Genomic DNA, 72,089 nt, shown 5'->3' on the forward strand with positions numbered 1-72,089 from the left:
TGTCGGCGATCACTTTTTCATTAGGAGTAATATGGGATGAGTCTGGCAAACAAGTTCGCTGTGAAACTTCTGCTTGTCAGGTACACTGTAAATGTTAACAGTTTCTATGATTTCCTTTTACCTTTTGTAAAGAAACGATATACTTGTATCCATATTTTGTTTTTACTTTGTCGCCTGGTTTTGATTTAGATTACTTGTTTTACTGTATTGTGCAAAGCCTATTTTGATGGATGTTATGAGTACAGAAGTAATTGTAATTTTGACTGTCTGGTCATGTTTTGTCAGGCATGATCATTGTCCTGGGTTGCAGATTTAAAACCCCTCTAATATAACAAAATATTTGTAGTGTATTGGCTAACTTTTTCCCATTTTCATGCTCCAATAAAATGTCAAGTGTTGATTTTTTAAATTTTCTGTTCTTATTCTTTTTTTCATTAATGTGGACTTTAAATCCAACTTTTCCATCAGTTTGATCATTAGAATAATCAAGAATGGCTTTTTAAGCATGGATGGGAAGTGTTTACTGGTTTAGGTTAGATGATCAAAAAATGTGTAATTAAAATGTAGTAACAATAGTGTCACACTAGGGGGAGTTGTTAGGTTCTGGAAAACAAAAGTGATTCATTCATCGTGTATTTCAGACGTAAATTTTAAAAACAAATACACAAGATAGAACATATATATAAAACATTTATTATAAAAGACAACTGTAACAATGTCACCACAAACATGACTGGTTATACAAAGCTTTAATGCAGATTTGTCAACAGCTGGATGATGGAATTCTGAGAATTACTCAATTGACAGATACATTTATAAATCAAGTTTCTCCTAAGAGCCTAAATAACAACTTGCTTGCACTGGTCCATTGAGGCTTTTTACAGTATCCTCATGGGGTTTTAGGCAACTTGGAGCATCAGTGAGCTCGCCTTTTTAAACATAGACCGCGAGGGATCAGTATATACAGTACAGTAAGCTATGAAGACATGTCTTAACATTTTCTCTGCTCATTAAAGATTTTCTTGGCAAAATATTGGTCTTTGCATTTAACATTCAAGATTGCCTGTACATATCTTTCATTTCATCAGTAACTAATTTGCCTAAATACTTTAATCTGTCTTGCCAGGTAAAACTGAGCAAACTTGAGATCCTTTTCCCCTTTTGTTCTGCAAATCAAAACTGCACTCTTTAGAGCACTGTATATCACATCACGTGCTAGAGATCATTATCCTTCTATTAAGCACAAAACCAGTTCTGCAACCATTCAGTTTTTTATAAAGATTGTAGATGTTAAAAGCCCCCATTTCACTCAGTAATATGACCAACGTTTTGGTGACTGACTTGATCTCTATTAATCTATCTTTGAAGGGAACGCCAGGATGTTATCTGGTGCTCTGACCAGAACCATATAGAAAGAGTAGCGACAACTCCGTTCACAACAATGGTTAGTAGTTTTACAGTAATGGCAGCTCATGGAACCTACAATAGTTCCGGAAGTGACCAGTGGACTTGCAGCGCAATGAAAATGGGGCAGATTAGACAGTTTGTGATGCACTTTGGAATGGTAAATTGTATCAGCATATCTAAACCCATTAACCTGTGCATAAATTAAATTAATGAATTATTAGTAATTAATGTCTGAAAATGTGCCTGCAGAATAACTTGAGTTCTATTTCATATTTCATGGTGTCTCAATAACCTCTGCATTCCTCAGAAGCATTTATTTCCATCTGCCAATCCTGATTGGCCAGTGAAGTGCGTCCGTCCGCTAGGGGGAGACCCACTTCCTATAAAAGGCGGACATGGACAGATATGTGCCATTCAAACACCTCTTGTCCTCTCAGCTATCTCGCATTTTTTTGCCAGTTTAACTGCACAGAAACTGGATTCTCTTGATTCCAGTCGACAGACGCTGACAGAACTAGCACCTGCTCTAGACCACAACAGGTTGAGAAGTAGGTAAAATATAGCTCTTACCTAGCCTGACTTGGTAGGTGCTGTCGTAAGGTAGTGAACCTCAGCTCTGGCTGACGCTGTTGCTCCAGCACACGTTGGTCCCCAGCAGATGTCTGTTCAGGGCATCGCTCCTCACATGGCATGGGTGCTTTCACTGTCCTGATGTGATCAGAGTTCTGCCCTGGAGGCTGGTACCGCTCGATAAGCATGTCTGCACTACAGGAGTTACCATATCCCATAGTGATATTTTGAAATAAAACTTTAGGTTATGTATATAACCCTGGTTCTATGAGACTTGAGTCAAAGATTACTTAAATCATTAAGATTACATAGGCCCTTAATTACCATGGGATTGCTGAAATGGAAACTTCTTTGGGGTTTTGTCCAATCAGCGTGAAAGTTGAGTCTTCAGTTGGACCTGATCTAAATTTGAGTAAAGAATTTTGTTCCGTCAAAACATGCGCAAATTATTAACGAGTAAAATCTGAGATCATTGGTTGGCATGTGACTGGTGGTATGAGCCAAATTTGAATAATGTTGGTCCTGCAATTATGGGAAAAGTGTATCTTTTAAATGGAAAGACCAATTTTTTACCAAATTTAGTGGGTATGACCCTCCTGAAGGCCATATCTCAAAGTTAATCATGATTGGTCAAGGTGGGCGTGGCTTACTACAACATAAACAACAAACATTGATTTCAGCTTAAATATGTTGTGGGCTGTGGAATTTACAGGGTATATATAGAAGAGCGCACAGACCACCCATACCAAAAAGTGCACCACTCGATTGTGCTACAGTATAATGGGTGCATTTTGCATTTTGGCCTGTAAATTTCACATTTTAAATCACAACTCCATAAACTTTATATCTACGTGTTCACTTCAAATGACACGTTGGCCTGTGTCCTGATGCCCGTCATCCTTTGTGACGTACTTCCATGGGTTCCGCAAAACCGAAGGGGCTGAGTAGGGATGTGACAAAAAAATCTATTTCACGGTATATCTCAATTTTTGGGGTGCTGGTTTTAATTTTTTTTTTTAATATTTAATCAATATTTTTCTTATTGTATTTTTCGTGGACGTGTGCTTTCTACTGCTAGAGACATTGTCACTTACTCAGCGGAGCAGCCTAACTACTGGGCATGTTGACCAGCTCCTATTCCTGCATAAAAACCTTGAAAATTGTGCCACTTCCGCACCTCCACTCCGGTAGATGGCGCCGTAGATATAATAATAATAGTAATAATAAATAGAATGTTTTGAAGCAAATAGTTTTGACTCAATTTGTCATCTGAATGATCAATGTCTTCTGACGAACATATACAGCAACTTGATTTTTCATCTCTACTTTTAATTTTAATATTAGCTAGGTAGAATATCACGATATATTAGTATCGTGACATGTATCGTATTGCAATATCCTTGTTAATACTCACCCCTAGGGCCGAGTCGCGCATGTGCGGTCGTTGACAATGACACATTTTGTCCGTGATGGAAACAGCCGAGAACGAAATTGGGCATTTTCGAAAATCTGTGCGGCGCGAGCGCTTTCATTTAATTATTGTCAAACTTCATTTGAGATGACTTTTCTCTCAAAAGATGATGACGAGGAGTCTGAAGAATGGCACTCCAAACTCTCTAATACTTCAGAAGAAAACACCTCTCCCAACACTCAACCTTCACTCACTTCTCACCTGTTGTGTCCACTCCACCTTAGGTCAGGTGTAGGTGTAGTTCTACACCTAGACACTAGATGGAGCCCCAATATATGTGTTGGGTCTAAGCTCCTGCTTCTACTACTCTAATTAAAAATCTGTCACACCTGTGTTTGGATACTCAGACAATGCAGTGGATGAGCTCAAGGATCTTGTTGGTGAGTGTTTTCAGATTTATTTAATTATAATGTTTTTTTTTTATTTAGTTAAGCTCCTAAAAGCAAGTATTTAAGTTGTAATATATGTCATCTTAAAGTACACAGGCTGATTCCTTGTTTAAATGTCATTTGACCCAAATTTAAGTTTGGCCTTACCAATTTGTTTGCCTAGAGACATCTTAGTCAAAATACATTATTACTATTTGATCCAATTGATATATATATATATAGTGTAATTTAGGTTAAAACATTGACATATAAAATCACTAACATGTTAAGAGTAATAAATATTGGTTAAGAGTTTCAGATAAATAAGTTTACATAAATACTAAAATGAATAAATAAGTTTATGGGTAAAATACATTGTTAAAAAGTTAGACTTTGATTCATACAGTTAAAATATGCACACCAAAGCACATCATTTAATTTTACAAATAAAAATGTTTAAACATTGTTGAACATTAAATATTAAATAGCAGAAAAATAATTTATGTAGTAAATTATTTAAAATAGGAAAAGCTCAGGTGGTTCATTTGTTTAAAAACATTTGAATAGAGCTCATTTCTTCTTTCACACTTTTCTTTAAGGTTTTCAACCTGCTACAAAACTGAATAACTTTTAAAAACTGAGTTGAACTCGCATCTTACTTGTGCTCCATCCATGTCCTTTCAAGCTGGACAAGCATTGTAGAAAATAAGCTTGACAAATATAGCATAAAATATTTGTACTGTATTGTCTAACTTTTTCCCATTTTCATGTTTCAATAAAATCTCGGAAATGTTGATGTTTTTAAATTTTTTGTTCTTATTCTTTTCTTTTTTTTTTAATGTAGACTTTAATCCCAACTTAAACATTTTGAACGTTATAATAATCTAGTATTGCTTCTTAAGCATGAGTGTTTCCTGGTTTAGGTTTGATGGTCCAAAAATCCATAATTAAAATGTAAAATAACAATAGTGTCACACTAGGGGGAGGTGTTAGGCTTTGAAAAACAAAAGTATGTTTCATTCATCCTTTATTTCAGACTTGTTCGTTTTAAAAAACAAATACAATTAGTATTCACAAGATAAAAGCACATATACAGTATATATATAAAACAGATGAAAGCAGTTATTATAAAAGACAACTGTAACAATGTCACCACAAACATGACTGGTTATACAGAGCTTTGATGCAGATTTGTCAACAGCTGGATGATGGAATTCTGAGAATTACTCAATTGACAGATACATTCATACATCAAGTTTCTCCTCAGAGCCTGAAGAGTTTGCTCTTACATAACAAAATAACTTGCTTGCACTGGTCCATCTTGGCTTTTTACAGTTTCCTCATGGGGTTGCTATAGGCAACTTGGAGCATCAGTGAGCTAGCCTTTTTAAACTTAGCCCAAAAAGGGGCAGTATAAAGAAGAGTACAATAAGCTATAAAGGAATGTCTCAACTTTTTCTCTGCTCACTAAACATTTTCAACATATCGGCCTTTGCATTTAACATTCAACATTGCCTGTACATATCTTTCATTTTTATCAGTAACTAAGTGACCTAAATACTTTATTTTGGTACACACACTCAACACCTGTCTGGCCTGGTGAAACTGAGCAAAGTTCAGATCCTTCTACCCTTTTGTTCTGTAATATCACATCATATGCTCGTCCGCAATCGGAACATATATTCAGCAGCTCCTGCAACCATTCAGTTGTTTAGAAAGATTATACATTAAAGAGAGCAGCCCCCCACCCCAGGGACCCCCTTTTGACTCAGTTTCATGAACAACTTTTAATGATTGACTTGATCTCTATTAATTCATCTTTGTTCCAGAAGTTGCTGAGGCACCAAAGACGGCAACACTGAGTACTTCCTGCTGTGAACAGTGATGGAAGAGTTAAGTTTCTAGTTTGTTTTAATATAAACTTGTTTCCTCAACAAGTTTGTACAATAATCCTGGCTCTTGAAATGTAAATTCTGTCAGCATTTTAACATTTTAAATTTGCACATTCTAAAACAGATAAATTGAAACAATACTGAATGACATCCGTCCACTACGACATAGCGAAGAGGATAAACTCAGATTTATTTATTAATTTTTATAAGTACAATGCATATTCATCAACATGTCAGCATAGAGTAACAACGTAAATATGCCGGAGTTAGCACAATGGCTAATTTTCATCTGTTGTCCTAAGGCAGGTTTGTACAGTAGACGTTCAACAGGACGCAATACAAAGAATACATATAGCACAGAACATTACACATTACAAGTGGACCATAGACAAGTTACATATAGATAAAGATTAAGACTTTGAGGCCCAAGGAAAAAAGTGAATAATCTAACTGAGTGCGTGTCTGGTTAGTTTTCAAACATTGTTTCAGTGCAATTTTAAATGCTGAATAGGTATCACAGTTTCTGACATGGGCTGGTGGCCTGTTCCATGCCTCTGATAGACCCCGCCATTTGGCCAGATTTAGTCCTGCACCGACAGCCATTTTTTTAACTTATAAAATCCGTCAAGGGAGGGGGGGCAATGTATTTAAAACTTTAAAAATGAGGCAAGCATCCATGATAATGTTTGTCTCAATTGTTTGAGGATTCAGTTGAAATAGGAGCATCTTTACATGGGGCTAAGCAGTTCAGAGTCATAGTGGATCTTTGTCATGTACAGTATGTGGTGTCCTATAGCACAGATGTACTCTGAAGTCAGAATGCTTTGGCTCATTATTCCCTAGTGTGATACTGAGAGTCTGGGACATTGCTGTGCTTCTGCCTGAAAACTAACCTTGCCTTCAAGATGGATTTTCCTGGTGTTCACAAACACCAGAATCCATCTTGTGCTCCTCTCGCTTTTGCCTTTCAAACCCGAACCGAACCGGTTCGAACCACTCACGAGGCAGTGTTGTGGTTTAGAGCCGGATATCCACCCAGTCAGCTTCAAGCATTCTGCTCATGTCAATCCCTGGTTCCAAAAGGATTCGCAAGACACAGACCCAGATCGTCAGTCATATTTGCACTCAGCTTCTCAATTTTAGCAAGCAGACATGAGATGACAATGCTGTTAAATGACACAGGCGGCAGTTCATCACCAAGTTCATTCAGTAGCGCCAGGCAACTTTTGACATTGTTTGTCTTTTTGTTCTCCTCTGTGCTGAATATTGCGCTGGGTAGATCCAGGACAGAGATCACACAGAGCTTTCTTTGAACTCGCAATCCATTCTGATGGGAAGTGTCTTCATTTTAACCATGAGAAAATTCAAGAACTCATCTTCCATGAGGGTGTTACCATCAGCGGATGTGTCAATTTAAAATGTTAAAATGTACATGGACAATCTTTTTAAACAACTGAATGGTTGCTTGGTAGAAGGATCATCAATCATCTCATGTATGCTGATGATGTGGCCATCTTTGCCCCCCAGCAGTGCTGGATTTCAGGAGCTGCTGAGTATATGTTCTGATTTCGGACTAGCGTGTGATGTGATATACAATGCTGCAAGGAGTGCTGTTTTTATTTGCAGAACAAAAGGGGGGAAGTAGCTAAACTTTGCTCATTTTACCTGGCAAGACAGGTGTTGAGTGTGTGTGTATTTAGGTCACTGAATGACTGATTGAATTAAAGATATGTAATTTACCCCCCGTTAGTTCAGATCTTTGTGAATCTGCCCCTTAATGTTGTCATTGCATTTACCAAGAAGGTAATATTTTCGATGTTGTTTATTGGTTTGTCTGTGTTACGTCAAAAGTACCAAAAGGATTTTGACAAAAAAAATGTAACCAAAGAAAGACCTTACTTAGTAGAAGATTCCATTAAAGTTTGGAGGGGATCCGGATCAATGTGTCTGTTTTGGATCTGTTTGAACAATGGAGAAACCCTCGACAACATTTCAAAAAAACCATATCTTGGTTCTTTATTGAGTCTTGACTGATCTTTTTGAAATTTGACTCAGTTATTGAATTACCATACCGATATCTGATCCGGATCGCTGATTTCATTCCAATTTATTGTAAAAATGTGAATGCCCACATTTTATACCTACTGTATTGCTATTAAAGATGATGGATACTTATTACAAGATAGCTGCGAATATCTGGCAAAGTGGATATTTGGCACTTGGTGGAGGTTTGCTCTCTCTGTGTGCTCTTGTTGTTAATTATCTTTCTTTCTATTATTTAGTTTGATAGAATACAGAAGCTACAGTTTAAGGAAAGCAGTTAAAAGTTGATAAACTTCCCATAGCTTTGAACTGAGATGGTAAAGGAATCCTTTGAGGAAAATAGCAGGCTATTGTGAAAGCTTGTATCCCATCCTCCCCACCCATTGACCGCTAGGGCATCAAACGGTTCCTCCAATCAGTGTCGGTAAATATAATAGCTGGTGGTCTGCAGACAGCTTTTCTTCTTTTTTTGGGGGGGGGGAGGTTATCACTCCAGTGAGAAATTTACTCGAGATTGAAACAAAGTTTGGTGTTTGATGAGGCATTTCTATCAGCTGTGAAGCAAGTGTTTTTTTCCCCTATCACTATGGGTCATAGAGGTTAATCATTTACTTAAAGGACGAGTAGCCTCTGTACTCTACATCCTGTCAGTTTGTCTTCCTTGACATTACAACACTGAACATTATTGAGTCAACATACTTGAGCTGAAACTTTAGCACACATGCTGATCCTCTTTGTTAAAATAAACATTGTATGATTATTGGCACTACTGTTTAATAACTGTACCAGCTGCTCCTCAAGGAGAACTTTGGCAAAGCAGCTGTTGAATTAAACACACTGATAACATTGTTAGGTTTTGGAAGGAAATGGGACAAATAACCATATTTCCCTCCAAATTCATAACAATAGCATGCTAGAGTAAATCAAAAAGCTGTAGAGTTTGATGCAAAATTATATTATATCAAACAAACAATATGATATCAACGTAACTCAACAACAGTTCAATAAAAGCATGGGACATGAGCTTTAGATTTGACAACTAATATTTGTCTTTTTTTTTAAATTTTTGACTTGTGTTGCTAACAGTGGTCACATTATGTATGTATTTCATATTAAAACCTACTTGGTATGTTGATGTCCACTTAAAAAAACTTAAAAGTATTTTTTAAGTCGAAGATCAGGCTGAGCTGTAATGTTTTACGGCACCTCATCAACAATGTCTACAGGTGTGAAAAACACAAAGAAGGTTTTCTTCCCAACTCTCTATCAAATGCCATCAGACCCAAACACATGCGTATACTTCGCAATTTTTAAAATTTAAGCTATATTATATATTTATAAGTATTTGAACATCAGGCTGATAATAAATTCTGTCACGATTTGTCAAATCGTGATTTAGTACCACCTTATTCTATGAAAGAAATGATGCAAATATCTTATAAGAAAAGTCTGTAATTGTTAATTATACATACTGTATTTTTGTGTTGGTTTTTCATTATGTTCCCGCGGTATACCAGGGGTGTCAAACTGATTTTAGTTCAGGGGGCAAATACTAAGCAGTTTGATTTAAAGTGAGCCACAGATCTTATGCTGGAAAATGAGTAATTTCAACATTATTGTGCCATTGTTTGCATTTCTACGTATACATAAAATACCATATCCAGGCGTTAAGTGATAGATATCGGATATCACTTTAAACTTCCTAGATTTTGTGACCAATTTCTATTCAATTGAGAAATATTATGTCACAATGTGAGGAAAAATGAAGGATTTTGTAAGAATTTTGAGTTTTTCAACTGTTTAACATTAAAAATGACTGCAATCATATGATATAAGCACCAGGAAAACTGTGAGTTACATTTACACAATGATTCATGTTTTCTCTGTCATTTTGACTTTCTCTTGCGGGCCGAATTGGATGCTCCAAAGGGCCGAATTTGGTCCCTGGGCCATGAGTTTGATAAATGTACTTTAGACGTTAGTGCACAGTTAGACTGTTCAGATAACAAGTCAAAGGAAAGAGGTAATTCAACTTGATTTTTTTCTTTGGGTTGACTTCCAATCATTGTGTTCAAAAATACATAAACTTTAAACAATGTGCTAAGTGTAACCCTTTATGAAACATAATATACAAAGAAGATCCAGTTACCATAGCACTGTGTTGTCTGTGTTCCTTAAGAAGATGGTAAAGAACAGGAGCACAGCTTTTCTTTTGTTTTGCGATGCCCCTTTTTGGGTCAACCTGATCCTCCATACAGTAAACTGGCAGTATCAGTCTCAACCATTTGACAGGGACACTTAACATAAACGGTGTGAAATGTCACACCCAGTCAGCAGTTTGTGCAGTTGCTTTCTGGGAACAAATAGAAAATAAACAGTGAATAGACAATGTTCTGGTGAAAGGTGGAGGGTTCTTTAGGATATTGCTCAGCTTTCCATATTCCTCCTTAAGCTTTCAACTAATCAATGCCACAATCACGCCACATTAAATATATAAATCTGGAGTTATACCAGTTATAATTTGTCAATACCAAGTAAATACTAATTAAATGTTGGAATAATCAATAAACCACTAAATTAACGATAGTTTAAAAAACATTTATTTTCTTCATTGTTTCGTTGTGTAACTCATACTCACATGTCAACACTGGACTCTATTGTTGAGTGACCTGATGTGGATTGTCACACAGATGTGCAATGTAGATAAGGCCCAAAACAAAAACAGGCAATATAGGACACATTTACAAAGACAACTGACCTCTTCAGATGTTTATTTAAAAATACCATCCTATTTACATGTTGATTTTTAGATATACTGTATGTACATCAAATAATGATCCCCCCCCCACACTGCCTCACAAACATACAGTCAACTAGAACTTAATGATCATTTAACTTTCTAATTTAAAGATAGTTGTACATAAATTAACACGTCAAACTCGTACCAGCAAAAGATTTTCATTCACAGTGTCAAAGTAAGCCGTTTACCAGTTTTTCATCAAGTATGTCAGTCCTTTCAAATCAACAGACAGGACATAAAAAAAGACATTTTCTTTCAAATTTTCAGTAGTATACTGTACATGCTGAATCATTCCCTAATCAAGTCAGTCCCTTTGGACGATGATGTGTGCAAGGGCCTCGGCAGTAAAAACGTGATTTCAATCTTCCTTTCCATTAAGGTGAAAATGTTTTGTTAGAATCCCTGAGGTAGAGAGAGTTGTATTTGTCTCTGATTTGGAGCCAATGTAACCTATTTTTGATCAGTAATGTGTTACTTCTGAACAGGTTGTGGTTTTGCTGCAAAAGCAGACCTTGACCAACAAAGGTCCTGGTGTTTGCACAGATTTGATATAGTTTTTAAATGAATATTTTTTTTTTTATTGTAACAGTAGTTAACAAATTAGCAAATACCCCTTGTCTTTAAAAAAAACCAAAAAAAAAAACAGGTTATTCAGATCACTGTACATTTTGGCTACAAAGGAAGTCACTGTCTTACTGGTTTTCATAATCAACAGTTTTTGTTCAGTCAAAAATAAAGAACAATACAATTTGAGCGAAAAAAGAAGCAAAGAATGGGATGTTTGTGTGCCTGGCATTTGAAAGATACGTTTTTATCAGTGTACAAAACCAAAGTTTGATGTCTGAGACAGTTCTAGATCCCCTTTCAGCACTTTGATGCAGATGCCAACATAAATACACATCTCCAAATCAATATTTAAAAAAAAAAAAAAAGCTTTCGATAACTTTCTTGATTTTTAAAGACATTCAGTCACAGGACAATTTAAATATTTTAAATAATGTCTTTTGCCTTCATGGAAAGGAGTGTTTGAGTTTAGCATTCACCAAGGCAAAGCTCTCATTTTGTTTCAGGCCTTACCCGGTGCTGCGTCAAGCTATAGAATCTCCACCTTCTGAGAGCAGATCAGGTCGCTGTTGACCAGATTCCACATGTGCATCAGGTCAGACGGGAGCAACTTGTGCACCACAATCATGTTCTTAAAGAAACACGGTTCTCGGTTCATCTTACTGCTCTTATTTTTCACCAGTCCAAATGTCTTAAAGGCATTGTGTTTAACTGGAGTTACCTGAAGCACCTCCAGACACATGCCCAAGAAAACGTCATCGATGGGATAGAGCTCCAGAGAGTCTGCAGCCCAGTGGAGCCTCCTTACCAAGGATCCATCCATCAGAAAGCCCCCTCCGCCTGCATATGGTGGGTAATGCGTCTTGTTATACAAAGCCAGGGGAATGTGATATTTGTTTTCCTTTTTCCGAATAGGCTTTGCCTTGAAAATCACATCCCCCACAAACAGGTTTCTGTGGTGGTTGCTGGTTTCTAGGAACTCAAAAATGTTCTCTACACTGACAAAGACATCATCATCTCCTTTAAAGACGTAGCGCACGCTTGGACAGAAAGTATGGAACCACTTGAGGAAGTGAGTCTCCTTTAGTGTCAGATTGAAGAAGGAATCTAAGAAATCCCACTGAAGGATGTCCTTGTAGATGTAGTCTTCATACTCCACAAGTTTCTGATGGTTTGCTCTTTCGGCCTCATTGGAGGGTTTACCAAGAAGGAAGAGAGTCTTTACACGCTTGCCATTCAGTACCCGCTCCATACCCCAGGTTTTCCGGATCACCTCCCTGCGGTCATGTTGAGTGGCAACTGATTTAATCACCATGAGCAAAAAGATCTCTCCACTACATTTTTCTGGGTGGTTGAGTTGCATGGGGAAATAGCGACAGTGTCGATAAAGCATAAACTGCTTGAAATTGTCCTCCAGGCCTTTGAACCACTCCTGACTGGAAAGGTTGAGGTTGGCGCTACAGTTGGAGCTTGTAACGTCCCAAACTCGGGCCTGGTTGTCCTCAGTGATCCGGGGAGCCTGTGTGGTGGTCCCAGGTTTGATTTGCTGGTGCGGTACAGCCTTCCAGAAACCTTTTACCCCCTGGTACGAGCCAGATTTGTCCTCCAGTGCTGCTCCAGCGTCCTCTCCTTGCGAGGCCTGCATTCGCGCCTGCCTCTCCAGCTCAAAAGGAGCTCCCACAATGATGCTCCCTCTCTGTACTACAGTCAGCGCCACCGCAGCCAGGAAAAACATGACACTGACCCTTTTGTACACCCTCCAGCGGTCTCTGTTGTTCATTCTGGAGAAATAAAGGATCACAGGTGCCTGTTAGATAAAGACAAATGACCCCTTGCCTCAAAACAAAGGAACAAAGATACACAACATGGACAGTCAGCTTGGTCAGAGCTATAGTTTTTCTACATTATTATTTTGATAAACTTTTGTCCCCTAAAATACTGTTTTAATAAAGCTACTTACTAGAATTTTGATTATCATACATATGAAATTAGATAACAAATGAAAAACATGCAGGAATTATAGACTGGTTTGGAGATCTTAGAGATTTCATTGTCTTTCAGATAAACTAGTATTAGACAAGTATTCACATTCAGAGATAAGCCTGACATAAACCATAAATTAACATTTTAATTTTGTCGTTTTTTTTAATTGCAATCAGAAATAAATATGAAGGGCAAACAATCATATACTTTATCGACACCCATTTTCAAATACTTTTTTGCTAAAGAATAGAAAAACTACAATATTCAATTCAACATTATATGTATAGCGCAAATTACAACAAAGTCATCTCAATGCGCTTATCAAAATATATGCTTAAATAAAATACTCCTTTGTGGTATGTTTGCAGTTCAAAGCATTTGACAACACAACTAAGAATAGCTTTAGGACATTATGTGCTTGCAATGAGATTAAACCAAAGCCAGGCAATGTAGACAAAGCTTTATTTATTTTCACTCTATGAAATTAAATCTTTTCATTTCATCAACAAATATTAGGAAAATTAATCATTTAGGCTCCCCTGTTTTATGACTTATTCAACCTGTCCTGTAACAATGTCTTCTGAGAAAATACGGAATGTGCTTCAGACTCTCTTCTTTCCCTCTTATCATGCCAGGGCTCGTTCCACTCACGACCCTCCGACACCCGTAGGGGCCCCTGTAAAGGATACACCCCCCCTTTTTCATTTCTCTAGGTAAACCTGACCAACAGGAGAAGCTTAAAAAAACGGATTGGAAAAAAATCTATAAATATCTAGTGAGGTGAAAATGAGTTAAGCTTGATATGATCATCTTCTGTAGGTGAATGATGGGCTACAATAGAAAGTAATGGGAAGTTTTTGTTCTTCCTATAATAATATTTAAAAAGAAATAAGTGAACCAGTGAAAACAGTAACTGAGTTTAATAGTCCAACCCGACGTCACTCACCTTAAAGCAGCGATGAAACGCTAACAGCGCAGTGGACAGCAGCAGCAGAGAGAAGGTTAGTCCTCAGACTGATGGTACACACACACTCTTCTTTTCTAAGGAGGCAGTGCACGTGTGTGTGTGTGTACACTGTGTGTGTGTGTGTGTGTGTGCTGCTGCTGACAGACTGCGTGTGCGCTCACGCACTCAGGCTCATTTTAAAGGCTGAGACTCAGTTACGTGGAAGGAGGAGGAGGATGATGGATGGATGGATGGATGGATGGATGAAAGACCTGCAACAGAGTCGACCGTCCAACCTGTCCCCAAGCATCTGATCCGTGTCGCCTCTTTTATATTTTTTTTTTCTTCAAAATAAAAAAAAAAACAGAAAATAATATTAACTATTGGTTCTTTGTTAATAGTGAAAGCTGGAGAGTTTTAAAGAGTTTACCAAGAGATTATCGAGTATAAAAGTGAAATGTGCTGTAAACGGGTGTCTATTATTCAATTAAAAAAAAAGTTGCTTTAATATGATTAAAAAACTTCACTTAAAGCAAAACAAACCCAATACATTTTAATGATATATATATATATATATATAATTAAATATACATTTTAATTATATAAATATAATTTTAATTATATAAATATAATTTTAATTATATAAATATAATTAAATATAATATAATTAAATATAATTAAAATGTATTGGGTTTGTTATATATATATGCGCGTGTGTTTTAATCAAAGAAAAAACAAGTCTGAAGGTAGTTTGGATTTGAACACTTTTTTTTCTTTGAAATGGTATTTTTTGTTTGAAGTGACATTTTTTTTTTTTTAAAGAAAGTGTCCATTTGTACGGTTGCCGTACGGACAATCCCCGGTGCTATTGGTACGGCCACCGAAGTACACGTACATAGCTTTAAGGCAGACATACACTGTGATTTTTGGCCCATTTTGTGCCGATTTTGGACTCGTGCGTCTATTTTTGGGATCGTGAGAGTCTCTGCTAGATCGTGCATTGTATAGTATACATGGGGTCACGAGAAGCGATTAACACCTCACGACCAGCTCCCGATCAGCAATTGTATGATCGTAAGGAAATCAAACATGTTTGAAATCCAGTCGCTCCTCGTGAGGGTATCGCACAGTTGAAGCAGTGCCACGGACCCGTTTACTTTAAACTCTCAAACTGCGCATGCGCGAACACCGTAAGACCACTGTAAAATTGATGGACTGTATTGCCCACGTCTGTCCAGCCAGTCCCTGGTCCATCACATCACCGTCTTTTCCTTTTTAAAGCTCCTTTTGCTGGTATTTTCGAGTGTCTCTCCACTTCCGGGTTCTTCTTCTTCTTCGTCGGTTTTAATGGGGACGCTTCAGAGTTCTTCTTCTCATTTGTACGTTGCATTTCCAGAAACGAGACCCCGACGTGTCGTGTATGGACGTACAGTGTGAGCAGTCAGAGTGTTGGTTCGTACAGTGTGAGAACATGCATCGTGAGCTGCTCACATTCGGGCTCTGCACATGAGTCGCACAGATTGCTGAGTACAACAATTGAAAAAAATCGCACAGTGTGTCCCAGACTTTAGGGTTAGGTTATAACCCAATATCGCAACATTTTTTAGGGCTAGGTTTAGGGTAAGGTTTAGTCTTCGTCACGCGACCAAAACTGGCCAAATAGGGGTGCTGCGTACGGATAGAAATCGTACGGATAGCCACTGCCATCTTTTAATTAAAATTGTCTTTTTCTTTTGAATGAAGCAACCTAAAGGCGGGCATACACTGTGCAATATTTTCAATCGTTGTACTCAGTTCTAGCTCAAATTGTGCGACTCTTATCAGGAGACTGACAAAATCCCATTACTCAATTGAAACTTCTAGATTTAAGCTTGCCTACAGACATCTACGCTCCGACCCCAGAAGGTCTAGAATGAATGAAACCATGATGTACGCTACTGTTTGCAATGTGATAATGTTATGACACAACACTTAAGCTAACATGATTAAAAGGATATAGATGGAGACATGGCACAGTCAGATGTGTATTTAAGGACTGAGAATGAAAGTGTGTCATCAGACACACAAATGTTAATTTCATTGACCAATTTTCGACTATAGTTTTTCACAGGACTAAAGTAAAACTTGGAAAAAAAGTACGGTTCCTTATAATATGACTTAAACACAAGAACTGTTAGTCAAAAAAGGAAAAACCAAATGAAAATATCTAACATTATGGTAAATGGACCAATCAGAAGACATGCCTTGTGTGTAGGAAGTTTGGACATACAATAGGCTACAAGTTAAATAACATTGATAGAAGATTTAGTTGACTTAAATAATTTAAAATTTAGTTTTTTTTAAAATTAGACTAAAAACTTCTGATGACCGAAACTATTTTTGTTCGAAGACTCAAAGGAAGACTTTTAATATTGTATCCGATACTTATGCATGCAGGTGTAAAAATAGTTTTGCTGCAAATTTTGTCTTAGAAAGTTTGACGTCTATCTGTTAGTCAGCAGATTTAGACAAGTTAATAACCTCTTTTTTTGTCAAACAGTTGTGTTTCAATTTTATACAGTTATCATAGCTACAGACGTGAATTGTCAATTTAAAAAAAAAAACACAGCCAACTTGTTTAAAGATGTCTGTTCTTCATTTACAGTCAATGGAATCTTGCATACGTGGAAACAAACCTTTCACTTATAGGAACTCCCTACATAAACGATATATCTAGGGTTTCTTTGTTACTATATGCATCAGACGTTAGCAAGAGGTCTGAGAAGCCAATCAGCCATTACAGGGCAAACAGCAGAGGCTTTACTAGAGCCCTGCCCTTTCACAGCCATTGTATGACTCAGGATTTCACATCTATCTGTAAAGGTGACTTGCGTCTGTCCCAGGAAGGGTAAAGCTGTGCCAACTGTGACTCATAATCCAAAAGTGATAAGATTGATTATCTTTTACAGAGGATACTAAAAGTATGTTCTCATCAGAAAGAGGTTGAGTTACTTTTTAGATTGCCATTAGCCCTTATGTAGTCATTCAATAATGAAATCACTTGTAGTCTCTTATTACCATAAATTCATGAAACCACTGCAGGGGCAAACTGGGACTTTTCCACATCCCTTTCTATTCAGAGGAAAGAACACCACCATATCACTCTGTCTTTCAAAACAGCCATTCCTCACTTTGGACACAGCTGCGATCCAAAAATCTCTCCTTCCTCTCCTTTTCTTTCTATTTCCTGGATTCAGCCAGTCATCCTTCTCAGGGCCATGTGCATCCTGTTGCCTGCTGCCGGTGTTTTTTCCCGTTTTGATGTTTTTTTTTTCCTCTGTCTGTGACCATGGACTCTGCAAGTGAAGTAGTGATGAACTTTACAGCCTTTTTTCTTTAGACTGAAATGTCATAGTCTGTTGCTGATGGATACACATTTTGTTAAACCCATTTTGACGAGTATTCTTCGAACAGAAATCTTTGGTTGTGCCAGAATTTCTTCCTGATTATACACAACAAATTGATCCCTTATCATTGCCCAATAGGCAGAGTTGTATTGGTTGTAACAATGATGTAGTGCTATTGTAAGAAATAGGCGGAGTAATAACATCAGTGATTGTATCTGAACAGTTGACAAATCCAAGAAAAAAATAGTTATGCTTATTGTTTAGCCATACTTAAACTTTTCTCCTAAGTTTTCTTTGAAGAAATGTTTTGGCCCTTCAGACATCTTCAAAAAAGGGGTTAAGACATTTATATACCTTACATATCAAGTAAGAATATGCAAGAAAATGCAGATTTTGTCCTAAAAGCCAATAATTAAATTGAAATCCGTGTTCCCTAGCTCAGAAGCAGTGTCACACGATAACCAATATAGTAAGTTATATTACAAATACAACTAAAAACATACCAACACTTAAAAGTAGGAGACAGTATACTGATTACTTTAATGCAACCTTTTTAGGTTAAAGGACTTTTTGCAGGAGAGAAAAGCTAATGAATCGTTCAAAAACATCTCACCAAACACGCTTTTACTACCATCTGTACAAGATGTCTTGTCATTATTATTATTTTTAAATTGTTACTCTAGGTCTATTCAAGCATCTTAATTTCGATGCTGTTTGGGGTGATAACATTTTTTATAAGACCATTAAAGACATAGTGTCAGCCTCGTGCATCAATAAATCAAAGGCATTTCTTCCGAAAAAAAACGGGATGATTTATTTAAAAAGATTAAAATTACTGCTTGCAAGTTTGAATTGTTTGAATTCATCATAAACAATCAGTTTGTTGACAAATTATCATGTTACTTGAATTTCAGAAAAGATTTGGGCATTGCATTGTGGGATTTGGATTCCTGTAGAAGAATGCAAAGACGGCACAGAAGCGAAAGAGTTTGTGTAAGAAGTGTTTCGACTTGGTTCTGACTGGGATTTCTTGTGTTTCTTCACCAGAAAAGACAGCGATTTGCTAAACCGAATTGTCAGAAAAATGTTAATCATATAATATATTGAGTCACGTGAACTGTGATACTACTGAACAAATGTTTCTGCAAGGGAACAGGAAGTCATCAGTTTCAAAATGTCTCTGGATAAAACAGGAAGTAGTTATTTTTTATTCCTCAAGTGATGGTCAAGTGATGCTCAGCTACCCTGGCTGAGGTCTATTGCACAACCGTAACCAGGACTGTTGAGACGGAGGATGTGATTTTTCTGGATTTTTTTTTCTCATGTTGTCTCTCATAGTTGAGGTATACCTATGATGAGAATTACAGGCCTCTCTCATCTTTTTGGGAGTGGGAGTACTAGCACAATTGGTGGCTGAATAAATACTTTTTTGCCCCACTGTATACCAACTGACCATGATATAATCAGACAAACTAAAGCAAGTCCAACTGAAGCAAACTAAAGTCAAACAGAAAAAGAACATTGTCAGGGTTTAAAGCCTTGATCTACTTACCGACCAAATCAAGATACATAAACTTAACATGATTTACCAATGGTCCAATTGAAAAGAAGCATGAAAACAACCACAAAAAACCCCACAGAATCCAGACTGTGACAAAAAAGAACAATTTTACTTCTAAAATACATTAAAATAGAAGTCAAATCCTTTTTACTTCCATTCTAAAGTGTTATGTATTACATTGCAGAGAAGGCAAATGCACAGTTCTCAAGGAGCCATATTAAAAGAGTAACTGGTGAACTATTAAAGACCTTTTGTTATAGAATCACCCGCGTGGTGAGAATCAAGCAGGAAGTTACGGCTCATTTGCTCACAACATAGATGTATCCTTTAAACTTTTTGAAAGGGAAACAGAGATTTGTGGTGAAAGTTAACAACTGTAAAAATGGTGCAAAACAAGGCTCTACCTGAGCAGAGAAGATATGAGCAAATCCAGCGTTTGGTTTTACACACCTGAGGTATTTTTTTAGGAGGATTAGGTTTGGGGTCTTTGACATTTGTCAAATGACTGATTTGTTTTCCCTTCCTCCTCAGAAGTTGAGGCTGTGAGCACATCAGTCACTGTGAAAGAATTTACTGGCGAAGAGGGGAACAGTTACTGCAGGGGCTTTCATCAACTCTTTGAATAGACATGTAGAGCAAAAACATTGAAGTGGCATTATGAAGAGCCACAGTGGTCTCTTTCACTGGTTGGGATGTGATAGAATACTTCCTGCCAGAGTTGCCAGATCTAAATGGCAACTTCCATCCCAAACGCATGTTGAATATGTACATCTACAACATGGGTAATAAAGCACATGATTACACAAAATAAACAAGGAATGAAGGAAAAAACACTTCTATGCACCCGCCTCTGCAACTTGACATCCCACAATGCAATGCACGAAAATGAGTGTTTACGCTGGAGATTAACACAAACTTTCAAGCTGCCATTTAAACAGGCAAATAATCTTAGATTCATTGATCTAAGGACTATGAATGGATTATACAAAAATAAAGTCATCGTGTGTAGCAGCCTTAAAGGTCCAATATCACGCTATTTTTCACCCATCTCCATTTGTTCTAAGAACTCCAAAACATAGTATTTGAGGTTTATTTTCCCAAACTCGCCTGTTTTCCAGAGTTTTAGCCTCTGAAAAGTCACTTTCTGAGCAACTCTACACAAACAGGCTGATTTGCGGCCTACTTATGCATGTTCATGAGTGGGCGTGTGTATAGACAGGACAATGACTTCCTCCTCCCCGCACGGTGACGTAGGGCCAGAAGACGGCCCGCCCTCCTCCCACCCACTCCGTAGTTGAGCTCATGTTGCTTTATAAACACAAGACAGAGTGTGGGGGCGAGGCGTTCACCGGTACATACATAGACTGTAGAAAATACATACATAGCACTGCGCGAATGACGTTGAAATGCTCACCTTTGTGGGCGTGTCTGTTTACATGTCAATGTCGGCAGAGAGCTTCCTGGAGACGTGGCTACTCCAGCTCAGTGCCTCATCAAATTCGTCATCAAAGTGGGAAAGCGTCATCAAATTGGAGCGAGGTGTTTGGGCTCACCCTGTAGTAAGAAAGGAGCAAATCACCATCTAACTAATACTGAAAAAAACACTTTGGGCATGTGTATGAAGCCCAAATAGCACTTTTAGCATAACATGGGCCCTTTAAGGTCTGTCACACACTAGCTAGCATACCTTAGTGTAGCTAGCTTAAACTGCTAACTATGTTTGGCACTTTTGTAATTTAAACCAATACTATTTCCATAGTATCACTTGGTTATTGATGACTATCACTATTTGATGATGCATTTGGACAGATTCCCTCCATTTCAAAATGATCTTTTTTTTTTCTAACCCAACATAAAAAAAGTCCAATGACACAGAACCTGCCCAACCTGGCAACACTGCTTCTTACCCCCACTTTGAATGCAGCAAACACCCTTTGGCATGCTTTGGTGATTTTGCTGAACAACTTTTCCAATGTGACATTGGGAGTGCTGACATGGCTTCCTGTTGTGTTTTAGATACGTAACTCATTCGACCTGTGTCAGTGTCCCACAGGCAAGGTTACATTTATGAACCAATGATTTACTTAATACAATGAGGAAACAGCAAGTGTAATTATGTGATTGTGGGGGCAAAGCACCTTGAACATTTGACAAACCTGAGCTAAGGGTGTTTTGAGAAAATGTCATCATGTCTGTAGCAACAAAGGTCTTTAGTTTGGTTTGTTTAGAATGCAGTGTCAACTGCTCACTAAGCCTGGAATAGGATTGATACAAGCCTTGGTTAAGCCAGAGGCTTGACCAAGTTATTTTGTTAAAAAATGCCCACATGTGCGACAAACCTCCATATTAGACAGGAAGTGGAGGTGGTAGCCGTTAGGGTCAGTAAAAAGTATAGCCAGGAAGTGGTAACCTGGCAATAGCCAGATTGATGTGTAGCCCTCCCTCTAACTCGAGTTCTCCACATCGATCTGGGTCTGTGTTTGGCGAATCCTTTCAGAACCAGGGAGGGACAACAGAATGCTTGAAGCTGATTGGGCGAAGCGCCTGTCCATCAAGATTTGTTTTAGCCAATCACACTGTAACAAATGATGATGTCATCATCGACATGTGCCTCAGAGACGCTGCTACAACCTCAACAAGGCTCCACTGGTGAAAACTTTCTTTTGGGATGGTAATGCTGCGATCATTGTCGTTGAGTGACTTTTGCCATTTTTGCAACACAAGTATGCGAGTTAAGGGCACGTTAACCATCCTCCTGCGTTGACATCTTTCTATGCTAATAGCGGTAGCCCAGCTATTTCCTCTCCCCGTAACTGCTCATGCGCCAGTTTTGCTTTGGCGCTTTTGCCTTCATCACACTTTGATATCCCGCCCTAAACCACAACACTGCCTCATGATTGGTTCCAATAGGTTCGGATTTGAAAGGCAAAGGCGGGAAGAGTACAAGATGGATTCTGGTGTTTGTGAACACCAGGAAAATCCATCTTGCAAGCAAGGTTAAGGAAGTGGAGGCGGTAGCGGTTAAGGTTAGTAAAAAGAAAGGTAAGTATTGTAAAGTTCCAAATTTAAAAAAGTAATTTCTGGTATTCTACGTCACTTTCGTCATGTCAGGGGCACATCCGTCCAACCAGAGGCTTGTGTCACGTCAGGGGCTTCTGCTCCGGGGCTGCAGCTGGATACTGCTCGGTGCGTCACCCACCTATCACTTGTAGAGGTCTCCAAAAACAGGGTAACCCCAGATGGTTTGTTCTAGTGTACACCAGAACAAATGTTAGCGCTTTCATGCTAAAGGTTAACAAGAAGTTTGTCAGTGGACATTCCAGAGAAGGTCACATATAAAAACAGCTACTGCCAAACTTTTTAGCATGTTTGATTTGTGGGCTCCATGACATTTACCATGTCAATGTTTTTCGAACATTAAAGTGAGTGTAAAGTGATTTAATCACATCTGTTTTTTCTTTTCTACGTCTCTGTGCACTTCCCTAAACACGACCTGAATGAGAAGACTCTTTAATATATTTTCTTTGTAGATTACAAGTCGTGTGTTCTCTTGGATCCATCTGTTCTAAGAAACTGAACGGAACAGAAGGTTCAGAGGGAATAGAAACTATCTCTTCTGTGTTGGCGTCATATTTTATCGGGACTGCACATGGCTGTCTACTGATAAACACGGTGCCACACATCGTGATAACGTGTATGTCAAACTTTCATTTTCCAGTTTTGCAAAACAGAAACTAAGATTTACATGTTGAAGTGTTTTTCTTCGCGCCCTTGGCAAAATGTACTGTTATGAGTGTAAACTGTGAGCCGACTAACAAAAAACCAACAATCCCTGATCTCTTTACCTTGCTGTTTATTCATGCTTTGTTTTGATAGAAAGCAGTAGTTTCCTCTCTATCGCTGGAACAGCTGGACAGCTCAGGCATAGTTTAAAGCTCAGGGTTACACAGCCAGCTGGTTGTAAGTGCACCAGTGCGTCGTGCGCAGCCCATTTCCTCACATTGTGCTGCTTGTCACTGTCAATTGCTGAGTAAGGCATCCTTTGAATGCACAACATGACGTTGTTTGAATGTCTTACTAAAAGAAGTACACTTTCTTTTATGCAACTTTTACCACCACCAAGGAGGTAATACTGTATTTGTTTGCTTGTTAGCAGGATTACATTAAAGTATTCTACAGATTTGGACAAAATTGTACCCATAGCTAGACCTTACGCCAGTGGTTCCCACCCCTTTTTTGGATTGTGACCCCATTTTGATATCAATTGGAAAAAAAAAAAAAAGATTTTTGGTGACCAAAGATATTTTTTTTCCCCTGTAGAATTACTTTTTGATCATGTTTGTTATACTGTATATTACAAATACAAAGTAGCCAGGATAGAGACAAGTAATGCCGGCTCTGATTTTTATTTTTCTGCATTTTAAATAAAATTAGAACTACATTTATATTTGACAAAATGAAAGTAAAGAATACAGATTGCGTTTTAATTCAATTTATCAATTGCTAGACATTTCAGGCGACACCACATGGTCCTGACACCAAGGTTGAAAAACACTGTTTTACACCATTAAAAATTCCGTTAAATTTTAGAGATCTGGATTAATTTCTAAAATTCTGAAATGTATGTTTCGGTTAAGAATTGACCGATCCTTATAAAGTATGACTCAGTCATGTTCCGGATTGCGAATACCTACTGTAACATTATTAATGGGATATACATGTCTTACAAGCCTTTAGAGTGTGAATAATCATGGTACCATGATCAGGATCACTGAGCCATATAACTGCCAATATCTGGAAAACAGGATAATTGATGCCTGGTCATGCTCAGAATGCTCTTTTTGGATAATTCTAGCATATTTTATAATATGCACCATCCTGAACAAAAAAAGTGCATCCTAGTGTACAAAGCAGTAAAGTCACACGTATAGCTTTATGCTCACTGTGTAACCTGGATGAGGCTTCAGTTGGTCTAAAACACACATGATGTGCAGGTACAGAAAATTAATAAATGGACAATATTTACCAGCTTTGCAATCAATTTTACAAATCAGGATAACATTAAGAACTGAAAAACTAAAAAACACTGATAAGAGCTGGAAGTTGGGTTACATTTATTCAAAACTACTTAAAAACAGTACCTGAATCAATACATGACAGCAAAAAGAGCATTTGACGTATACATATCACCTTAATAACAGTATGAAATGTTCAATGCAAACATCTCTGGATTTAAGACATTCAAATGTTTTTCATTCAAGTTGTATTTGTCAGATGTGGTGTGTACATGGTGCATCCGGGGGGGGTATTACATCAAACTCAGCTCGGGGTTATTTTCAGGTTTAACCTGAGAGTTCGGCTCAGTCAAATAGCAGTTCCATAAAAGAGAAAACACTTTAGTTGGCGGGAAAATGCAATCTGTGGCGCAAACTTGCTCCCCACCAGGTTTAAGCAGCAGGTTTAGTTTACCTGACTTCTTCAAAAAGACTTACACTTATACATTTTCTCACCATCTATGGCTTTAAAGCTGTATTTTAAAAGGAAATTAAACAGAGCATCATGGTGAAGTTTAATTATGATTAAAAGCCAGCGTAGATAAACCAGGTTTAAACCGTAGTCCTGGTTCTTTTAAGAACTGATGAAATACCCCCCCGGTCATTACATGACGTTATAAACATGCAGTGCTGAATGCTAAAGTCCTGTCAAGAGCTGCTGCTGCATTCTTGTAAACATTCCTGAAGTCGGTTAAACTGCTGCTCATGTGTTCTTTGTATCTAGCAGCATTTTTTACGCTCTATCAGGGTTGGGGTCAATTAGAATTGCAATTGCGTTATTGGTATTTAATTCCAATTATGATGCAAAGATAATTGTAATCGTAATTGAAAAAACATGTTGCCGTTGTAATTGCAATTGAATTGTAATGTAGTTCATACAATGGACTTTGTCATTGTAGTTGGCTTATAAAAACTGTCATTTACAATTTAATTAAACGCAAAACTGGGGAACCATGTTACAGATTTATGGCTTACACATTCGTAGTTAAAATTATTAAAATGTTTCAAATCAAGTTTACCTGTCAGTTCTCTTAAAGTCTGTGTAAAGCATAAATAAATGTGTGTTATGAGTTTGTCACACCATGTGTCATTGGCCACTGAGCCAAATTTGAAAGATGAAAAAAATCGCTAAGTATATAAAACTAGGTCTCAAAATCATGGGAAAAGAAGCACTTCTCTCTGCTCTGAAACGCTGGGGGCGTGTCAGTTAGAGGCGCTGGAACCACGCCCACACGCAGTACTCTCTATGGGAGAGAACAATGTGAAAGCGGCTTCAGCGTCAATAGTGCTTCAAAAAGTGCTCAGATCGAGGTGTCAGCGGAAAGGTCTGCTCCGGGTAGAGTCAAAACTGGGCCCGCTAGAGGCGAAAAACAAAATTGCGGTGTATAAACGTGCTCATTTCATGGGAAATGTAGCACCAGCAGACGCGTTTTATTCACAGCTGACTTAAGACATGGGTCAAAACCGACCTGGTATCATAACAGATTGTTACACAAAGCTAAAGTTCTTTGGGGTTATTTATTAAAGGCTCAGCAATTGTGATTATTTTTAATTGAACTGTAGTACTTGAGAACATAATTGTAATTGACTTTCAGGGGAAAATAACAATAGCAATTTTAAGTGTAATTGGAAAAAATGCCAGTAAATGTAATCACAATTGAGTTGTAATTGAAATGGATAACTGAATGCGTAATTGTAATTTAAAAATGTAATTGACCCCGACCCTGCTCTCTATGCGGGGTCAGTCATTTTAAGGCTGAAAAGCCTTAAACACAGATGATTTGAAACCACACTGTGCTCAAGCATAAAAATAACATTTATAAATATATAATATATTCACTTCTGTCTCCAAAACAAGGCGGTAAGGAATCGGTGCGTGTTAAAGGAGGAGGTGAAGTGGATTGTGTTGAGGATGTTTGTACATTTACGCGTTCCGGGAGAAGAAACTTTATTCAAAAAGAGGCGACAAGGGGCAGAGAGCTGCATAGGTGGGGGGTTGTGATTATTGTCTGACTCCATATTGTGTTACAGTGTGTGTGCCACAGCTGAAGGAATGGGGGGGTGGGGGTTGTCTGTTGGGGTGGGGGTTAGTGGATCCACAATCCTACACATTGTTCCACAGCCTCGTCTCACTGCTGATCCTAAACCATCTCTGCTCTGCTCTCCCTGATCCTGACCGGTGGATGGGGTGGGGAGGGGGGAGATGATGTTACAGGAAGTCTGATGCTCCTGGGGAGATAGTGCTACCCAACAGTGACAGCTCCCTCTTCATCTCCTCTTTGACTGTCTGCCTGGAGTGAAGAGAGCGGAAGAAAAGCAAATAGATTAAAAGAGCTTTGGGAAAATAAAGCAGAAAGACATGTTTAAACTTTTAGTAGTTTAGACATTTAAAAAAGAAAATATTTCCTATAAGATTCTGCTTTGAAAAGATTGAAACCATTGTTTTAATAAAGTAAACAAAGTGTCCATTCTGATGAGTACGTATCATAATATAGAAATGATTTGTGAATTAATCACAGCCCTGTTTTAACTAAGTCTGGTTTTTATTTCCTCCCATTTTTTCCACTTTATAGTTTTCCAAAATACACTTGAAGTTATTCTCTTGTGTTCTGAATATGATCTGCTGAGGGAATGTAAAATGAGTTTTAAAACGCAGCTTGGTCGACTGACTGGGCTAATTTAACATTTTAGACGTCAAGTTTTTTTCCTTTTTTATTGGGAAAAAAATAAAGAAATGAAAAAAAAACCCCAAAATAAAACAAAAAAAAAAATATTTTTTCTGCCAAGGAGGTCATATTTTCACTGGCTTTTATTTGTTTGTTTGACTGTTAGCAGGATTACATCAAAAGATTTGAACCAAAGATAGACCTTACGATTCCATCAAATTTTGGAGGGGATCTGGATCAATATACTGATTTTAGATAATTTTTTTTAAAAAATGGGGGTGCCCTTAATTTTGAAGCTACTGTATCGTTAAAATGCAAGCGTAAACTCATTCCATAATGCTCTTATCACATATTGGTGTTTCTCAACCAAAGAGCCTTTGTGCTAGTGGGGGTACATTACAATACTACAAAATGTTGAGAACCACTGCCCTTTCTAGACCTTCTCTGGTTGCCTAGCAACATGGTAGCATCTGTCATCATATGAGCTTTTTGTGAATCGGGCTATTTCCCTTCCTCTCAACATGATGGCAGCTCCCCAACATGTTCACTGTGGCTGAGTGGGTGGCACTGGGGGGGTGGTCTCTGTGTGGGGCTGATATTCTCCTACTTTAAACACACACTGCTGAAGAAAGCGGCTTTGGACAGGTGGTGTAAAAGTACATTACTGTAAGAAGAAGTAAAGTTATAAGAAGGCTAAAGACTGTTGTTGTTCACGTCATGTGCGCTGCTGCTTATTGCCTTTGAAGAAGAATATGATTAAGTGTCTTCCTTTCACTCTCTAACTGTCAGACACTTGCCAGACCTCAAGAGTAGGACATAGCAGGAGGATGTGGTGGGTTTGAGGGACCATTAGGTGCCATTAGAAGCTTTATGGTAAGAGCCGGAGGTAATCACTCATGAAACGCAAATCAAAGACGGCATAAGAGCACATGGAGATGCTATCGGACAAATAAAAGCACCAGATTGCATCTGTAGTAACTCAAGTTCTATCTGTGCAGGATGCAAAGTCGACAGTAAAAGAAAATCTTCACAGTCCACAGCCTTTGTTCATTTAAAACTACTTTAACTATTTCCAGGCTAATGAAAATGTCGGTTGTATTTTTTTAAATATTAACGTCTTCCTTAAATACAGAAAAGAAGTGCACTCAAAAAATGATTATCTGTATTTTCAGGAAGATGAAAATAAGCAACTGATGAACATTTTATCTACAGCGAAGCTGATTCAGAGCGTTGAAAACCAAACAGTAGTTTTTTTGTTCCAACTGAAGCTGCAGAAATTCTTGTGTGTAACCTGAGACATGAGCTCCTGCTAGATTAGTCATTTTACAGTATATTAGATTTAATCCGGCTTTTGTTAGCTGACCACTATCGGACAGAACAGCCATGGAAAAACCAGTTTCAGAAGAGTGGGAAAACACTGTGAGACACGAAGCAGATCCATTTCTCCAAACATCAGAGTGGACAACGCTTGAGTTTCATGAAGCCTTTCGTCTGCTCATAAATCCAAGTTCAAAGTTAACAAATTACACTGTTTGCATTACTTTGAACCTTTTTATGTTTGGTAAACAAATTGAATGTTTCCTCTAAAACTAGGTTCTTAAAATGCTTACTCAAACCGCCACTCATGACATCATCTATTGATGCAAGATCACATGTTAGGGCCACTGTTACTGAAGGCAATGTTAATGTTACGAAGGTGAAACAACCTTGAAATATTAATATTATTACTACTATATTTGCATGTTACATTTTATTTGTGTTCCTTTTGTGTTGATTACCTCAAGGCTATAATCTTGTGTCAGATTGGAAACCATCTTTTATTGATATTGTGCTAACTTTTAATCAACCAACAAACTTTGCTGTTTTTTTTTTTTTAAAGTTGAATCCTTTGTAAGAAGAAACTTTTAATTTCACTTCTTAAAATTAATTATGTATGTATACTTTGTTAGTGTTTTTTCTTTTCACTTTGTAATCATTTATTTGAGCCTCTGTGACAGTGATAGTTTATTCTGTTTTATAGATCTGAGTAAAAAAAATTTATTTTATTCCCTCTAAAATCAATTCATAGGTGCTGAAATCTATATATATATTTTTTTTTACTTTAACCCCTGAAGTCTCATGCTGTAGTCTGGCGTTAGCAAAGTCAATTACTGCGCGAGAGTGCATTCAATTCAGTGCAAACATGGCAGACGAAGCTCAGCTGGGTCAGAAGTTTGGAACCATCTTGTTAATATCAAAATTAATTTGAAAGATCAATACTGAATCGAAATCGAATCGCGATTAATCGATTCAAAACCTTATTAATCGAAATCGAATCGATTCAGGAAACTGGCCATGATACCCAGCTCTGGTTACGAGTACCTTTAATGGTTCATGATCGTCCAATACTGTCTAGTAGGGTTGGGGACGGGTCAATTATAATTGTAATTGTGTAGTTGATAACTAATTACAAATACGACGTAATTGGAAAAAATATGTTGCCATTGTAATCTTAATTGAATTACAATTTAGTTGAGATAATTGACTTTTTAATCGTTATTGTCATGGAAATTCTATAAAAACTATAATTTACAATTTAATGCAAAGCAAATCTGTGGAACCATGTTACAGTTCTATGGCTCTTAAGGATCATTTTACCATTTTTTTATTTAGGGGTATACTGACAAAAATATTAATACCAATATTTTCATTGATTACAAAACCTAACAAGGTAACCAAGAGATGGAAAACTAATTTGATGATAAATGATCATTTTAGTGTATTTACAGCTGATCTGGGTCAAACTAACCTGTTATCATTAGAGATGCTAACACAAGAGGAAGATTGTTTTATGGGAATATTTAATAAAGGTTCATTAATTGTTATTAATTGTAATTGAACTTTAGTTATTGAGAATGTAATGGATAATTGAAGACGTAATTGTAATTAAATAGTGTAATTGTAAGACCCCAACCCTGCAGCCTAGTAATCACTAACTGATCATTTGCCACCATCACAATCATCACCATCTTACCTTGACCTCCTCTGCCCCCCGTGGAGCCCACAGAGCAGGGCCGGCTGCTTTGCCGTGGCTCTGAATGGGAGAACTGGGGAGCCAGTGGGGGGCCACTGTTCACGGCTCGGTCAGGTGTACGAGGGATGTTGGGAACGCTTGCAAACCCCTGGATGCAAGAATCACTAATGAACACAAGAACAACGATAAATAAGTGAGTGATGAGCATGATTTACTGGCATCAAGGGGTTACTGGGAAACATGTCGACTTCAACTCAGTCTGAGACACGTTTCATCCTTTAAATATACAGAGAACATTCTTGAATTTTTATAAGCAAAATAGCTTTGAGTGTTAGTCACAGCAAGGATGTATAATTGTTCCAGATCAATCATAAACATAGAAGGTAGGGTAGGCGATTTTCAAAAGCTTGCATGATTTTGAATGTAGCCTCCCTGATGGCTCCGCCTTAACCCCCCTTGCCCCTCCCTCCTGTGCTCCGTCTCACTCACATGCATGCGCACAGCTGCTGCAGAAGAGGAGCTCAGCTCGTTGCTTGTATTGTGTAGAAACGTCGTCTCATTCAGCAGTAAGTAAACAATAAAGTTTAATATCATATATGTAAAAAAACATGACCAAAAACTCTGTTTTAACTCTTGTCACCTGTGACGCACTTTCAGTGTGAGCTCGTGCATGTGAGGGATCGAGAACGAGCAGGGAGATGTGATTGGTTAAAAAAAAAAAGATTTATTTTTTTTATTACAGATTTACAGCTGCTACAGTTGATGGATTTTCTTCGTTTACTTAGACACAACTGCATAAACAATGGTCAAAGTCAGTGTTTCCTAAAAAATTACTTCATTTAAAAAAAAGTTATGGCTTTTATTCCATAGTTAGGTCCAGTGGAGTCATTATATTTCAGTTTTGTTTTGTTTTTTATGTCATTCCAAAGTCAAATTTAGCAGCTTTACAAGAATTATGATCTCAAGAGATAATTTTAAAAAAATTATTAAAATTTGTAAATATCTGAAGTTTAGAAATTATGAAAAAAAATGTTTGAGACAACTGTTTAATCAAATTACCTTAAAATATACAAATAAACGTGGGCTACTATTAACTTGAAACAGTTCAAGATCAAACGTTTTAAAGGTAAAATAAACTAATGTTGAAAGTTTTTACACGACTAGAGTGCATTATTGTTTTATAATATATCAAACCACAAAAATGGTAATTTATGTCTCAGGAAACCGGATCTATTTGTTAGAATGGATCTTCAACCAGACCACAGTGAAGACAGAACTCTGCTAATGTGATAGTCAAGCAGAAGCCAAACGCCCCACATCCTGTGAGACAATCGTACACCAAATAAAACAGATGGATTTCATTCGGGGTAGTCACACAGGCTCCATCATTCCTGATAATATCTGGGATATGGGATGCGTCACAAGTGGTGACTGAATCTGAGAACATTAGTGATGTCACCATTGCTCGTGTTGCTGAGTGGAGAAAGTTAACTGTAACAACTACAGGAGGAAAGGTGTGAGGATTTTTGCCAGGAAAATATTTTGACCGTCCTATGATTAATATAAAATAATTGTTGATTAGCTTAAAGTGTAAGTCCACCCCCTGGTTTTAGCTGACCTGCCACTGAGGCTAAATATCTCTGTTGATTTTCCACATTTTAAGTGTCCAAGTAGAATAATAACATATGGTCATTTGATCCATAAAACTCGCGGAAACACATTTCAAACTGACATTTTAGAGATTTTCTGAGTCCTGCCATTGTGCTACTGTGTAAACTTCTGGTTAACTTCAAAACAAGAGCCCCATTTACAAAAGGGTTAAAAAAAAACTAATTGAAGACAAGAAGAGATGCTTTTGTTTTGAAAAAGGGAAGTTTGACTTTTAGCTTGAAGCCGGCCCCAGGACGATTATACTTTCTGCTCGCAATGCATCATGGGGCGGTTGAGTGTGACTAGTGTACCCACTGTGCATACTTCAAAAATGTCCTAATATAGTACATATCCAGGTATTTCTCGCGTACTCAATCTTTCCATACAATCTAATTTCAACGCACTACGTCCTCATTTTGACGTCAGACAGTACGAGTAGTTGGTTCGTATGCGATTTTGAACACAGTTCTAGTTCTACGCCCATCTTTTATAGGAGGGGCGGGGCCAACAGTGAAGGTAAGTGATGTCACTGATCCAAAATCTGAGCCAATAGCAAAATTCAATTGCAATAGCTGGCAGTCACTCTGTCATTTTACAACTAAAAACACTAAATGTGAAGAGTAGGAATAGGATCAATAAATGACATTACTTCATACCTAATAATATATGAATTCAGCAGAAAAAAAGTGGTTTTAGGGTGTACGTACACTTTAAAACTAGTTGCCAAAAACCAAATGGTCAAAATGCATTCCTGTGTTTTATCCTCATTTACTGCCGGTTTATACCTTTTACAATAAGGCAACTGAGGCCAGACTCTGGCAGGGGATCTTAAGGAGGTGATTTACATTCCTGGGTGATATTGGGGGGGTTGGGGTACTTTGTACTGTTGGCTGGATTCAGGAATCAAGTTGCTCTTGGATTTAAAGGTGAGGGTGTGTGATTGAATGGGTTTCTTTGTGGACACTAGTGCTCGTTGGAACGCACGCCACAGACAAGCTCAGTGATGCTGAGTTACCCTTTGGTGTCCAGCAGCCGTCGATCCAGCTCTCTATAGAAAACACACGCCTGGACCACTAACGCACATCTAAGTTGACTTCATTTTGATCCCACCTTTTCAGAAAAGCTGGTGTGTTTGCACCAGTCAAACACACCTGGTGAATGTTTATAGGCTTGACCACCGTCTTTGAGGCAGCTTTTTTCTGTCCTAAACTAAAAGAAAACTGGTTTGTGTGTGTGCATGTGTGCGCGTGACCTCACCTGGCAGCGTGTCCATTGTGTTCCCTCTGGGAACGTTCTCTCCTTTCTCTACCTTCATACGCCCCATCCAACTCTGACTCGAGGGATAAACGGCCACACTCCGAGTCTGAATGTGTGCGTGTGTGAAGACAGAAGGTGAAATAAATAAGAATTCAATAATTCTAATTGCAGAATGGCACAACAATGACACAGAAAGAGGACAAAGCAACACTTTGGAATCCTTGTAAAACATATTTTAAGTCAGTAAATCTACACAACCCCTTTAAGACATGGGTAGTTGGAATAATAAAGGGCCCATGTTAAGCTAAATCAACTTTTCTGTGTTAAATATCATAAAAAGTGCTATTTGAGCTTCATACACATGCTTTAAGTATTTTTTTTCATTGATTCCCTCAATCGTTAGAGGGTGATTTGCTCCTTTCTTACTGCAGGGTGAGCCCAAACACCTCGCTCCAGTTTGATGACTCATTCCCACTTTGATGTTGAATTTGACGCAGCACTGAGCTGGAGAAGACGCGCCTCCAGGAAGCTCTCTGCTGTGATTGACATGTAAACAGACACGCCCACGAAGTTGAGCGTTTCAGCATCCTTCGCGCAGTGCTATGTATGTATTTTCTGCTGTCTATGTATGAACCGGCGAACGCCCCGCCCCACGCTCTGTCTCGTGTTTATAAAGCAGCATGAGCTCGGCTACGAAGTGGATGGGAGGAGGGCGGGCCGTCCTCTGGCCCTACGTCACCGTGCAGGGAGGAGGAAGTCAGTGTCCCGTCTATAGACACGCCCACTCATGAATATACATAAGTAGGCCGCAAATCAGCCTGTTTGTGTAGAGTAGCTCAGAAAGTGACTTTTCAGAGGCTAAAACTCTGGAAAACAGGCGAGTTTGGGAAAATAAACCTCAAATATGTTTTTGTTGTTCTTAGAACAAATGGAGATGGGTGAAAAATAGCATGATATGGGACCTTTAATATCTATTGAGGATATATCCAAAAACTCTTTTGAAATTTTACTATTGTAAAGTATATATGCAATCAGGAAATGACGGAAAAAAATAAAGATTGAATGCACTAATCCCTCACCTAGGCTGTGCTGTAGAGAGTCGGCAGTGCTTGGACGACTGCCGCATCGTGTCGGTGGTCGAGAGTTGTATCTGGAAGGGGGCAAACTTCCACTTCCTTCCTCACTCCTCTGTCCTCTTAGAGGGAAGTCCTTGTTCCCGCCGCTTTCATGTACCTGATGGTTATCTCGAAAATCCCTACAAAGGGAAAAATAATAAACTTGTTCACATTGTTGGATAAAATGGAGACTTAACTTACTTTCAAAAACATTTATGGTGAAGGATAAAGAAAAGAAAAGTAACTTGGTGTTTTGTAGTAGAATTAATATGAAGGTAGATGTGTTGCAAAATAGGAGAGCTTGTAGAGTGTGATGTGAGAACTTGAAGGAAAGGAATGTGAACTTGTACTGTATGTAAAAATGTTTACAGTACTTGTATAAAAAGTCCACACAACTACTTTTCTACAGGTACAAACCTGTTTTGCTACAGACGTCTCACAAAATGTGTTGCAAAACTGAACCAGCGCGGATTCACTCGAGAAAAGTCGTTTGTGCATCCGTAGCGTCAGAGTCGAGAAGTTGTAACCTCAGAGTTGTGGTTGTAAAGGATAACAGGCACGAATAATAATAATAAAATTATAATAACATGAGTAAATGTTGGATTAAAAACTTGCAGCTGTCATTTTATTCGTGTAAATCTCATTCTACACATTTGTGAATATTTTTTCTGTGACTTCACATTCCGATCACGTATGTGTCAATATTTCCTTTGGGTTTAAATTATAGCTCTACAGGTTCACATTTTTTCCCCATCAATTGTGTGGATTTTATTAAACAAGTTAACATTTTTTTCCTTCAAGTTCTCACCTCACATTCTACAAGCTCTCCTATTTTGCAACATATCTATTGCCATAATCTAAGCTTCTTCCTACCTGCGGCTGTTTGTGTCAACAATGACCTACATTCAATCTACTCAGGCAGATTTACACCATGACAGCTTAAGTTTAAGAAAAGAAATAATTCTTTATTTGACCCATTGCACTAGTTATAATAGGAAGAGGAACTTCATCTTCCAGGGGGTTGAACACAGGAAGGTGCTAATTCATTGTCAGAATGACCTAAAGCAGCTGTAAGTGGATCTGCATGTGAGACAAAGACTGATAAAATCCTGCTTGTTTTCTGTAAACAGAGTTTTCTTTCACCGTTTACAGTCATTTGTGTATGTAGAGTGGACACCAAAGATTACCCTGAGGAGAAAACTGAGTCATGGCTTATACAACTCTTGAAAAACCAATATCCAGTCACATTTATAAAGAGCTGAACTCTAATATGGATCTAATGTCTGTGGCGCCCGTTCAACTCACCCTGCGCTGATGTTACGATGAGAACTCGGTGTGACGGGGCGCTGCAGGGGCTCGTTGACGTTTGTTTGTGGCAGAGGAGTCGCTTTTCTTTTCACTCTGGTCATGTTGGTCATAATCTATGCAAACAAAAGCAGCATCAGTAACGCACTGATGTGATTGTGAACGTTCAATATTTTTATATTACGACTGTCTCTGTTTATTATTGATTAAATACCCTGAAGCACTATACAGACCAGAATGCTGCACAGATCTGATCTCAGTGAGTTTGAGTGCTTTTGCTCTTACCCCGAGGTATTCAGTGGTGAGCAGACTCTCCCCAGACAGTTCACTGTGCTGAGGCTGCAGGACTTCCTCTTTATCGAGGTCCGTCTCCATTAAGTCCTCCTATCACACAAAGATAAGGAACCTGAATCACAAAACGGAACTTTACCAAATCATAAAACTGATCAAAAAAGATCACCACAGTGCAATTAAAATTCTTTTAAAAAATATTTCACAATAATAATAAATGCCTGAATTTGGGTTTGCTCATGTTTGATTGGCTTATGAACAAGTTCAACACATTTAAATATAATAAAAATTGAATATTTCAGCATTATCACATGAGAGTCAATATCACAAGACCTCAAGTGTGATATTGCTTTTATACAACAGTTCTAAAAAGTCCATTTTATAAGTCAACAGCAGAGGTTCCCAACCTTTTTTGAGTTTTTGACATTTTGATATCACAAATGTCCGGCGACCCCAGAGACATTTTTTTCTTCTTCTAGAATTAGTTTTTGATCCCGTTTATTCAAGTGTTTTACAAATACAAAGTAGCCCCCCTAGATATTTTTAAAATGTAAAAATATATCATAATAATTCATTTCTTTACCTGAGTTTTTTTTTTTTTTTTTTTTAAACCAATTACTAGACATTTCAGGTGACCCCATTTTACTTCCAGGCGACCCCACATGGGGTCCCAACCCCAAAATTAAAAAAAACATTGGTCATCAGTATTAAGTGAGAGGAGGTTATAATTAATTGAGCATTTATTTTCCTCCACCAAAACAAATAGGTCTGGAAGGGAGACAAGGCTGTTGCCAGGCAACACACAAACATTTCCTAAATGAAAGTTGATCATGAACATGAAGTTCATGTCTGTAAAAAATCCAAGTGCTGTTGTTACTCAATGTCTCTTGTCCAATCAATTACTTGGTTGGAACTAACTGTATAATCAATAATATTTATATATATATATATATATATATATATATATATATATATATATATACATATACTAACCGGTATAGTGAAGTAAAGCGTTACGTTTGCATTACTGAGCAGTTTGTTGGCAAAATATGTTCAGAAAAAGCCTTTGTGTTTTTATTATTAAAGTAATAAAGTAATGTTATTTATTCACACTTGAAACAGTAGGATGGAATCTTTTAAGTTCAAAGTTTTTCCAGTACATTATTTTCTCTTTTTATGTGGCAAAGTATTCAATGCAAGATTATTTATTAATCATTTATATTTAAAAAGTAGAAAACTTCCTGATTTGAATCACACTTCCTTCTATGTATACAGGAAGAAAACATACAAATTCAATCATTATAGACATCAGTAACAAAAAAAACAAAACAACTATAACCCACTTTCCATGCAATCTTTCAAACCCATCATGCAGGAATGTAGGGCATACAGTCGGTGGGTGACACCCAATATCTGTGTCACTCTTAGATTAGAATCTAAAGGCTTGATGACTAGGTCAAAAAAGTACAGTAGGAGCTTCATTTATGCCTGGTATGAATTTCACATTTTGAACTAAAAGAAAAAACAATAATGTTGGAAACCTTGATTTGTATGTGTATATGGGAGAAACTTACATCGTTATCATCCTCTTCCTCTTCATCGTCTGAGTCAGGGCCTTCCTCCTCAGCTGTGTGGAATATGAATAATAATGTGTTTTATTGAGTAAAATACACCAACAAAGAATACACAGCTTTTAGAAGAGAAATGATACATTTAGATATGTCAAATGATTGTAATAAAACATACTAACCTGAGTTAAGCTGTTTAATGATGAACTCAATCTGCCTGTTAAGGTCTGGGTTTTCCTCTTTGCTGTAGCAGCGAAGAATCTCCTCTACACTCTTTATACACAAAAACGTAACAAAGGATTAGTGTGGTCTTAAATCGGTTTGTTGTCATTTTGTATATTTTTCTCTATTTTTCTGTGTTTTTGTTCTAATTGTATTTATTGTTCCCTCATTTTGTGTATTTGTTTACATTTTTATGTGTTTTTGGATTCATTCTGTATATTCGTAATTTCATTTTGTATATGATGTTGTCATTTCGTGTGTTTTTAGATCCATTTTTTGTGTTTTTCTTGTTACTATGTTTTCTAATTTTGTCTGCTTTTGGAGTCTATGTTATTAACTAACATTAAGGACTTACAAACTAAATAACTCGACAACAGCATTTTTTAATAGTATCACAAATCCTAGGCTCACGTAACCCAATGCACGCCTGGGTGAAAACCTAAAAACTCTGGAATATATCAAATATATCTAAAGACACCTGGATAATCTGTAAACGTCTATGTTGTACAAGTCAGCAGCTGTTCCTCCTCCTCCTCCTCCACACACAGGCTGTGTGCTGACATCAAGAGGAAACAAAAAGGAGGCAAAACAAAAACTGCATCTGTTTCCTACGACCAGGTGAAGATATTTCTGCTATCTCACCATCTCTCTAGCTTCCTCTCGCACCGATGGGATACACAGGATGCTGTACAGGGCTCCGTTCACATATGGTCGGATCTGAGGAAAAAGCAAAGTGAAACGCATGCAAACAAACTTAATCTGTGATCTCAGGTGAAATAAAAAACAGATTTTGTCAACAAGTTTGAATACAAAAGAGACAAACACAGGTGAACGTGTGGGTAGAATATACAAATTTGGCTGAAAAGACATGAAAAGAAACAGACGTGTGTACTACGCATTTGTTTTCTCTCTATTCTAGAGGTCGACTGCAAATACTGTTTAAATGTGTAATGACAAACCTTAATCTATTTAAAGTACAGTGTGTCTTATATTAAAGTTTGATCTCAAAATTGAAGTTTCGGTCACAACTTTTTGAAAACCACTAAGAACACTTTCAGAAAAGACATTTTCATTAGCTAAGCATTGAAATGACCTGTTTTATTGCCTGTGCCTTCTAAATAAAGAGGTTTGCAAACATGTGACACAGCAACACATGTGACGCAATCCACACCTGTGTTCACATGTTGACATACAGTAAATGTTTATTATTACCTCATGGTTTTCATGTCCGAGGAGGTCAGTCAGAACCTTCAGCACATGCTTGGCTTTGTCTGCGCACTTCCTTTTTCCTGTGCAAAGACATTCAACACACACACACACACACACACACACACACACACACACACACACACACACACACACACACACACACACACACACACACACACACACACACACACACACACACACACACACACACACACACACACACACACACACACACACACAAACGTCATCTATTTTGTTGTTCATATTAATTACAATTTATCATTATAGGCACCATCAAACCCATAGTGTATATGCTTGTGCTGCAGATACATTAAATACTGAGCACTTTATTAAAGTTGTAAGGGAACTCAAAGAAAAAAACATAAAAAATTAACGCTTTAAAAATGAGAAATGTATCTTGGCTTTGTAATTGCCATAAACTAAGTTAAATGAAATTGACAGAATTTATGCAAGAAGTAATAAGTACAGGAGAGTATTCAGAAGGGGGGCTGATTGATTTGATTCTGTGTGCTACCTGCTGTTGTTAGAAATCACGTCTGCTAAACATGTTAAAACCTTGTCATTCCGGTGAGATTCTACATCCACACACACCTGTAAGGCTGGGAAATATGGACCAAAACCCATATCTCGATATATTTTTTCTCAAAATGGCGATTATTTAACTTAATAGTCTTACCAGAAAGATAATTCTAGGTTAAATTTGCTGGTGCAAAATGCCACACAAACACATTTATTAAAGCAGAACTAAGTAACTTGCACTTAGCGCTCCCCCTAAAGGTCCCTTTTGGTTATGTCACTGTCGTAAAAACTCAGCACCCCCCGCCGCCTGCCCCATCCCACAGCTACATGTGCACCTTTGCTCTCCAAAGACGGTAGCGACCGATCACAGAAAAATCCTAATACAACAGTGACACTAAGGGTGCTTTCACCCATATAGTCACTTGTGACCATGTGAACAGTATGAGGAAGAGAGACAAGTAAAATAAATGAATGATGTGGGAGTAATACGGAAGGGAGTGTGGAAATGTGTGTAATGTGTTTGTGTGATGACAAAGCGGCTCTGAAAATGGATGGATAGATGGATGGATTGTTGTGTGTGTGCTGCCTGATGGACCGCTGGGTTGTTTGTGTGTGCGTGGCTGTTGCCCTGACGACGATACGTGACTGCTGTGTGTTGCTGCTGAGCTGTCACTACATGGAGTTGCTATGTTCCTCGGACAAAGGTTTTCTCCGCCTTTTTCTTTTGCTGGCTCCACCATAATATTAGTTAGAGAAAAGTGAATTCGTAGACAACCGTGTGCAGCCACGGGGATGGTCACAATCTAGCATTAGTTTGTATTGGGCTGCCGTAAAGCAGTATGTCTTGTCACCGGGTCGGAGACAGGAAAGTTGTAAGTGCGGTTTTCTGGCCAGAGACAGCAGGGAGGATGAAAGACCCCCCTTACCTTCACAGGGACAACAAGAAGGATTTATTAAGGTGAAAAAGTTACTTAGTTCTGCTTTAAAAAACAGCTGCACAATATGTGTCACTTTTGTCTTTTTCTCTAATAAGCGACAGCACGTGTGAGTGAGTTCTGTAGTGTGGCATGTTTAGGGGACGTTCTGGGTTTGGACGCACTCAGTGAATATCTAAATGTGCTTTTCATGCTGTCCTGAGAAGCAGAAAAAGCATTTTAAGAAAAAAGCTATAAAATAAAAAAAATCAATATAGGTGGTATTGTCATTTCCATATTGCCAAAAAAGAAATCTTGATATATCTTAGATCTCGATATATTGCCCAGGCCTACACTTTGCTCCACCAATGTCTGCATATGAGCTGTTTTTAATATTTTTGTAACTTTACTCCCGCCATCGAGCTGCTTTCTGTCAGTCAGCTCTGCGTCAGAGCTGTAAATTCTCTATGATCTATGTAATCAATTAATAAATGGGATTTGCTTCCCTGATGCGCTCTGGACTTTGGTTGCGTGTTCACATAGGACCAAACAAAACATTTAAAATCTTTCTAGGATGTGTGACCAGGCTCCAAAGTAGAGAATGTCAAGTAGAGCAACTTCTGCAACATCAATATTTTTCCAAACATTGTTACAAACTGTGTTGTTTTTAGGTGGAACTTGAATAGGGGAAAAAGTTGAGATGAAAATACATAGATGTAAAACTACTTTGGCCTTTGCTTGCCTTTAGTCCGCAGACAGAGGTTCATGAGCAGAGCTGCAGAGTACTCTAAAGTATAATCACTGAGGCAGTCTGGATCCTGAAGCTCATCCACCAGCCAACCAATCAAGTCGTCTGCTATCATGGCCGTCTGCTGGCTCCTCCTACCAAAACACACAAGCAATAACTCATTCAGGGTCTAAGTTGATGTATTTTAATGTTACCATAATTAACCTAAACTAAGAGCTTTTCATTCACTCAGTCCATATTCGAGTGAAGTCTAGCATTAATACCATTTAAAGGAGTAATGAAATTAGTTAATGATTATTAAATGTACCTGAGACTGAGCTTCTGTAGAGCCACAAGCACATTCTCTCTAGTCAGGGAGTCTTTGCCTTCCTCCTTCAGTGCTCCGGTCAAAAGCTTCAGTAGATTGGGAATATGGGAGAGGTAAACCCGACCTGTAAACATGTAAAAAATCAGATGATAAAAATAGTCCAAAAATGACATTGTTTTTGTTGAAAAGGTTTGAAATAAAAATAAGAAATGACCTAGAAATGTCCTAACCAAGTGCAGGACATTCTAGACAACATATGTCAAACTCGAGGCCCCGGTGCCAAATCCGGCCCTTTAGAGCATCCAAATCAGCCCACAGCAGAAAGTAAAAAAGTCAGAGAAACCATGAATCTTTGTGTAAATTACCAACTAATTCAGTTGTAGATATCTCAGCTAGATATCTCCCAAAATAATACACAAATTCAATGAAACTTCCCATTATTAGCAGGGCTCACATTTTCCCCATGCTTATATCAAATGATGGCAGTCATTTTTAATCTGAAATATGTAAAAGAACTCTCAATTTTTCCAAAATCCTGCTATTTTCTTCAAATTATTCCACAAAAATTACATGAAAATTGGCCACAAAATCTAAAAAAATTAAAGTGAAGATCCAGCAGGGACTGATATGTGCCAGTTATTGCTTGATATTATCAGTGCCGTACATATTTTCCCATTTTATTTATACGAGAAAGTGTAAACTAGAGCACAATAATGATTAAATTACTAATTTTCCTGCCTAAAATCTGCAGCCCACTTAAGATAAACTGGTCCGTATTCGGCCACTGAACTAAAATAAGTTTGACTTCCCTGTTCTAAACAATACCATGACAACACCTGTCGTCCTTTATTTGTAAAAAAAAAAAAACTAATTTCAGGCGAAAACCAACAACAAACTAATGTTTGTGAACATGATTCCAGGCAAACTGCCCTCAGGAGATACTGGCAGGCTGATGTGGAGCACCATTAGTTAATTGATCCCAGAATGAAAAGCCATCAAGGACTTTTAAATCTCTTATGACTCAGCTCAACCAAGGAAACAATGATGCTGCACCAAAGCTTAAGACAGTTAAATACTCACCCTCTGCAAGGGAAGCAAATGCATTGATGAGACGAGCCATGTACTGACGAACAATCTCATTTGTCGATCTTAACAAATAAAGCACCGTGTTCTAGGGGGAAATAAGAAAAGTTTGATCATGTATCTATTGTCTTCAAAAATAGCTTTTTGTTTGGTAGAATTTATTTTTTTTAACATTTGCTTTTTCTCTGTAACCTTTTTATGTTATTGAAAACCTTTAATATTAGCAGTCAACAAACAGTAAACATTGAAAATATTCTATATTTATTTATCCTATTAAATTGTAACTCCTCCCATTATCACTTTGTTCCTGCATGTTTTAATAACTGTATGCAACCTTTTCATACTGTTATTGTACCCTTGAGGAGTTAATGACTGGTGACATTTAGAAAAGGCTTTAATGGCAGTGGTTAGTACATAAATAAATAAATGCATAAAAGAGATAAGTGTGGTTAAAAAGGTGGTAAGGGGATATTTTTCTCCATTAGACTATCTTTAGCAAAACACCTACAGCCACAGGCTGAATGAAAATAATGTGAGAATAAAACACTGATGAGATTAAAATGTGCGTGTGTGTGAGAAGAACCTTAAGAAAATGAAGTGCTGAATACAATCAACGTTTTCTAAACAAGAGAGTAAAAGATAAACTCATTTGTACACATAAGTAACACAGGTATTAAGAAAGTGGCCAATAAATAAAATGTTACTTTTAGGAAAGAGCTGCTTTTACCCTTGTTTTTATTACTTTTTTTACCTTTAGATTTTATTTTTGTATTGTTACCCTAAGAGATTTAGATGTTACACTGTACATGTACAATGCTGCATCTGTACTGAATGTGTTTCATTAAATCCAGTGTTCGTCTACGCCTGTTTTTGCTTCTCTGTCTGTGTGTCCCTAATTTGTGTCCCTAGTTTGTCTGCTTTTAAGTTTCAGGGACCGGCAGATGGAAATTAGCTTAGCTAAATATGTAACAACGCATCTTTCTCCTTGTGGGACTAATGTATATGTTTATGGTCCTTATCAAATAAATTCAACAAGAAGACATAGTCATCAACATCCCCCGCCAGATTGGTTGTCATTTTAACTCACAACCTTTTCCTAAATGTCCTAAATCTAAGAACTTAGATGTTTACATAAGAAAATATTATCACATCAGAATATAAAATGACTATCTTAAATGGTCTGTGAGAAAAGCTGTCCCCTTTGAAGATACCTCGAACAGAGTAAAAAAGGGCAATAACTCCGTAAAAAACAATTGCACACTTCTCATTTTCGAACTCCATCAAGGTACTGCTACCATGGAGCCACACACCGAATTTGGAAACTATCCCCTTTAACTCGGACGGAGCTCAAACCTAAATCCTTCTTCTACACTTTGTGGTGGGGATAATAAACCTAAAGAAAACCTAAATGCTATTCCTAGCAGCCAACACAGGAACTCAAATAGTCAAAACTCATTTCAGGAAATAGTTCACACTTTTAGCGAACCCACCTGGATTTCCACTGCTTATGATTCATTAAATGATGATGAAATGTGTTTACCTTGTTTGAATTGTTTTTGAGCTAGGTTTTTCTTGTTTTATTGTACATATTTTTATGCCACTATGCTTGTATCCACTTGTGGATACACACACACCAAAAGTTCCAGCTTCTAACCTGCTTGGTGCTGTCGCGTTCCAGCAGATCATTGCTGATGTAAGCCTGAAGGACGGTGTCCCTCTGTTCACCAGGCAGTGAGCGTGTCAGTCTCTAACGCACCATAGAAATAACAATTATGAACACCAAAACATGTTTAATAAATACAATGATGGAAACTGTTTCCTTCCAGTTCAAAAACGCTTTACATGTCATAAGACAATTAATATTAAGTTAAAGTGTAGAATATTTCTGCTAGAGCTTGAAAAGAATCTTTAGGCACAACACTAAAGATGGATTACAATTGGGTTACAATTGATTTTGGTTGATTTCTTTTTCTCATCTTAAAAAAACAAACTCCAACACAATGTACAGGTATGTGTACCAGCTTAGACTTGATCAAATATTATGCACAACAGTAAACTAATGGTGAAATGTTCTCACCCATCGCAGAGCTTGCAGAAGCAGAGATTTTAGTCTATCTGATCCTCCAATCATGTCTTTCTTCAGCTTCTCATAATCTAACGAGGGCAGCATTGGAACCTCTTTCTGTTTGCTGAAGTGGAACAAAAATAAGATGAAAACATTGGTTTGATCTACATAGAACACTTCTTCATGGACTATGATTTGATATAAAACTTACAGTGGTGGAATGGAGGCTCGGAGCATGGACGAGGCCTACGAGACACAACAATCAAAGGAAAACCGGCGGTGAACGGTTCAGATGTTTCTGGTTGCATCCATTTTTTTTTAATCTTATGGAGCACACATCGGTATCCATGCAGCCGTGATTATTCCTTTAATCCCTTTCTATCATTCTTTCATCATCAAACGTGAATGACCTTGACCCAAAACTTGTAAAACTTGGTCATAATCTGAATGCGTCAATGTTGTTCTTTAAAGACGTGCATGTATCATGCTTAGTACGGTACATGCTGAACACCAGTACATACAGTAAGTGCAGTTTGGTGACTTCATCCCTGCAACAAATATAAATGCAACCAAAACATTTGCTAAAACTAGAACAAGAAAAGGATTGTTAGTATCTTTGTTACATCCCCGTGCTCATGCACTGTTCACCTCTGCATGAGAGTAAAACATTAAAAAGCAAAACAAATATCTGTGAAGATAGTAGGTTGTGAGTATTGGGGAAAAATCTAAAATACATAATTATTATTAATTATAACGTTTTGGATGCTTTTGCCAAAGAAATTCTCAGTTTATAGTTCTATAGTACTACAATGGAGTTTAAAAGCACACAATACATAGACAAATTACGTCCATAACTTCATTTCAGCCTCTTTTCCAAATTATTCTATACTAGAGCATCAACGAACAAACAAAACAGCAATTCATTTATGCAGCACAAATGAATGCAATTTATGCTACTTTGCTGCTAATGCTAATTGATAAAAAATAAAATAAAACCTTGACCAAACACTACATGCCAAATTATGTAGATTTGTAAATACATCTATAGCTAATATTGAAGGCTGTAATCACTATAAATAGAATACATGTTTACCTCTTTCTAAATGCCTGTAATTAAGTGGAAAAGCTTCTAAATCAAGTAGGAAACGAAAACATAGGGGATGAAAACTGTCTTAGATATTTTCTAATCATGGCACTCAAGGTGGTGTGTGAGAGCCCGATATGTCACAACCACCCAAAATGTTATCAAAACAAAAAATAATGTAACAAGATGCTGAGCCCGAAATGTAAAAACTTTTTGCCGTCGTTATTACAATATGGGGCATGCAAAATATTTTTCCTCTAATAGTGTAATCATTTTATTACATTATAGAGCGAGTCAATGATTTATGGATTAAAAGGTTTATTGCTTCAATGTAGAGTGTAGTATCATACACAAATGTGTATGTGTAAATATGTGTATGTGTATATATATATAAATAAAAGTTTATATATATAAAAAAAGCAAAAAAGGTTTTTTCATGTTGGGCTCTGCATCTTGTTACATTATTCACCAGTTTTACGATTTGGGTTTTTCTAACATTTTTTTTTCTTAAATTTCTGGTTTTATTACATTTTTTTTAAATAACTATTAGGGTCTTGTTACATTTCGGGCTCTAACATGACCAACAATAATCTATTGGACAAATGAAGCCAAACGTTTTAGTAAGACGGGGAACAAATGGTACAAGACTTACAAACTGAAACAGTCACTAATGTTAACGGATGGTGTTCAGTGTAGATAACAGACATTCAAACGGGCAAACACGGGGAGGAGACGTGGTGAGGCTGGAGCGAGACAAGCAAGGACAACAAGATTGATGAAGAGTGTAGAAGGTGAAAGATGAAACTTACATAGCCATCATCATAGGGACTCATAGAGTAATATCCCTTTGTGGTGGACACAAGCATTTCACAAAGCACAAACACAGACACACAGAGAACAGCTGTTAAAAAAACAAGATTTCACAAGCCAGAGATCAACACTGCAACGACAGCCACTGACAATCAGCTGTAGCTTTTGATTTCAACTACTATTTATTCAGATGTGTCTCAGTCACTGTTGCTTTATGTCTCAAACTCTCCAAAATGATTCATTTGAATTACAGACTTGGTTTGTTATGTCGACATGACCAGTCCTAAGGGCACATTTGACCGACAGTGACCTTGAAATGAGATTCTACTTCCTAGAGATGTCCTTTAAACATTTGTCTGTCAGTGAGCTGTGGCGGAAAAGAGGAGAGGAAGCCGTGAAAGAACAGAGAGCACGAGTTGTGCATGTGTGACTCACGGTGCCAGGTCTGGTGAAGTCAGTGCTGTGCACCGCACTCTGCCTCATGTGGCTGTTGAACAGGCGGACACACACACTCTGGAGGTACTCTGGGGAGATCTGGGACAACATAGCAGCTCTTCTGAGCGTTAACACGCTCAATGTGGGAAGAGTGGCATCACAATTTAATGAAGTAGATAAAAACAGGGTACTTAGGGTTATATAAATGACTTAAAAACACTTAAAAAATGTCCCGATATACTGTAGCATCTGGGTATTTGTCATGTACTCAATCTTTTCATACTATTTAATGTGAATGCAATACATACTATTTTGACGTCAGACTTGTATGAGTAGTATGTGAGTATACAATTTCGAACACAGCCATGGTAAACTGTCAGTCTGGGGGCCACACACAGCCTTTAGTCTAATTATTTTAGAGCCCCAAAAGTAAACAAAAAAAAGACATGCGACAAGAAAAAAAAGAAGAAAAATAAAGAGAAGAAGAGGAAAAAAGGAAAGAAAATACATATATATATATATATATATATATATATTTTTTTTAAATCATCTAAACCACGGGTGTCAAACTCATTTTTCATTTGATCTTAAGTGGGCCACAGATTTTATGTGGGAAAATTTGTAATTTCGACATTGTTGTGTCCTAGTTTGCACTTCTTTCTATACATAAAATACTAAATATGTAAGAAACCAATAATATCCAAGCAATAAGTGACAGATATCAGTCCCAACAGGATCTTCACTTTAAATTTCTGATATTTTGTGACCAATTTCTATTTAATTTGGGGAAATGTTACATAAAAAATTGAGGAAAACTGAAGAATTTTATAAGAATTTTGAGTTTTTTCAACAATATGACATTAAAAATGAATACAATCCTGCGATATAAGCACCAGGAGTGTTGAGTTTCATTTACACAATGATTCATGTTTTCTCTGTAAAAATCACTTTCTCCTGCGGGCCAAAATGGATGCTCCAAAGGGTTGGATTGAGCCCCCGGGCCATGAGTTTGACACATGTGATCTAAACACATTGCTGTTTGAATCTAGTACCTTAGACAGTGTTAAAATCTGTGTGTGAATTACTAGAACAACCATATAGTCACAAACCAACTACTTAATAATACGCTTCCACCTGTCTCACCATATTTCCACTGACGGTGGCCTCCAGAGAGTCAACCAGCTCTGCAGTGATTCCTATCAGGTTGTGATAGTCGGCCTGCATTTTGTTGAATTTCCGAACACAGCTTGTGGCGCGCCGGTCCGCCTCAACCCGCTGGAGCTGTAACTGCTGCATTGCCTCTGTGAATCACACACACACACACACACACGTAACCAACACACATATTACACGTAGGCCATCAAACTCTACAACTCCACTTTATCTCAGTGTTTTTCAACATTGGGGTTGTGACCCCATGTTTTGTAATTTATCTTTTTTCAAATTAAAACACCACAAGTAATCTCAAACAACTGTACTCTATACTTTTAATTAGAGGTCTCCCGATCCAATATTGATATCTGATATCGGTCCGATATCAGCTAGAAAAATACTAATATCGGATTTTATCGGACTGCATCTAAAATCACAGATATAAACGCTCCGTTAATAGTGCCGCTCCAGCACTTCTATCCATAGGTGACTGTGGTTCACGTTCCAACAAAATAACCTACTGTTGCTGACTATTGTTCTCTGTTTGAGTAACATCACTTGAGCAAACATTTCCTAACATTCCACACTACAAAATAAGTAATAAAAGTATGTATGATTTGTGCGGATATCGTATCGGATCAATATCGGTATCAGCCAATACGCAAGGCTGCAATATTGGTATCATATCGGATGTGAAAAAGTTGTAACGGGACATCCCTACTTTTAATACCTCAAAATGTAAATCTCGTTACAAAAAATACAGTATAAAGAAAACAATAAATAAAAATACATCTCATCACTTTGTGCACAAATCCTGGCTACTGTATTTCTTACTCAGTATAACAAACATAATCAGAAAAATAAATATTGGTAGAAAAAAAAGGTGGAAATTTGTGATATAAAAATGGGGTCACGATCTAAAAAAGGTTGGAAACTACTGTCTGAAGTAAACACATTTCTTTCTTTCTTGCATTTACGTTACTTGACAGAAGTTCCCTAATCTCTATTATGTGGTATATACATACAGTACATTCCATAATATGTAATAACCCAAATGGCAAAGAAATATAGATTACAAAATGTTTTGAACACTTGTACGGTATCTCACTTGTTTTAAACACTCATATATGTTTGGAGCCTCTAAACATGAGTACAGGCAGTCAGTGGTCAATGGTCTGTGTATATTTACCTTTAGTACCCCTACCGCCCTCCTTCTGCAATACGCCTGTTAAAGAACACACTGCAGAACCCATTTCAAAAGACTGTGTTTGTTCTCAAAAGTTAAACATGTATTGAGAAACTCCAGTTCATGCTTTAGCTTGACGGTTCATTGAACCTTTGGGAATACATCCTGTATGATTGTACAATGATAATTTGTTTAGGATTGAGCTAATCCATGTTTATTGTGGAGAGTGATAAATGTGTCAATAGTACAGGAGGGATGGATGTATTCTTTAAAGAAAACTCATAAGCGGTTTTTATTTTGCTTACATAATAGCGGCCATGTTGGTTTTAGGCAATAGACTCATCTCTTAAATGTGATATAATCCATAGTGTGGATTAAAATGTTTGTCCTTGATGTGTTAAAGCCACATTATGTATAAAGTACAGATATTATTGAAGATTTTTTGCAGGAAAGCTTTAAGTTTGTTTTGTGTTACTTGGTTTAGTATGAAACTGCTGTGGTCACAAAAAAGGATACATATAAACTCAACAATCTTGGGCTGTTTGATGATTTTAGTGTGACGGACAAGAACTGCTCCAGCTTCTCCTTTAACTGTGGAATCCAGGAATCCTGAATAAATGGCATTGATTTAGAAAAAACAAATGAAATAATCTCAGAGTATATATATATATATATATATATATATATATATATATATATATATATATATATATATATATACTGTTTATATGTATAGCAACACTTCTAAGTTCATAATTTATTTGAGAGAAGAATAAGCAAAAAAAAGATGTGGTATTGTTATTTTACCCGAAATAGATGTTTGAAAGAAGGGTGGACGGTGGGGTTGGAAACAAAAGGCAAAGCGTAGTAAGACACCAACTCTGTGGTCTGGCTCAGCACCGATCCTCGAGTTTCCAGGTAGTCCTTAAAGAGGGAACGCCGCTCCTCAAACTCAGTGCGGTCCTGGAAGCACATTTTTTTTAAATTATTCATCAAATATAGATGTACGTAGCTTATTGCAATCAATGACATCATAACCAACATGTCACAGTCTGAGTGGGGGAAAAAATGAAGTAAAGGAGGTAATCAGACATATTTATTTCCAATCAATGAAAATTAAAGTTTTTTTTTACAAAAACAAATTAAAAAAAATAGTTTGAAATGATTTTAGATGATGAAACACTCACACATCCAACTACATCTGTACAGCTATAATTAACAACAATGCTAACAGTGGATAATTAGTCTTACATAAAAGTATCTATTTTCATTTAAATGTAAAACCCAAATAAATAACAGCAGAGTAAAATATAAAGTTTATTAAAATGCTAAAGCTACCAGTGGTACATTCAATATTTCTCTGGCGCCGCTTAGTGGACATTTTGTATATTGACTGATGGTGGGATTTTAGCTCTGTTTTTCAAACTAAATAAAGTGACTGTGTTCAAAATCGCATATTAATGCAGTACAAATTCAATGAGGAAATAATGTCTACTATATATTATTAGTTTCATTGGGATGATTGGGATGGTGAGCATTCTCACTGAAGTATTCTTCCAAGTTTCCCAAGATGCATTTGGAACCAAACCTGGCAGGAGCCAGATTGATGTGTAGCCCTCCCTATAACTCGAGTTCTCCACATCAGTCTAGGTCTGTGTCTGGTGAATTCCTTTTGGAACCAGGGAGGGACATGAACAGAATGCTTGAAGCTGATTGGGCGAAGCGCCTGTCCACCATTTTCCGGTAGTGCATATGCACATATATGCTAATAACCGATCTCAGTACGAATTAAACTCAGTCCATGACACCGGTCCCAGGATAATTTTACATTCCGCTCGCAATGCATCATGGGGCGATTGAGTATGACTAGTGTGCCCACCATACATACTTGAAAAATGTCCCAATATAGTATACATCCAGGTATTTCTTGCATACTCAATCTTTCCATATAATCTAATATGAATACACTACATACTCATTTTCAGACTTGGTGGTTTGTGAGTATGGGTAGGACGTTAGTATGAGTAGTACTTTAGTATGAGAAGTACGATAGTGTGAGTAGTACGTTAGTGTGAGTAGTACGTGAGTATGAGTAGTACATTAGTGTGAGTAGTACGTTAGTATGAGTAGTACATTAGTATGAGTAGTACGTTAGTATGAGAAGTACGATAGTGTGAGTAGTACGTTAGTATGAGTAGTACATTAGTATGAGTAGTACGTTACTATGAGTAGTATGTTAGAGTGAGTAGTATGTTAGAGTGAGTAGTACGTTACTATGAGTAGTACGTAAGTATGAGTAGTACGATAGTATGAGTAGTACGTTAGTATGAGTAGTACGTTACTATGAGTAGTATGTTAGAGTGAGTAGTACGTTACTGAGTAGTACGTTAGTATGAGTAATACGTTAGTATGAGTAGTACGTTAGTATGAGTAGTACGTTAGTATGAGTAGTATGTTAGAGTGAGTAGTACGTTAGTATGAGTAGTACGTTACTATGAGTAGTACGTTAGTATGAGTAGTACGTAAGTATGAGTAGTACGTAAGTATGAGTAGTACGTTAGTATGAGTAGTACGTTAGTGTGAGTAGTACGTTAGTGTGAGTAGTACGTTAGTATGAGTAGTACATTAGTGTGAGTAGTACGTTAGTAGGAGTAGTACGTTAGTGTGAGTAGCACGTTAGTATGAGTAGTACGTTAGTGTGAGTAGTACGTTAGTATGAGTAGTACATTAGTGTGAGTAGTACGTTAGTATGAGTAGTACATTAGTATGATTAGTACATTAGTATGAGTAGTACATTAGTGTGAGTAGTACGTTAGTATGAGTAGTACGTTAGTGTGAGTAGTACGTTAGTGTGAGTAGTACATTAGTGTGAGTAGTACGTTAGTATGAGTAGTACGTTAGTATGAGTAGTACATTAGTGTGAGTAGTACATTAGTGTGAGTAGTACATTAGTGTGAGTAGTAAATTAGTGTGAGTAGTACGTTAGTATGAGTAGTACATTAGTGTGAGTAGTACGTTAGTGTGAGTAGTACGTTAGTATGAGTAGTACATTAGTATGATTAGTACATTAGTATGAGTAGTACGTTAGTGTGAGTAGTAAATTAGTATGACTAGTACATTAGTATGTGATTTTGAAAACAGCCTGAGTCTAGGAGCTACTTACGTGTCTACCAGGATGTCCTCTCAGTGGGTAAACTGTGAAGTGGACATGGCTGTAGAATTCCAGGCTCAGAGCATCACTGTCTGTATCTGTAACGTCAGACGGAATGTTCTCGGCCCACAGCTCAAAGAACACCTTGTGGTCCCCATCATCAAAAGAACTAAGGAAGTCCTTCTAGAAGAGTCACATGAAGAAATGAGTCAGCAGGAGGTTTAGGCTTTTTTCCCCCAATAATATTATATAATCCCATATTGTGTAGTCTGACTTCGCAGGATAAATAGAAACTATAGTTGCTCGTAATCTACTCAGCTTAGAAGATGTTTTTAAATAGAAAAGAATCAAACAACCACAATTTACCTTAATGACACGAGTCTTTGAGTCTCTGAGAGTAGTTCCCCGGGGCTTTGACACAAGTTTGCCTTTGCTTTTGCATTCCTTGTCAAAACTCTGAACAGTTTCCTCAAACTCCTCAAATTTAAGGTACTAGAAGAAAAACAGCAAAGACAATAGAAAACATCTGCTGTAGCCAAAACTGAGTTGAATGTTGAACACTGAATAATGGTTTGTAAACAAGCTACACTAAGAACTTACTCACACATGCTGTCCCTTATAGGAGAAGAAGCCAAGAGTGTCACATACTGTGTATGTGTTTGTTAATAAATGTGCCTGTGTGGCATTTTGCATCAGCAAATTTCACCTAAAATTGTATTTCTGGTAAGACTTTATTAAGTTATAAATATAGATATTGAAATCATTTATATAACACAATTTTGAAAAATAAATAAATAATGAGATACAAGTTTTGGTCATGTGTTAGAACTATTTTTTAACTGGGTCATGCTTGGACATTGGTTGAGCTCCCAATCTGTTCCACAACCAAAAACACTATTTTTTTTTTTTTTAACTTTTCAAACTTCACTCACTTTTTAATGTAATTCACTTCATATAGTATAGCAGTACATACGTTCATATGCAAAAGAAAGAAAAAAAAAAAAAGCTTAATCTTAAGCTTAATATGGAATATGGGATGCTTGAAGGTTCAGTTTTCTATGATTTGAGCAGCCGTCATAGAAAGGTCGTCTTGGACTTAAATTGAAGCTTATAAACTGCGAAAATGTCATTCATCTACATTTGAGACTGTGAATTGTATAATAAAATGCTTGAAAATGATGACTTTCGTTGACAATTTCTCAGGTGGACAGATTTTTTTTTTTGTCTTTTCAGGTAAATAAGGAGGATATTAGACAGTAAAATGGCTACAATCCCAAGAATCTTTTGCTCCAAGTTTCCCCTATGTGTCAGAATACACCATGCAAAATATTAGGGTTATCAGAATCAGAATCAACTTTATTGACCAAGTAATGTATTGAATACACACGAGGAATTTGTCTTGGTGAACTATATATATGTATATGTGCATTTATGTAGCTGTATTATCTTAATATTCACAATTACATAATTTTGACTTAAGCTTTTCCCAAAAACTGTATTTTTTCAGCCCCTGAGCGGCCGAGTTGGGGGTGGTCTTTATCAAATTGTGATGGTCCACGGTACAAGAGAACAGGATTTAATTATAATACTGGAAAAAAGGGCAAAAAACACCCTGGGGAGTGGCCCTGGCTCCCGACCATGTATAATGAACTATAAATTATTATTATAATCCTTATGGCTCTTTTCTGCATTATGGATAGTGATTGTATTGTACATTTATAAGTATTACCCCAAACCTATATTCAAATCACTGAACAATTAGGGATGTCCCGATACAACCTTTTCATTTCCGATATGATACAGATATCGCAGCCTTGCGTATGGGCTGATACCAATATTGATCTGATATCAGCATGAATCATACATACGTTTATTACTGTTTTTTTCTTTAATGAAAAAATAATAATTACTTATTTTGTAGTGTGGAATGTTAGAAAAGGCTTGATCATGTGATGTTACTCAAACAGAGAACAACAGTCAGCAGCAGTAGGTATGAGAAAAACTGACCCATTTATTATTAACCAATTGGTTACACACATTTTAACCTTCAACATAATATCTACAGTATTCTACAATTGAATAAAATAAATTAAAAAAAAATTGAAAAAAAAAATATTAAAAAAATCCGAAATTCGTTTTCAGGCTGATCGATATTGGATCGGGACGCCCCTATGAACAATAAAGAATATGGAGTGATTTGTGGATTCTAGAATGAGTTTTGCTTTGTTTGGAACTGAAATGCTTCTTTACAATTGCCTTGTACCACATGTTTGTAGTTGTTTAATATAATGTGACACACCTGTAGCTGTTAAAGTCTTCCCAAACTGTTAAACACATATCAGCACATATAGGCTATGAACAACATGCTACTACCTCTTTGATCATCCCGAGCAGATCTGCCTCTGTGGCCAATACGTCCCCCATCTTTGCCTCCCTCTCCGAGTTCATGCCCTGCTCAAATGTTTAGATAACAGATGGCGTTGGGTTTATTGCTCGTGCTGTACTGGACTTCCGGTCACCATTCTGTAGGCACAGAACCTGATAAGAAAACATGAGACATGAGAACTCGTGTTACAAGTGTTACAGCTTAGTTACGATGCAACAAACCATACTCCACCAAGACAATAAAAATGAAGAATCAGAACTCATTCACACAGCATGTCTATGTTACAATCAATGTTAAAATGTGAAGAAGTAAATCATTCAGCAGTATTTTTATGTACAAGTTGGTAAGTTAAGCTAGTCAATGCCATGGTAAATACATTCAAACAAATGCAAGAGCATTCTCACCTCATTCGCATTCTTGGTTGAGTAAAAAAACAAACTAAAAATAAAAAAAAATAAATAAAAACTCGCCTAAGCTTACGTGTTCAGCCACAGCTTAAGCTTATATAACCCATTTTGCTTCGGACACGCATCTATTTGGTAAGCTAGATGCTAGCTAGCAACCGTATACGGATACGACGCTAGAACACCTAGCAACCAAATAACACGGAAGTGGGCTGAAAAGTAGCACTACATGTCGTAAAAAAAGTCACTTGCTTTTAAACGCGCTGCGATTTAGAAATAATAGTTTTAGTAGTTTCAAAAAAGCAAATTATTACAGAGATTTAATAACAGGTTTACATGATAAGTCAATGCTGCCGTTTGTGGTTTAAACGGGGGCGAAAATTAGTAATATTGGCCTCAACATTTTTTTCCAGCAAGACTTAAATTATTATTATTATTATTATTATTATTATTATTATTATTATTATTATTATTATTATTATTATTATTATTATTATTATTATCTGTTTTGTTTTCCCACATAGACACGGTATAGCCATCACTTGCCTTCTTTTGTATCAATCTTTATTTTGTATCCTTTTTTATTTTTTATTTTTTTTTAAATTATGTTTTATATTTAAACCGTTGTCATGTACTGGGTGCGCATCGTACCGAGATTGTATATGCGCATATGCACATTCGTGCACATGCGCACTACCAGAAAATTAATTTTTGCAAAATAAATAATTCATTTTTGTTTATTTTTGTTTTCAAAGTGAACGGACACGTGTTTTATTTGTTTATTGGATTATGTTAGGGTTAAAGTTAATGTTATAATCTCAGTACGGGGGTAAACTCAGTACGTGACACCGTAACTACTTCCGGTGTCAAAGGTTGAACACATTGTTCCGGCGCGGTTCGTATTTTCTAAGCAGTAATGAATGAAAGTTTCATCATAATAATCTTAAAAGAGTACAGAGTGAAGACTAGTTAACTCATCGCTGAAGAAGGAAGCATCGGTGTTGTGTTTTTCATACACATTTCATCTTATTGAAGGTAAGTTTGAAGAAGTGTGTGACCAACATTGCTAAATCCAGCGCTAACTGTTTGACTTGTCGTGCCATGTTTCGGGTTATAGATTTTGTTCCCTCTCCAAATTAAAAGAACCCCAAAACGAACCCCAGTAATAATACCTCGTGTAACGGACTTTGCCCACCAACTTGTATATTTACTTTTTTCTGTCACAAATTCAAACTGCATGTTGAACACTGGGATGTAAAATCGTGTTCATACACTTAAAAAGAAAAAAAAACGTTTGCTGCTTAGAACGTGTGCGATTTTCTTACATTTTAAACTTTAACGCCTATAAATAATTAAAGGAACAAAAAAATTAAATTATCCTTCCCTCCCCGAAAATATACAATAGAAAAAACAGTATTGATTTGGGTACGGAAGCGGATTAGGGACAATTTTGATGGCGAAACAAATTGTGGGCAAATCAAGAATAAAGTCAAAATGTTGGGATTAAAGTTGAAATATAATGTCAAGATTAAAATCGAAATGTCAAGAATAAACTCAAAATAATTGAAGGTTTGTTAATAAAGTCAAATCTACGGAAGCGGACTTCACAACGTTCCCATTTTAATCTTGCCTTCGACTTTAATCTCGACATTATGTTTAAAGTTTACTCTCGAAATTTTGACTTTGTTCTTGATTTTCACAAAATTAATTTTTCCATCAAAATTGTCCCTAATCCACTGCCATCATAATTTAGATGTCAAACGGTAGTTTATTTACCAAACTAGGATTTTTTTTTTTTTTTTTTTTGCTTAAATAATCTGTTCTACACAATATTCAATGATTAACATATGTCGTGTGTTTTTCTTCACAAAAACGCACATTGGTGCGTGTTTGAGATTGATCGTGCATGTGAACGAACGTGCACACAACGCTTGCACACAAGTATTGTAGCAACAGATTTGTGCTTGATATTTTAAAGTGAATGTTTTTACGTGTTTTTTTCTTTGCAGTCCATAGCCGGGGACAAAGATGGCAGGGATACTTTTTGAAGATATCTTTGATGTCAAAGACATTGATCCTGATGGCAAGAAGTTTGACAGAGGTGTGGTAAATCAAATGATCTGTATTGTAATTTTTGCATGTGTCAAAATCATTTAACTCATAATCTGTTATTATTTTTAAGGATGTGTTTTTGTGTCACACCAATGAAGCTAATATTTTAAACATGCTACTTTCTGCCAGTGTCCCGTTTACATTGTGAAAGTGAATCGTTTAAGATGGACCTCATCTTGGATGTGAACATTCAGATTTATCCTGTCGATCTTGGTAAGAATGTCACACTTTTTTGTTAACAGTCAGTGTTTCACTAAACATGAATGAAATGTTTGTTCACCACTCAAGTGGATGCCTTGATTTCAACAGGTTGTACCAGATTAAATAACAGTTAAAGGAGCATCGGGCAGGATGTATGAATCAGACTCCATAGTGACACCACGGTGGTTAGTGTAACTGCAGTCATCAGCTAAGCCACCGCGGGAACGCGCATCAACTGTTTGTTTATCACCAGAGCACAGCTGCTGATACTGTGGATAGAGGATGGATACCGGACGGGTCGGGTTCGGACAGATATTTAGAACTGGTGTTTGGGTTCGATCATAGTGTCGTTTGCGCGCAGCGTTTTTCCTTTACTGCTGCAGCTGATGTAGGCCTGAAGAACGCACAGTGAGAGATGTGATCCACGGGGCAAGGTGAATGGAGCATAGGACAATTTTAAAGGAATACACTGTTGAAACATTCCCTTTTTTGCACAATAGCATGAATTATCTTTATCTTTGATACATGGATTATGTAAATAAATCCAATGGGTCTTTTGTGTCTCTTGTTTGTGTTTCACATTCTCTTGTTACCCGTGCGTTGATCTGATGTAGACATTAACAGTTGTTTGTTAATAAAATTGGTGCTTACCACAAAAAAAAAACGTAAATATGTCACAGCAGTACAAAATAGGGGTGTCCCGAACCGATATTGATATCTGATATCGGTCCAATATCAGCCAGAAAACGAATATCGGATTTTATCGGACTGCATCTAAAATCTCTGATATATTATATTTATTCAATTGTAGAATACTGTAGATATTATGTTGAAGGTCAAAATGTACGTAACCAATTGGTTCTTAATAAATAGGTCAGTTTTTCTCATCCCTACTGTTGCTGACTATTGTTTTCTGAGTAACATCACATGATCAAGCCTTTTTCTAACATTCTAGACTACAAAACAAGTAATAAAAGTATGTGTGATTCGTATTGATATTGTATCTGATTGATATCGGCCAATATCCAAGGCTGCAATATCGGTATCGTATCAGAAGAGCAAAAGTTGTATCGGAACATCTCTAGTACAAAATGTATCACACACACATTTCAAAGCAATACGTAGAAATATGTGTGGACTCATTGTCTCTGGTTTAGAGCGATTCATCATCCATTAGCATTAAAAAAAACTTAAAGTTAATGTTTATTTTTTCTCAAATCCTGCCCTATTCTCCTTTAAAACTGTCAATCAAAAATGAACTCACACTTTCTACAAACAAAGCTCATCATGTGTAAATTGGTTTGTCTGCTTCAGTGTTTCTCAACCTTGGGGTCATAACCCCATGTGGGGTCGCCTGAAATTTAAATGGGGCCACCTAAAATATGTTGAAAATAATTGCTGATTAAAAACATGCACATATATTTTGAAATTATTATTGTTTTTCCAAATTAAAACACTACACACAATCCTAAACAACTGTATTCAACACTTTAACTTTCTCATATATAACATGTAGTATTAAAAAAGGAAGAATAAAGACAATAAAAATATGTGAGCTGGTGCATCTTATCACTTTGTGCACTAATCCTAGTCTATTTGTTACACAGTATAACAAACGTGATCAAAAAGTAACTATAGATAAAATTCTTTGGGGTCGCCATTAATTTTCGACATAAAAATGGGGTCACGATCCAAAAAAAGGGTTGGGAACCACTGGTGTATTTTCTTGGTTTTCTAGGGTTCCCCCAAATATTTAGTCGTCATTTCAGTGTGACACGTTTTATTTTGTTTTGGTGAGAGGAAACCTGCTTGGATGAAAAGTCGTGGCATCTCATGAACATTTGTCAGTTGCTGAGCTTATAATAATAATTCTACTGTTTCATCCTTTTGTGAAATGAAGGGGACAAGTTCCGACTGGTCATTGCTACCACGTTATACGAAGATGGAACACCAGACGATGGAGAGTACAATCCTCAAGATGATCGTCCATCAAGGTACAACATTTGCTAAGAAAATCCCAAACTGCGTAAATTTAATTTTGATGTTTTTTTTAAGCTAAAGTCAGTCATCTTTATTGTCAATTTTTCAACATGTGCTGGACATACAGAAAAATCAAAAATACATTTCTCTCTGAGCCTTTGTGTAAACTAACAGTAGAAGGATTTTTAAATGAATAAAAGGCACTAACTTAGCAAATTAAATAGTAATTATTTGTTGTATTTTAAGAGTCCTTTTGGTTTTTTTTTTGGTTTTTTTAATGTGACTGATGCTTCTGTGTTGCTGATGAGGAAAAGTCTGATGATCCCAATGTTGACTTTTTTTTTTTTTTTTTTTTTTACCTTTTTCAGAGCTGATCAGTTTGATTATGTAATGTATGGGAAAGTTTACAAGATAGAAGGGGATGAAACATCAACAGAAGCCGCAACACGTCTGTAAGTGAATTAACACGCGCACATACATTTACTTTGATGATAACTAATGGTACGTTCACACCAAACGCGTTTCGGGCGTCAAAATCGTGCCTCACGCCCGTAGTTGGATGCTCAACTTCAACAATCCCAACCCCAGCGTCGGCCGCACGTCAAAAGCGTCCGCCGCGTGGGAGGGGCGGGACCTCTGACGCTCCCTTGAAGCGCGTCCACCATGTATTGTCTACGTAAACCTGATGCTGTTGACGCTTTGAACGCGTTTGGTGTGAACGTACCATAAGAGTTAGAAGTTTGACCCAAACTATGTATTATTATTTATAATGCTCATAATATTCATTTATATTGTAATTGAATGTAACTAATCAACGTTTGATCCGGTTTTAGCTCTGCCTACGTGTCGTACGGAGGTCTTCTCATGAGGCTGCAGGGAGATGCCAATAATCTCCACGGCTTTGAGGTGGACTCCAGGGTCTATCTGCTCATGAAGAAGTTGGCCTTTTGAAATCCTGTTTTGCTCTCCCTGTTATTCACTTTTTCTATCTTTACTACATTCAGGCTTATTGGTTTGTTGTTTCGTGGTTGTTGGCACCTGATACACAGCGTACCAAAAGGCTGAAGGGATTTTTAAAAAAATATTTTCATTTTTCTGGCTGGTTTTAAAATGTGGATCGCAGACTAAAGACTGATGTAAACACAAAGGCAAAAAAACAAAATACTGCAACTAAAACCTGCAGAGAAAAAAAGACTGTAAATAAAATATTTTCTTTGTATGAACCATTTCCATATGCTCAGACTGTTGAATGCTTTCTTTTAGTTTAGGTTTTTTTTTTTTCTTTCAGGGGTTCCTTACTGGTCTCACCCTAGGACCCACATTTTGCCACGGCCATTAAATCGAGACCCATTTTTTTTTTTTTTTGTAGAATTCAACCAAATTTAGTTTTTCATAAACAACTAATATATAATCTTTTTTTTAAAACATAAATCTATCTATTTCCCTGTGCAACATGCATTAAGACAACTCCAACATGAGAGACATAAAGTGTACAGTATATTTTTGACCACCAGTCCGTGACCCATTTTTGGCCAAATGGTGGCTGAAGAACATTCAATTAAGAAAAAATAGATTCAGTCATTGTCATTCTGTCTCATTACATTCCTAATGGAAAGTTTATAAGGAGAATGTTTCAGGAAAGTGTGTTTTCTAAAGCTTAACAAATGCACAATAAATCCTTCATGTATCTGATTATAACAATAGATCTGATGAAAATTTGGGAATTAAACAAGTATTTTCAAAATGATTTATAGCAATGCTTCAACATTATTACACTGCTGAATCTGGTGAACTTTGTTCGATACACAAAAATGTGAACACTCAGAGAGAATGATAATTAAATCATGGACTGATGAACTGCTTTCGTACGTTTAACAAACCTCTCAGTGTCAGCGGTAATTGAAATCACAGGATAGGCTGAAAAACAGCTGCTGACTCACGATGCGTTCCATGGAGATTGTATGAGGAGGAGGAACCAATAGTGACCAAGTATGCAGCTGATTAATGTTGGAACGTCTTGTAAAAAGAATCTATAGTTTCTGCAGCAGCATGTGCACAAAAAGAAAACAAAATGGGAAGATTTGTGGTGAGGTGATTAAATACTCCTAATGTCTGTACTTGCAGGAGAAGAAGCCACAGAAACGTAATCACCTTTTTTTTTTTTTTACAAAGGTCATAAGTGTTTACTTTGAAGTTATTGATCAGGTGATGTATTTCTATCAAAACCATTGAGTAACTAAAGATAAATATAATAAAAACAGACTAAGGAAACTGTCCACTGGAAAATGCCCACAATTCAGAAGGTTTAAATAAACATTCATTGTAATAGCTTTACCAGCAAATATTATGACCAACCAATTCATTTTAATATACAATAATTACAGCATCATTTCTGTGTTCACCATTGACAGTGGATCTACAGTTAAACATCTGGTTAGGGATTGTTCGCAGCCTTTTTCTCTTAAGTTCACTGATTGCCTATTTATTTATTTTTATTTTTTAATCATGTGACATTTAAGAAAAAAATATTCCTGTACCCACACACATCCAAAAATATATACACCATTTGATGTTGATAAATAAAATAAATTATATTTTATGAAAATATAGTTATACAAAAATATATAAACTTTAATTAGACCCACACATACTTATCAACATACATACATACATATCTCATATCTGATTAGTATGCCTGAAAAGAGGTAGGAAGAAGTAAACTTATCAAATCCTACCCCTTGTCCAATATTTAATAGTTATAATTGTCTTTCTGTATTAAAAAATAGTGTTATATATGTAAATATAACAGTAAGACTGATATCTAATTTAGAAGACATATATATCTATATAAACACATATCCAATATTTATCAGATATACACACACACACACACACACACACACACACACACACACATATATAAACAAAATGTCATGTTTGCATTCATATGCATTGTTCACACAGTGCTCCCCTTCCCAATATGCCTGTAAACACCCAAAACATATAGAATTATATCTACAATCACCCGTGTATAATCCCGTTTGTAGTGTAAGAGACACCCTATAGTTTCTTCACCGTACTTCATACCTGTATTTATTAGGTTCATAAAGGTTTGCACAAGAACTAAAAGTAGAATTGGGCAATATTTTTGATAGGTGCAATGAGATGAATGTGTTGCACTGGCTCTGTATTAATACAATTCAACTGAAATGAAAAATGTGGGGCATTCTTTGTGTGTTTGCCTATAACAGGATCAATGTTGGTATAAATATGGATAATGGAATTAAATACTCATCATCATCATCCTTTATTTCACACTTAGGAGACACAATTAGTATTCACAAGATAAAAGCACATACATATAAAACAGATGAAATTATAAAATACAACTGTACTCATGTCGCCACAAAGATGACCGGTAACACACAGATTGGGTCTGATTGAAATATCTGGCGTAGCCTTATTTATTAAGGCTATATTTAATATGGTTTATTGCATATTAGGTATTGAATATAAAGTCATAAAAAGTAAAAAAAAAAATTAAAAAAAAAAAAAAGAAACAAAAAAACTAATAATTTTCTAATTCATTCAATTGTATTGAAAAATATCCTGATTTGCAGATGTTGACGGTTTATCTTTTACGAATGTTAAAATCGTTTACCTCATTTTACTGTCTTTCACAATCAATTTTTACAATATTTTAAATCCCTTTAAATGCTAAAAACTAATAATAGCAAAAAAAAAAAAAAAAAACCCCGCTAAAATTTACTTTGACAGAACAACTATATAGCCCCCTTTAAATCTGTTTTCTACTGGACCATTGAATTATCCCCTTTAAAAACCCTTATATATGTATTATTTATTTTATTTCATATTTTTCTTTATTTGTGTGTTTTGTTTATTCTGTTTCTCTGTAAAAAGTGAACTTGTGGTATTGATTTTAATATTCTATCCTATCTGTTAATCGTTGTATATGACATTTAAGTGCCTTGTTTTCTATACTCTGCACATTTGCAGCTCATTGAAAACATTTTTTTAAACGCTGTTTGCGCCGGAAGTGACGTATTTAGTGTTTAAGTGCGCACGAATCCCGGTGCGTTGATTCTCCGGCGCAGGCAGGGTCAGTTCCCACAGCTTCTCCCATCATGGGAACACAGTCCCAGTGACGCTGTACAGCATGAACTCAGCTCAGTGTATGTTCTCCTCAGTGGACTGACTGACTGACTGGCTCTGTGTGTGTGTGGTGCTGTAATTAGAAACATCGCACTCGGGATTATGGCAGCCGTGCTGTGCAGAGCAGAGGCAGTCATTGCTGAACAATGAAGTGATAGGATGAGTCGGTGATTATCAGCAGCTGAATGAAATGGATAATCAGCTGAAGACGAAGAGGCTCACGTTCTTAACCATTAATATCGTTTTTCTTCTCAACGGAGTGGAGTACGGTAGGTGTTCTCGGATTAAACAGGACGCTGCAGATATTAACCTTAATTTGTTTCTTGTTTTTAAATAGTTTTAAGTTAAAACTATTTATTTATTGTTAAAACTTTTAACAATTAATAATGTATATTTATAATAAAAACGAAAGGTTGTCGAGGCTTGAGCTCGTTGCATTGCTTTGATTAGTAATTATTCCAGCAAGTTCATGTTTTCTTCTTATTTAAAATATATGTTAAGGTTACGTTTATTCAGACTCCTGACATGTTTTGACTGTCAACTGCCATTAAAGCAATTACCTCTGAAAAAGACAGTCGAAACAAAGACCTTGTCAGAATAAACGAAAGCTTAACATGATTTGATTAGGTTTGTGCTTTAACAAATTAAATTAAATAAATAAATATATATAAGAGGTGTTGAAAAAATCGATTTCAGCGATGAATTGCGATATTACATCTAGCAATTCTCAGCTCGATACAAAATGCATCCATATCGATTTTTTTTTTTTTTTTGTATTTTTATTTGAAGTTGTTGGCACATGGAATTGTAAAGCCAACGTTTTGAGTGTAAAATATACCAATAAAATATATTTCATACATAATATTCTCATGAAGGTGTACAGATTAGTTAAGTCATTCATTAAAAAAAAAAAAAAATCGCATAATACTTTAATATCGGGATATGAATTGTATCGTCAGATGCCAGGCAATACACACCCCATATATTACATTAAAATGCAATTTAACTATTACATCAACAATGGGCAAATAATATAGGCAGTGGCTCAGTACTTAATACGTGTCAATAGACTAGCAGTCTATCTGTATGCAGCACCCCTCATTGGCCAGTTTAGGTCATGTGATAGGTGCACCACGTGACTTAAAGTTCCGTCAGTTTTATTTGAGCTCACATTTATTTTTAGCTACCCCGCTAAGCCTTTTATTTTAGCCCTAACCCAGAAATGACCTAAAATGTTTATTTTTTTCATATATGTGTTTTTAAAGGTTAAATTTGCTGTTAAATATGTTTAAAAAAAAACAAAAAAAAAACATGTCAAATGTGGGATTCAAACCCATGACAGAAAAGGAAGAATCCTGGAGTCGGGCACCTTTGACCACTTGTCCATCTTGACACGGTGAAAACACATGCACATTAAGCTTATGTAGCTAGACTGTCGGTATATAGATGCGTACTAGGAGACACTTCCAACAATATATTACATCCAGTATCATGGCAGGGGTGTTTTACTCATTTTACTTCAGTGACCTCAAGTAGACTACAAAAAAATCCTGGGAGTTTTTTCAGTAAAAAACACTTTCAGCATTGTTTCCTATTTTAAATACAGCCACATGTAAACAATTGTATAAAAATCACTTTTACTTTAGGTGTCAAACTGAAGGCCCGGGGGCTAAACCCAGCCCTTTACAGCATTACATTTGGCCCACAGGATCATTTAACAGGATCACTGTGTAAATTGCAAATTTGGCTGTAGATGCTTCCTCCCCTCTAAATACACAAATAAAATTGCACAGTATTTGCCAGGGCTCACAGTATCCCCATGCTTTTGTCTCATGGCAGTCAATAATTGCAAATTGTTAACCTATTCTGTCAATTTTCTCAAATGATTCCCCAAAATTAAATGCAAATTGGTCACAAAATAAGGGATATTTTGACTGGCTGACAGGGACTGATATTTGTGACTCTGATGTGGTCGGTGCCTTACTTACCAGTATTCTACCTATCATTCATAGGCTTTGAGGAAGTGTAAACAAGACCAGTGTAATGTTGAAATTGCTAATTCTCCTGCTGAAAATCTGTAGCCCACTGGAGATCAAATTGGTTCATATTTGGCCCCTGAACTAAAATGAGTTTAACACCCCTGGAGTGCTTTGAGGTGCAGATGTTTAGAACTAAACAATATGGTATTTTTTTCCCTGTAGCTTTTATTTCAGTCAAAATCTGACAGAGTAAGCAAAGAAAGGCTCAGTCGTCTCTGGTTATAGAGGATGTATACAATAAAGACAATAAGACTTTCTGTTAATTTGTAATTAATGCTTTAGCGCTGCTTCAATGTATTGGTAACATATTTGTCCACTTGCCAAGAATTTCAAAAACAGCATTTGTTTAGTATTTGATCTCCTTTCTCTCCAGGTGTGATATTGCCGACAATATGGAGGTACTTGCAGTCTTTAGACGCAGCACCTTACTTCCTGGGACTGACCCTGTCTGCGTTCAGTTTGAGTGGCCTGCTGTCTGGCCTGGTGTTCGGTCACTGGTCAGATCGAACACAGAGTACAAAAAAAATTATTTTGTTTGCAAATGTCTTCGAAATAGTTGGTGAGTTCACTTTTCTTGGATATTGTATTGCATGACTGACCCTTACACTGGAGTTTTAAGAGAGTGTTGACTGGTTTAAATACTATCTGATACAATGTTTGTATCTTTTGTTTCCTATGTTCAACCCAGGTAATGTGATGTATTTTGTGGGCTACTCTAAGTGGCTGATACTGTCAAGCAGATTTGTAGCAGGTGAGTCTGTATTGAAATATCTCAGTTACCATAATGTTCCCAAATGTGTTTGGCCAGATGCTGACTTGGTAATATGTTAAAAGAAGTCCAATGTTGACTCTGAGCCTTTACTTTACCTGTTAGTGCCGTTTACTTAGTAGTCAAATGTTAGCGATGTCAGATTAGGGCTGGGCGATATGGACCAAAACTCTTATCTCAATTTTCTTTTTCAAAATGGCGACACAGTACGATGTAAATTGATATGTTTTCATTTTTTCAAACTAAGTCTGACCAGAAGGATAATTCTGGGATACATTTACTGACGTGATATGCCAAACAAGCTAATTTATTAAACAGTTGCACAATATGTGCCACTTTAATCTTTTTCTCCTATAAGGGACAGCATGTGTGAGTGAGTTCTGTAGTCTGGCTTGTTTAAGGGAAGGTCTGGGTTAAGACGCACTCAGAAATCATCTAACTGTGCTTTTTATGCTGTTATGAGAAGTCGTCAAAGCAGCGACTCCTAAAACAAGTATTTTGACACAAAATAAGCGATGAATATGTATATCAATATAGGCGATAATGCTATTTTCGATATTGCCAAAATAGAAAACTAGATATATCTTGAATCTTGTTATATTGCCCAGCTCTACGTTGGATGCATTTTTTGGAGCAGTGAAAAAAATTTTCTTTGGCCGTCCACCAAAATTTGTACAACTAGTTACCAAGCAGTCAAGTCATTTACAGTATATTATTTAACATGAAATTAAACTCCTAGCCTTAATGTTTTCATTGGTGTAATTAACCTATATCAGAAAATATTTATATATTTCTGCATGACTCTCTATCTCGAGAAATATTATACAAAACATTCATTTTAATCAGAGCACACTATGCAAGATCCTCTGACATTAACCTTGGTTGAGCAGGCATGGGCGCTGGCGTCAACTCGGCCATCTTTGGCTTCTTGACCAGAGTGACGTCCCCAGTGGACCGTTCCACTGTTTTTGCCGGTGTCATGGCGTGTCGACAAGCTGGCCTTCTGATTGGTCAGTGTAAATCAAATTCTCAGATTTAAAACAAGCGGTCAGAAGAGCGTGGACTAGCAATATTGTCCATTACAGGTCCAGCCTTCAACCTCTTCCTGAGACTGTGCGATTTCCAGTTGGGTGTGTTTGTCGTGGATAAATATACTGCTCCCGGGGTAAGGCAGCTACATATATCAGCATGTGCAGTGTGGGAAGATTTTTAAAGTTAGAATAAAGTTTTCCTTCCCCAAGAGAAAATGTAACTTTCTTCTTACTCTTTCCAGTTGTTCATGTGTGTGCTGTGGCTTCTTCTTCAATTGGCGGTTCTCTTGCTGTACACGGACCTTCCACCTTTGGAGAAGCAAAAGGCTCAGGATAGCTCACTGAACAATAGCAGGAACAGTGAGAAAGAGCAAGAGGATGTGGAAGATGAAGACTGCAATGATGAGGAAAAACCATTAATGGTGTCACCTGAACTGGTTGGGTCCTACGGTTCAGTGACTACCTCCCAACAACTTGAGAATGGTGGCTCTTCTCTTCCCAAGAACACAACTGATCATCATTCTCCACCTCCGTCACCCGTGACCAAAGAATTTCAAGAGTCCTGCAACCCGTTTAAGAATTTCAGCTTAACTCGTGGTGGGTGAATCATTTTGTGTGACAGTGGTTAAGTCTACTCTGGATCTGCAGCTTTAAATCAGTTAAGGTGCCAATTGGGGACTCTACAGTAAGGGGGTGAGATGAAATGTAAGCCATGGCTAAAAAAAAAGCAGACAAGCACTTTCAGGCAAAAGACAAACTCCACCCATACACGATAGAGGTAGCAAGATCACCCAACAGCTCAACTTAAATTATTGAATCTCTGAAAGTCTTTGACACTTTTGTACCATTCCCCCCCTGTTAAAACCTCTACAATTTACCATTGTTGCTTTGCATGTTTCATGACTCAGTAATTGAAATGTGGGAAACGTTATTGGCCAGAGGACAGCAAAACGCAAAATCCACTGCTTTGTATGGAAGTGATGACAAATTGTAAGTTGAACCTTATCTTTTTTTAAATTTTTTTTCCAGAATTCATGAGAGAAGAGGTGGTTGTCCTTCTGGCTGCTCAATTTATCATCCTATTCAATCAAACTGTGCTTGAGGTGAATTGAAAACACACGTTTTATGCATATATACACACCGTAAAAGGAGTTTGAACCCTTCTGATATATTTTTTTATATTAATTAGTTGTCATACTATGCTGAAATTCTCTGTCCTCAGACGATGGTAACCCCACTGACTCAGAATTACTTTGACTTTGGAGAGCTGGAGAACAGCATCATGTACTTTCTCGCTGGTACCGTGATGATTGGAGGCTTCCTGTTTGTGCGCTGGCTCAGTCGTCATGTTGAGGAGAGGGGGGTGTTTGCCATTGGCTTGAGCATCTGTAATATCGCCTGCGTCTGGTTCCTTATATTCCTGGTCAAGCCAATAGGTAAGAAATTATGTTAAAACATGTTTTGTGTTCTACTAAGAATAAAAAGTATAACTGCAAAAAATAAATAAATTTGAATTACATATTCAACAATGCATGCTTTGTTTCCACCTTTTTATTCTCTACAGGCAGTTATGCGTGGCGGATGACAGAGTTCGTCTTCGGGTTATTTCTGCAGGTTTTGGGTTGGCCGTTTGTTTCTGTGGCCCAGGTTTCCTTATTCTCCAAACTTACCAATGAGAAAACACAAGGTGAGAAACGGCACCATCTGGTGTATAAACTGTTGCTGTGCTGTTGGAGATGAACCCAGCATACTGTTTATTTCTTCTTATTTTACATCCTTTTTTAAAATAACTTTCTTTTTGTAGCTGGCTCAAATGTGGTCGTATAAGTATTCTATTCCAAAACAGTTTACAAGTAAGCATTAAAGATTTTTGGCTTTTGACAAATATTTCAAAAAAATACATCAAATGTAGTTAAACAATCTGGTCATTTTTATTAGTAGACCTGTAAAACTTTTACACACACATGCTGTAAAAATACAGTATATTGCCAAATTCATGATTTGCAAGTATTACAGTGCATATTCATTACTGAAAATGGGAATCCAATGGGTTTTCTATGAAGTAACATCTGATAAGGTTGATTTACAAACGAAAACACGAGATTAGCTTTTTCAGGATGCAGCCAATCTGTTGCGGACTTTCACATGTGCAAAGCATCTTTTAGAAATACAATACACACAAACAAGGTGCAAAGCAACTAGATTCTAGTTGAGGTATCCATAGACACTGTAGTGGTGCTGTTGTTGTTGGCTGACGCGTGCTGTCGAGTGGATGCTATTGTAACAAAAAATATATAAAAATGAAATGCCAAAGGCGATGATGTCCAGTCGGATATGCCAATGCATTTATTGTACAGATGAGCAGATGTGATGACCAAAATGATGTAATTATTGCAGGGTATGAAATTGCAGTAAACTCAACACGGTAAAAAACGTTCGTTCTCCAGTGCCACACCTGACGCTCATTACAGCCTCCTTTTATTGGATGATTAGGGCAGAGCCACTCCTCTAGCGCCCTCCGCTGCTGAAATGGCTCCACCAGACACTGACCACTCTTTATCAACCTATACCAGAGGCTCATAATGTTAAAATAGGATATTTGAAGGTTTCTGACCTAATTCCTGTCTCTACAGGGTTCAGTCACGGAGTGCGTCGCTCAGTGGGAGGCCTTGCCACAATCTTGGGCCCTCTGTGGGCGGGTAGCCTCACAGATGATATGTATGTCATGATGGGTGTGATGATGGGACTGATGGTGCTACTAACGGTAAGTGGTAAATGTCAATGTTTCATCTGGAAGTGATCTCACAAAAAAAATCCAGCCAGTGTCCTTGATAATGCATAGTAGGGGTGGGAAAATATACAAGGCTCACTAGAGAATATACGATACTCGGCTCACAGTAACGATATGTGACGGTGACGATATGTTTTTGGAAAAGAAAAAAAGAAAATGCAGTTTGAAAATCGCAGACAATGCTTTTCTTTGTCTAACTTTAAACACACTTGCACATTCGCTGGGTTTAACCTTTTCGACCCAAGTGAAGTTAAAACAAACAGTAATTCTAAGTGCAAAAAGTGCCACTCTGCAAATATTGCGGTACCATTTGTACAAAAACCATAATTAAAAACATTTTGAGACGTTGCACAATATCCACACTTAAATGCATACTTAAGAAAATACTTAAAAACAAACAAACCAAAAAACCCATTATTCAAGCTCCTGATTAGAAGTATTGAGGCTAAAACTACATATCTTTGATCTCGTTAATTTTGACCCCATGGATTTTTTTGCAGTTTTATTTGGGTCTCTTTTAAAGTCAGTCAGTTCTTAAAGCTGCCAAGTAGGTGGTAATGCTTTTAAGGAGGACTCAAAGTGTTGACTCTAGTTAACTCTATCTGTTGAGCTGAATAAAGCAGTGTCCATGTACTTTTTTGACGTCTTATGTTTGTTTTGTGGTTTCCTGTTTAATGTTGTCTTAGTTTGCTGGAAAATATGATGACTACAGCATTGTTGAAGTTGTACAAATTAAAATGGTGTATCTATCGATGAGACAGCACTGAGTGGTTGAACAATGAATGCATGTGTGCATCCTAAACAAAAAGCAGGAAATTCTCAACATCAACTGTTGGAGACCTGAAACTGTCAAATATTTAGTAAATGATTTTATTTGCAAAGAAATGCTGGCTATGTTTTGTCCAAACTGGTGATATTATTCTTTTGCTTCTAACTGGACTGATAAGAAACATGATCTTCACTGCTGGTTATTTAAGTCTGTCATTGAGCACTGCTCTCTAGATAATGAGAAAATGTCATACTTTTAATTCAGTACACTGTTTAGATTAAAAAATAAGATAAATACAATATTTAGATTTGTATCGAATAATTGACATGAATTGTGTTGACAATTGCATTTTTGGCTTCAATGTACAGTCATTATAAATAGTCAGGTTTATTTCCTCTACGCAGCATTGCAGTCATTTATTAAGCTACAGTTCAGATTTGGTCTCACCTTGTCTTTAAATTTAGTTTGTTTTGTTTCTAATTGCAAACATCCCACACTGTTGACCTTGTGTGACAGGGAATGCTGGTTTTGTCCTACAACCGACTGGTAGAGCCAGCAGCTGAGAAGCAGAGAGACGGGCCAGAGAAGTGTTAGCGATTAAGGTACTTTTATGGTGCAAACAATGCTGAGTTTGCCCTATTACATCAAATATATATTTTAGTTAACATTTCTAAATCTTCCTCCCCACTGTTGCTGATATGGAATTTGAATTTATTGATTTAAAAGGGACAATGCACATTAATAAACAGACATGCTGTAAATGAGCCAACTGTTGTTTTTCTGAACATTTCACTTTTTGTAATGATGGCTATGAGATGACTAATTGTTGTAATTAGCGCTATATAAATACATTAAAATGAAAATATATCAAACTAGATCAGCATTTTTTACATGCAAAAAATGATTGTGTTGGAGTGGGGATCCACTTTTTTGTTTTTTTCTTATTACCATCACTTTATTTTTGCACAAGTATTATTTTGTTTTTTAATCAGTACTTTAATCCATTACTTTTTCCTCTCTCGCAGATTTGTGCCCATCCTCTGTGAACAATGGAGAATTGGAGAATCAGCAGCACAAGTGGCTTCTTGAAACGCTCCATAGTTTTCAGTACAGTAATGTAAAAAGTGTATATTTCCCATGGAAATATAGAATCCTACCAGCAGCAGCACTGCACATTGTGCCTGTGATTTAACACTGCAGCCTAATACATCCTGTTGAATAAAAGGCCATGCCAAAGGAATGTTTTTGCTTGTTCTAGTGGAAATGTATACAGTTATTTATACAATGAAATAAAGATTATGATGAATATTTAGACGTAAGAGGATTCATATCACAATAAAAAAAAATGCCACAGTAAACATGGTAGAAAAGAGGATACAGAGTTACCCATGATGCTCAGCGTGTGTTCCCCAATGGTTCAACAGCATGGAAGTAGATCTGACAGAACTGTGTGCATGGTTGGTAACACTGATAATTGATTTCTGACACAGATGACCTACATGTAAATCTATACACTAGGGTTCTTAAAACAACAGAACACTAAGGTACTCTGATATTAACGTATGACTCACTTTCATTAGCAGCCTCATGTCATTATAGACCAGTGAGTGAGTTTCCT

General features: G+C 36.9%; 5 protein-coding genes across 8 annotated transcripts in view; 3 read left to right on the plus strand and 2 right to left on the minus strand.

Moving 5' to 3' along the window:
• Positions 1–409, plus strand: part of ncl (nucleolin) — a 6,505-nt gene extending 6,096 nt beyond the window's left edge. Inside the window, exon 16 of the mRNA XM_028444320.1 lies at positions 1–409. This exon is cut by the window's left edge and continues 293 nt beyond it. The gene's annotated coding sequence lies outside the window, so the exon portion shown is untranslated.
• Positions 410–10,670: 10,261 nt separating this feature from the next.
• Positions 10,671–14,190, minus strand: b3gnt7 (UDP-GlcNAc:betaGal beta-1,3-N-acetylglucosaminyltransferase 7). Of its 2 annotated transcripts, none has more exons than XM_028444322.1 (2): positions 14,045–14,190; positions 10,671–12,896 (listed from the first exon to the last, which is right to left on the minus strand). In XM_028444322.1, exon 2 carries the CDS (start codon positions 12,893–12,895, stop codon positions 11,645–11,647), a length of 1,251 nt encoding a protein of 416 aa, XP_028300123.1. In that variant the 5' UTR covers position 12,896; positions 14,045–14,190; the 3' UTR covers positions 10,671–11,644. The 2 variants fall into 2 exon arrangements, with proteins under 2 accessions (XP_028300123.1, XP_028300124.1); XM_028444323.1 differs by having other exon boundaries at positions 10,671–12,922.
• An 11,187-nt stretch (positions 14,191–25,377) lies between these two features.
• armc9 (armadillo repeat containing 9) lies at positions 25,378–54,787 on the minus strand. 3 transcript variants are annotated; one of them, XM_028444257.1, is made up of 26 exons: positions 54,607–54,787; positions 54,190–54,354; positions 52,183–52,308; positions 51,829–51,999; positions 49,473–49,628; positions 49,182–49,274; positions 48,669–48,693; positions 47,471–47,628; positions 46,328–46,426; positions 45,892–45,927; positions 44,210–44,244; positions 44,011–44,122; positions 43,588–43,680; positions 41,931–42,021; positions 40,851–40,974; positions 40,538–40,677; positions 38,345–38,421; positions 37,775–37,849; positions 37,093–37,183; positions 36,917–36,969; positions 35,337–35,435; positions 35,052–35,167; positions 33,711–33,886; positions 32,632–32,737; positions 29,725–29,888; positions 25,378–26,332 (listed from the first exon to the last, which is right to left on the minus strand). In XM_028444257.1, exons 2-26 carry the CDS (start codon positions 54,262–54,264, stop codon positions 26,289–26,291), a joined length of 2,535 nt encoding a protein of 844 aa, XP_028300058.1. In that variant the 5' UTR covers positions 54,265–54,354; positions 54,607–54,787; the 3' UTR covers positions 25,378–26,288. The 3 variants fall into 3 exon arrangements, with proteins under 3 accessions (XP_028300058.1, XP_028300059.1, XP_028300060.1); XM_028444258.1 differs by having other exon boundaries at positions 25,378–26,336; XM_028444259.1 differs by lacking the exon at positions 45,892–45,927.
• Positions 54,788–55,479: 692 nt separating this feature from the next.
• polr2h (RNA polymerase II, I and III subunit H) lies at positions 55,480–60,122 on the plus strand. The gene is made up of 6 exons (XM_028444261.1): positions 55,480–55,641; positions 56,616–56,707; positions 56,848–56,931; positions 58,820–58,913; positions 59,268–59,351; positions 59,733–60,122. The coding sequence occupies exons 2-6, from the start codon at positions 56,635–56,637 to the stop codon at positions 59,848–59,850; spliced, it is 453 nt and encodes a 150-aa protein (XP_028300062.1). The 5' UTR covers positions 55,480–55,641; positions 56,616–56,634; the 3' UTR covers positions 59,851–60,122.
• A 2,872-nt stretch (positions 60,123–62,994) lies between these two features.
• Positions 62,995–71,816, plus strand: mfsd8l1 (major facilitator superfamily domain containing 8-like 1). The gene is made up of 12 exons (XM_028444260.1): positions 62,995–63,341; positions 65,485–65,670; positions 65,800–65,862; positions 66,771–66,890; positions 66,966–67,045; positions 67,154–67,508; positions 67,941–68,014; positions 68,134–68,347; positions 68,476–68,598; positions 69,545–69,675; positions 70,988–71,073; positions 71,497–71,816. The coding sequence occupies exons 1-11, from the start codon at positions 63,263–63,265 to the stop codon at positions 71,063–71,065; spliced, it is 1,503 nt and encodes a 500-aa protein (XP_028300061.1). The 5' UTR covers positions 62,995–63,262; the 3' UTR covers positions 71,066–71,073; positions 71,497–71,816.
• The last annotated feature ends 273 nt before the right edge of the window (positions 71,817–72,089 follow it).

This window comes from Gouania willdenowi, chromosome 4 (genome assembly GCF_900634775.1).
Source record: "Gouania willdenowi chromosome 4, fGouWil2.1, whole genome shotgun sequence".
NCBI lineage: Eukaryota > Metazoa > Chordata > Actinopteri > Blenniiformes > Gobiesocidae > Gouania > Gouania willdenowi.

Excerpts from the sequence above, each read along its gene's own strand:
- mfsd8l1 (XM_028444260.1), top strand. The coding sequence starts at position 63,263 with ATGGATAATCAGCTGAAGACGAAGAGGCTCACGTTCTTAACCATTAAT. Across the intron at positions 65,671-65,799 it reads AAATGTCTTCGAAATAGTTG|GTAATGTGATGTATTTTGTG; the intron begins GTGAGTTCACTT and ends TGTTCAACCCAG. Across the intron at positions 67,509-67,940 it reads GAATTTCAGCTTAACTCGTG|AATTCATGAGAGAAGAGGTG; the intron begins GTGGGTGAATCA and ends TTTTTTTTCCAG.
- polr2h (XM_028444261.1), top strand. The coding sequence starts at position 56,635 with ATGGCAGGGATACTTTTTGAAGATATCTTTGATGTCAAAGACATTGAT. Across the intron at positions 56,708-56,847 it reads TGGCAAGAAGTTTGACAGAG|TGTCCCGTTTACATTGTGAA; the intron begins GTGTGGTAAATC and ends ACTTTCTGCCAG. Across the intron at positions 58,914-59,267 it reads CAAGATGATCGTCCATCAAG|AGCTGATCAGTTTGATTATG; the intron begins GTACAACATTTG and ends TACCTTTTTCAG.
- armc9 (XM_028444257.1), bottom strand. The coding sequence starts at position 54,264 with ATGAACTCGGAGAGGGAGGCAAAGATGGGGGACGTATTGGCCACAGAG. Across the intron at positions 37,850-38,344 it reads TCGGACATGAAAACCATGAG|ATCCGACCATATGTGAACGG; the intron begins GTAATAATAAAC and ends CTTTTTCCTCAG. Across the intron at positions 32,738-33,710 it reads CTCTCTACAGCACAGCCTAG|ACTCGGAGTGTGGCCGTTTA; the intron begins GTGAGGGATTAG and ends GCACACATTCAG.
- b3gnt7 (XM_028444322.1), bottom strand. The coding sequence starts at position 12,895 with ATGAACAACAGAGACCGCTGGAGGGTGTACAAAAGGGTCAGTGTCATG.